Here is a 71,628-nt window from a genome sequence, read left to right on the forward strand (position 1 = left end):
TGTTCCCTGAACATATCTCTGCGCTGTTTCTTGTACCTCTTCCCAATCAGGGCCGTCTTCCTGGTCTAACTTTTCCCCAAAGGTTTCCTGAAATCCTTTTTGGACAGAAGGCAGTGATTGCAGGTCTGCAATCTGCTTCCGGCACTTTGCATGGTCTTTGGTGCTCTGTCTTTGTTCTGTGGTGGCAGCGTGGAGCGTTCTCAAGGCTGCCTTGAGATCACGACATTGTTTCTGTAGCGTCTCCACCTGCTTTTCTGTCTCTCTCCTTAACAGGACTGCACGCTGCGTGTCCTGATAGGCCTTTTCGTACTGTGATTGGAAACTGCTTAAATGCACCAGACAAGACTGGTGACCCCGTTTGGGGTCAGCCACCTCTTCATCCTTTGCTGCCAATTTCCTCCTTAACTCTAAATTCTCTTCTCAACCTCGCATACATCGACTTTATTCATCCGATGTATGCCCTCTGCTTCTTTGCCGAGTGTCTTGACGACCTCCTCTGTGCCTTGCAATTGTGCCAAACAGGACACAATTGCCATCGGCTTGCGAGCTTTCGCTAAGCTCTTTTTATGTATCTCACTCAAGTTCTCCCACCAAGTATGCCCTATACTTCCGGGACCTGATTCGTTATTATCGCAGAAATCATTCCACATTGGCCATCCTTTGCCCTTGAGATATGTCCGGATTTCCTCTTCCCAAATGGGACACTGTCCCACTCTACTGCTGCTGGTCACTGTGACCGCAAATTCCTCAGGGTTCATGAGGCGCTGCATTGCCTGCATGGCCATCTTTCCTATCTGCTTGCTTCGTTTAAATTTGGAACAGGGGGCTAAGGCGGTGTCGTAGATGCGGGTACGGCTTGCGCTAATTTCCGAAAATACAGACTTCTGACAGTTTTGACGCAACAAAAATCAGTTTTACCTTATAGCCCTGTTAGTTATGCATGCATACACACACTTCCGAATTATGACTATTAATCAGAACTGCTTGAACACTTGTGGTTTTTTTGTTTCCAATTGGATTCTAATTCAAAATTTCTTGGGCTCTCCCGGAGTGGTTTTCCACTTCTAGATCGGGTCCCGGCGGAGTCGCCAAAATGTTTTAGCCTTCGTTTTAATCGCTCTAATTCTGTCACCTTTGCTCATGAGTTGCCAGGTATATTTCTGATACCGCCACGTGGTTCAAGTCCAAGTAATGATTAATAATGCAACACACCGGACTTCCGGGTGCGGCGATGACCAGCTGAGTCGCACGTTTCGGCAGCTCCCGGTGAAACGGACTTTTGGGCTCTTGATAGGAGCCCCAACGGCAATTTTGATGGCTAAAAACACTGTGCGGTAAACCAGAAGGGAATCCCCCCTGGATACAGATGAAAAAAGGAGGAGAAAGTGGCCGGATTGCAGTGGATCCTTTAGAACAGCGGCAAGGAAGGCAAGCAAAAACCAAGATGGCGTCGGAAGGTGGCAGTTTAACATGGGGCCCTGAACAACAAGAGTTCTTGAAATGCTGTGTGGAAGAGCTCAAAAAGGAAATGAAGAAAGAGCTGTTGGCCCCGATACTACAGGCGATCGAAGGGCTAAAGGAGGAACAAAAGAGCCAGGAGCGGGAGCTTCGGGTCGTGAAGGCAAAGGCAGCCGAGAATGAGGACGACATACAGGGCCTGGTGGTGAAGACGGAGACGCATGAGGCACATCAGAAACGATGTGTGGAAAGGTTGGAGGCACTGGAGAACAACGCAAGGAGGAACAACCTGAGGATTCTTGGTCTTCCTGAAGGTGCGGAGGGAGCGGACGTCGGGGCATATGTGAGCACGATGCTGCACTCGTTAATGGGAGCGGAGGCCCCGGCGGGTCCGTTGGAGGTGGAGGGAGCATACCGAGTGATGGCGCGAGGACCGAGAGCAGGAGAAATTCCCAGAGCCATAGTGGTGAGATTCCTCCGTTTTAAGGATAGAGAAATGGTCCTTAGATGGGCAAAGAAAACTCGGAGCAGTAAATGGGAGAACGCGGTGATCCGCGTTTATCAAGACTGGAGTGCGGAGGTGGCGAGAAGGAGGGCGAGCTTTAATCGGGCCAAGGCGGTGCTTCATAAAAAGAAGATAAAATTTGGAATGCTGCAACCGGCAAGACTGTGGGTCACATATCGAGGGAGGCACCACTACTTTGAGATGGCGGATGAAGCATGGACTTTTATTGTGGAAGAAAAACTGGAATGAGCGGGTTATTAAAAAGAACGTTTGAACAAAGTGGTGGGGCGAATGTGGGGGCGAAGAGGGGGGTTAAAAAGGGGGGACAGAGGAGTTTTATGTACTAATCCTGCGATGTGGTAACTTTTCTCTCGTCCACAGGTGGTGATGGGGGAGGAGGGGGGGTGGAGGAGATGGGGCGTTGGCCATTGGGGGCGGGGCCAAGGGAGAAGCGCGGGCTTGGTTCCCGCGCTATGATAATCATGGCGGGAATAGAGAAGCAGGAAGGAGGGGGCGTCGCACGGTGCGAGCCGAGGTCACGGGGGGAAGCCGAGGTCGGCCAGAGTTTGCTGACTTCTGGGAGCAACATGGGGGGAGTAATTACGCTAGCGGGGGATCTAGCGGGGGGTGGGAGGGTGGAATTACTGGGTTGCTGCTGCTGGGGAGAGGGGGGAGCTGGTATGGGAGGCGATGGGCGGGGGGGCACCGCCTGGGGGAGATACAGCTGCGTGGGAACCGGGTGAGGAGCTGGAAAAAGGTGATGGCTAATCGACAAGGGGGGGGGGGTAGGAAGCCCCCCAACCCGGCTGATCACGTGGAACGTGAGAGGGCTGAACGGGCCGATAAAGAGGGCACGGGTACTCGCACACCTTAAGAAACTTAAGGCAGATGTGGTTATGTTACAGGAAACGCACCTGAAACTGATAGACCAGGTTAGGCTACGCAAAGGATGGGTGGGGCAGGTGTTCCATTCGGGGCTAGATGCGAAAAACAGGGGGGGTGGCTATATTAGTGGGGAAGCGGGTAATGTTTGAGGCAAAGACTATAGTGGCGGATAACGGGGGCAGATACGTGATGGTGAGTGGCAAACTACAGGGGGAGACGGTGGTTTTGGTAAACGTATATGCCCCGAACTGGGATGATGCCAATTTTATGAGGCGGATGCTAGGACGCATTCCGGACCTAGAGATGGGAAAGCTGATAATGGGGGGAGATTTTAATACGGTGTTGGAACCAGGGCTGGATAGGTCGAAGTCCAGGACTGGAAGGAGGCCGGCAGCAGCCAAGGTACTTAAAGATTTTATGGAGCAGATGGGAGGTGTAGACCCGTGGAGATTTAGCAGACCTAGGAGTAAGGAGTTCTCGTTTTTCTCCTATGTCCATAAAGTCTACTCGCGAATAGACTTTTTTGTGCTGGGAAGGGCGTTGATCCCGAAGGTGAGGAGAACGGAGTATACGGCTATAGCCATTTCGGATCACGCTCCACACTGGGTAGACTTGGAGATAGGGGAGGAAACAGGAGGGCGCCCACCCTGGAGAATGGACATGGGACTAATGGCAGATGAGGGTGTGTGTCTAAGGGTGAGGGGGTGCGTTGAAAAGTACTTGGAACTCAATGATAATGGGGAGGTCCAGGTGGGAGTGGTCTGGGAGGCGTTGAAGGCGGTGGTTAGAGGGGAGCTGATATCAATAAGGGCACATAAAGGGAAGCAGGAGAGTAAGGAACGGGAGCGGTTGCTGCAAGAACTTTTGAGGGTGGACAGACAATATGCGGAAGCACCGGAGGAGGGACTGTACAGGGAAAGGCAAAGGCTACATGTAGAATTTGACTTGCTGACTACGGGCACTGCAGAGGCACAATGGAGGAAGGCACAGGGTGTACAGTACGAATATGGGGAGAAGGCGAGCAGGTTGCTGGCACACCAATTGAGGAAAAGGGGAGCAGCGAGGGAAATAGGGGGAGTGAGGGATGAGGAAGGAGAGATGGAGCGGGGAGCGGAGAGAGTGAATGGAGTGTTCAAGACATTTTATAAAAAATTATATGAAGCTCAACCCCCGGATGGGAGGGAGAGAATGATGGGCTTCTTGGATCGGCTGGAATTTCCCAAGGTGGAAGAGCAGGAAAGGGTGGGACTGGGAGCACAGATCGAGGTAGAAGGAGTGGTGAAAGGAATTAGGAGCATGCAGGCGGGAAAGGCCCCGGGACCGGATGGATTCCCAGTCGAATTCTATAGAAAATATGTGGACTTGCTCGCCCCGGTATTGACGAGGACCTTTAATGAGGCAAAGGAAAGGGGACAACTGCCCCCGACTATGTCTGAAGCAACGATATTGCTTCTCTTAAAGAAGGAAAAGGACCCGCTACAATGCGGGTCCTATAGACCTATTTCCCTCCTAAATGTAGATGCCAAGATCCTGGCCAAGGTAATGGCAATGAGAATAGAGGAATGTGTCCCGGGGGTGGTCCACGAGGACCAAACTGGGTTTGTGAAGGGGAGACAGCTGAACACAAATATACGGAGGCTGTTAGGGGTAATGATGATGGCCCCACCAGAGGGGGAAACGGAGATAGTAGTGGCGATGGATGCCGAGAAAGCATTTGATAGAGTGGAGTGGGATTATTTGTGGGAGGTGTTGAGGAGATTTGGTTTTGGAGAGGGGTATGTTAGTTGGGTGCAGCTGTTGTATAGGGCCCCGATGGCGAGCGTGGTCACGAATGGACGGGGATCTGCATATTTTCGGCTCCATAGAGGGACAAGGCAGGGGTGCCCTCTGTCCCCATTATTGTTTGCACTGGCGATTGAGCCCCTGGCGATAGCGTTGAGGGGTTCCAAGAAGTGGAGGGGAGTACTTAGAGGAGGAGAAGAACACCGGGTATCTTTGTATGCGGACGATTTGCTACTATACGTGGCAGACCCGGCGGAGGGGATGCCAGAAATAATGCGGATACTTGGGGAGTTTGGGGATTATTCAGGGTATAAATTGAACATGGGGAAAAGTGAGTTGTTTGTGGTGCATCCAGGGGAGCAGAGTAGAGAAATAGAGGACCTACCGTTGAGGAAGGTAACAAGGGACTTTCGTTACCTGGGGATCCAGATAGGCAAGAATTGGGGCACATTGCATAGGTTAAATTTAACGCGGTTGGTGGAACAAATGGAGGAGGATTTCAAGAGATGGGATATGGTATCCCTGTCACTGGCAGGGAGGGTGCAGGCGGTTAAGATGGTGGTCCTCCCGAGATTCCTCTTTGTGTTTCAGTGCCTCCCGGTGGTGATCACGAAGGCTTTTTTTAAAAGGATTGAAAAGAGCATCATGGGTTTTGTGTGGGCCGGGAAGACCCTGAGAGTGAGGAAGGGATTCTTACAGCGTAGCAGGGATAGGGGGGGGCTGGCACTACCGAGCCTAAGTGAGTATTATTGGGCCGCTAATATTTCAATGGTGAGTAAGTGGATGGGAGAGGAGGAGGGAGCGGCGTGGAAGAGGTTAGAGAGGGCGTCCTGTAGGGGGATTAGCCTACAGGCTATGGTGACAGCCCCATTGCCGTTCTCACCGAGGAACTACACCACAGGCCCGGTGGTGGTGGCTACACTGAAGATTTGGGGACAGTGGAGATGGCATAGGGGAAAGACTGGAGCCTTGGGGGGGTCCCCGATAAGAAACAACCATAGGTTTGCCCCGGGGGGAATGGATGGGGGATATGGAATGTGGCAAAGAGCAGGAATAACGCAACTGAAAGATCTGTTTGTGGATGGGAAGTTCGCGAGTCTGGGAGGGCTGACCGAGAAATATGGGTTGCCCCAAGGGAATGCATTCAGGTATATGCAACTGAGGGCTTTTGCGAGGCAACAGGTGAGGGAATTCCCGCAGCTCCCGACACAAGAGGTGCAGGACAGAGTGATCTCAAAGACATGGGTGGGGGATGGTAAGGTGTCAGATATATATAGGGAAATGAGGGACGAAGGGGAGACTATGGTAGAAGAACTAAAAGGGAAATGGGAAGAAGAGCTGGGGAAGGAGATCGAGGAGGGGCTGTGGGCAGGTGCCCTAAGCAGGGTAAACTCGTCGTCCTCGTGTGCCAGGCTAAGCCTGATTCAGTTTAAGGTATTACACAGGGCGCATATGACTGGAGCACGGCTCAGTAAATTTTTTGGGGTGGAGGATAGGTGTGCGAGGTGCTTGAGAAGCCCAGCGAATCATACCCATATGTTTTGGTCATGCCCGGCACTACAGGGGTTTTGGATGGGGGTGACAAAGGTGCTTTCAAAAGTAGTGGGGGTCCGGGTCGAACCAAGCTGGGGGTTGGCTATATTTGGGGTTGCACAAGAGCCAGGAGTGCAGGAGGCGAGAGAGGCCAATGTTTTGGCCTTTGCGTCCCTAGTAGCCCGGCGCAGGATATTGTTAATGTGGAAAGAAGCCAAGCCCCCGGGGGTGGAGACCTGGATAAATGACATGGCAGGGTTTATAAAGCTAGAGCGGATTAAGTTCGTTCTAAGGGGGTCGGCTCAAGGGTTCACCAGGCAGTGGCAACCGTTCGTCGAATACCTCGCAGAAAGATAGATGGAATGGAAAAAAGAAGGCAGCAGCAGCAGCCCAGGATCGGGGGGGGGGTGGGGGAGGGGGGGAGGGGGGGGGGGGAACCAGAAGGACTCTCAGGGTTGTTAATATATACTGTATAATATGTATAGGTCGTTGCGACAGATAATTATATATTGGACTGTTAAATTATATTTTTGGAGAGTGTTACTTGTGATAAGGCAGTTGCCAATTAGGGTTAGTTTTCATTTTTGTTATTTATTATTTATTCATTTTTTGTTTATAAAATAGGTCATTGTTATTTGTGTTGTTATAATATTGTGTAAAGGATGCACAATGTACTGTGTTGGTTGACCAAAAATTTTCAATAAAATATTTATTAAAAAAAAATAATGCAACACACTGCTTAGTAAGAGTTAAATCAACGCTCATTTATTATATACAGCAATAAATACTTATACAATAATCCTACTTCTAGACTACTACCTACAACTAACAGGCCAATACTTAACTTTGGAAATGGCCCACCAGGTCAGGGAAACGAATGGTCTTTCGAATTGGTTCTGAGCCTGCGGGATTCAAAAGCTGGTACAAGTCGATAGTCAGGAGTGTCTATCTGGTAACGATCGCTGGAGTAAAACTTACGTTCTCTTGTAGAAGGGTCTCGAAGGTTGCGAGCAGGAGAAGAAGGGTCGATTTGAACTTGGCCCCTATTCTTATAGTCCCCAGGGGCTTCCCGCCTCTCAGGGCGGACCTTGTACCTGGTTCCAAGTGATTGGACTTGGTCCCAATCACTTGGTTCGATATGCTCCAATACTGGAGCGATTCCTTGATCGGGGGGTGGTCGTTTACCTCTCTTTGTGTCAGCCCCTGCTGGCGCCGAAAGGTCTGGGTCGGCTTTATGTTGCTAATTTGTAGCAATTGTTCCCGTGGATGGCTGATTAGAATGCAGATGGCTGGGGTGTTGTGATGTTGATGGCTGCAGGTATCGGTCTGGACTGACTTCCCCAGAGGCGAATACACTGTTTTACCTGCAGCTGTCTGTTTGAGTCCTGTTGGCTGATTTTCCCATCAGCCTCTTCCGTTCGCCATTTTAGATCGGGGTTTGACCATTCTAATCGGGAATCAGCCATTTTACGTGGCTACAAAGTTCCTCTGTGAGGGGAGAATGGGTTTATACAAGTCGGAGCAGGGAAATTCCTGCAACCGGTTGTTCAGGTATCTAGTAGAGACTTGGAGCGTGATTCTCTGGAAGAATTTCCAAGTGCTGTAGCGACCGCGAGTTTCCCAGTGCTCGGCCCAGCGAGGCCGGCAATAGTATTCAACATTAATTGGTCCACTTAAAGAGGCCTCACTGGCTTTCGCCCTGAATGCCGGCTCACCAGCTGATTCGCCGGGACCATGCTTGCAGCCTCCGGCTAACAATGTCGAGCAGCATTTAAGCTGCACTTGCTCAGCCAACCCCAGCCAACTGACAACAATGGCGCCGAGGAGACCAGCCCCAAGATTTAGGGATGCTGACCTGGGGAGGCTCCTGGATGCAGTGGAGGCCAACAGTGATGTCCTGTTCCCCCAAGGATCCCGGAGGGTGACCCACAAGGCAGCCAGTGCTGCCTGGGGTGAGGTAGGCAGCTGGCTGCTTCCACCTCTGATGTGCATCCTGGGGACACAACTAGACATAGTGGTAGAGTTCAGAGGGCAAAGCACATCGAGGATCACTGAGGGCCGCGGGGGAGGGAGGATTGGATAGATAGGGGGTGAGGGATGGGTGGGGGGTGACGGGGTGGAAGGGTGATTCACCATCGGGAGAGTGGGGGCATATAGTGAACAATAAACACCCTTGTGCACAACCAGCATGATGCCTTTGCCGCTTTATCCCGCAATGCATTGCTGCATGCAGGTGATGGGTGTGAGCGAACACTCAGCAGATAGGCAGGGGTCAGATTATGGCATAAATTGAGGAGCACCAGCGTCCCGCTCTCTGCGGGTTATCATCACCTCCCTGCCCTCGACAGTGACCCGCAGACAGTGCCGACACAATCTCAAGCTCAATCCGAGTTCCTGCCCCTTCATGTGTATAGTAACTAGTGACCAGAAGTAGAGAGAGTTAGCTCAGAGTGCAGCGTAGATAATCATAGTTTAATCTTATTCAATCTCGTTTATTTAATATATATTATTTAATATGGTATAAGTACTGGAGAGAGAACAAACTCAGTTTATTTGTTTAAGTTAGTCAATAAATGATTTATTTTAATTGGAAGACTACAAATGTTAATCAACATCGAGTTTAAGATCATCTTGGTAATCATGTTAAGAAACAAATGAAAGATAAAAAAACAAGCGCGAGTGTAACAGGGCAGGAAGATCGGGCCCTTGGAGTTTCTGAGTGTTGCCAGTATAAGCACCAATGTGCCCCCGCCAGCTTGAGCTGGGACCTCAGTGAACGTGCGAGTCCGAAAACCAGTTAATACATCTTTCATCCCTCTTTATGCCATGATCTCAATCATTAACCTTCGAAAATTATCCTTTTCCTGAAGTTATTGCATTGACGAGAAGGTGTTTTGTTTCCCTTAAATGCCCACCTCTGCAATTGTTTTTGTCGTTTACGTGTGTCACGCCCTGGGCTTAACACCATCACAAAGACAATAAAAGGGATTTCTTTCTGGCGTCAATCATTTACTTCGATTAATTCTATTACAATTCATTAGCATACCAATCACCCTTGCATCCACCAAGCATTTTGTTAATATGATGTTGTGTAACCTTGCTGACCTATAGAATCAGAGAATCCCTATCGTGCAGAAGGAGGCCATTTGGCCCATCAAGTCTACACTGACCCTCTGAAAGAGCACCCTACCTAGGGCCACTCCTGAACCCTTTCCCCTTAACCCCACCTAACCGCACACCTTTGGAGCGTCGGAGGAAACCAGAGCACCCGGAGGAAACCCATGCAGACACACGAAGAACATGCGAACGCCACACAGTCACTCAAGGCCAGAATTGAACCCGGGTCCCTGTTGCTGTGAGGCAGCAATGCCAACCACTGGATCACCGTGCCACCTGTGGTAATACCAGGTATTGCAGTACCTGAGAGGCGGATGCCCATTGGCCGGACCTAGGAGTCTACCATTGGCCAACGTACGTAGCTCTGCCCTGAGAGGCGGGGTATAAGAACCCATGCCGTCCCAGCAGCCCTCACTTTCTGGATCGGAGCTGCTGGGTACTGTTCTAGCTGATTAAAGCCGATTAGTATGACTCTCCTTGTCTCGAGAGTATTGATTGTGCATCACCACCTTAGACATATTTCTCGCCTCTGATTCGAAGCGTGGATGCTGGCCCCCAAATGGCAGATCAATTCAGTCTCAGTACTGAAACAAAAACACTGTAAAACAAAAAACGTCTATTTCGGAGCCAATTGATTTGCAAAGTATGCAACAAGGCATATATCACCAAATTCCACTTTAGCACAGGTGAACATGGCTGCTTCAGCCAGCACTGATTGGCCGTCAGGAGAAATGTATGTACCAATCCCCAAATGAGCAATGCATCCTGTTTACGGATCCTGGAATGGGGCAGTGCCTTGGCACAATAGTTACTTCATAATCATAAGGCAATGATCTTGAAATGCAAAGATCATTTGTTGCTCCCCAATTTGTTGGTTGCCAAATAAAACAAGTTGTTTCTTTGCATAGTTTAGCTCTGTAATGCAGTGTACAAGAGAAATCTCACCTCGTGCATTCTATGAAACCCGTGAACCATGTTATCCAACGATAACCCCTTCCAGATAAAGCTGTTACCTCTTGAGGATTGAAGGCCTCCATTGCACCATTGCCAAAGGGGTCCACCCCTCAAAGGGTCCCATTGGTATTGTTTCTGGGGCTCAGCATTGCACAGCAGAATCGTCTAATTAATGATGAGCTTATAAGCTCACCCATCATGAATGGCAGATCTTGCATGAGGGGAAACTTATGTACCACTTGTGGGACAATTCCCCAATGCCCCTTTGCTTCAACCGCTAGTTGCATGTCTCAAAGGGGAAGCGTGAATAAGTCCACAAGCGGCCCCACAACTCTACGTTGGCTGGAAGATGTGTCAGCAAATGCACATTGGAGGTCATGGAGGCATCATTGTACTTCTCCCATAACTCCTGCAAACCGTCCTTCTAAAAATAAGTCTTTCATTTCCAGCACGCCTCACTCTTCCTGTCCCCAAAACCTTGCATCCATCCTCGCATTCAGCCTCCCTGTCTCAAACTCGTGGTTCAAATTCAGCATCAAGTTCGGTGCCGCCCCCACCCGAAAGTGCTGCCCCCATATTGTGAGCGTGGCCACAACCACCAGATTCCCCGAGTACTTCCCTGGGGCAAACAGGAGCGGAGCCATTGCCAGTGCTCGCAACTCTGATCCCTGGGGCAGACACAGTGGCTAGCACTGCTAACTCACAGCTCCAGGGTCCCAGGTTCAATTCCGGCCTCGGGTGACTGTCTGTGTGGAGTTTGCACTTTATCCCCATATCTGCGTGGGTTTCTTCCGGGTGCTCCGGTTTCCTCCCACAGTCCAAGATGTGCAGGTTAGGATGTTTGGCCATGCTAAATTGCCCTTAGTGTCCAAAAGGTTAGGTAAGGTTACTGGGTTATGGGGATAGGGTGGAGGTATGGATTTAAATAGGGTGCTCTTTCCAAAGGTGGGTGCAGACTCGATGGACTGAATGGCCTCCTTCTGCACTGTAAATTCGATGATTCTTACAAGAGCCTGTCTACATTTTCACCCTCAAAGCCTCCATCTCCCTACTCCAGCCCCGCACCTTCTCAGCGTTCGCTGAGTATAGTATAACAGGTTAGGAATGGCAAGGCCCCCCCCTGACTGTCGCCCTCTCTGAAGCACCGTCCTCCTAATCCTTGCCACTTTCCCTGCTCACACAAATGATGAAACCAACCTATCCACCCTGATAAAAAACGATTTTGGAAAAAAGACCGGTTGGCACTGAAATAAAAATAAAAACCGCAGCAAGATGTTCATCTTAACCGCCTGCACGCTGAGCCCAGTCCAGAGCCACCTGCACTCCCAGATGGGAGCCCGTCAGAGTTGACAATGTGTGAAAAATTATTTCAATCACGAGGTGGTTGGCCTTCCCCAGATATTAGCCTGTAATGCACCTCATCATATGTGTCCTCAATATTTCCCTTCACCAGATCTCTACGGTTTTCTTTGTTTCAAATTCTCCCTTATTTCATCTCTCCGGAACAGTGACTACACTTGTGACTTCAGGTCTGCCGCTGGTTAGGTTTTGTGACACATGGCTGTTCACAATTAGGATCTGGAACTTCTTGTTTTTCAGGAGCTCTGAAAGAGCTAACATAACCATAGCTACACAGGCAATAGAAGTGGAATTTTAAGTTCACTGCATTCTCGGGAATAGTGGATCATTAATTGGTTCATGGGATGAATGCCTTGCCGGCCCCTCAAGTCCTTATCCTCTTGATGTTCTTCCACTTCACAGCCATGTGCATATTTCGCACCTGCAAAGGAAAACATTGAGTGGACCTGAAACAATATTTATGGGGATAGTTCTCGGCGGGCAGGAAAATGCTCTTGTCCCAGTTTCAGTTGACGGTTAATTGCCATCACATATTGCAGTAACATTCTTTGCTAAAGCTATCTTCGGAGCTGGACCCAAGAGGAGATGTTTACCATTCGGAGCGGTGTGAAGCTTCTGCCTGGTCAATTAAGGATACATTCAATCTAATCGCTTGAGAGTGAATCGCAATCGTAGTTGAGTAGCTGTACTTGGATTTTCTGTAACTGATCTCTCAAAGGTCCCATGATGATATACAGTGTCTCGGGATACAATACATCTCTCCCCAGAATCCTAATCAAAATAACAATTGGCCTGGAGTTTCACAATGGCTACCTTGGTCTCCAAGGGTTCAATCCTTATCAGGTTTACGGATGATGTATCTGAAGCTCCATCCACCCAGTCTGTTGTATCGACATCCTCATCCTTGTCCTGCTTTCATGCTGATTGGATCCCCGTTGTTTCAGGAGACAACCTGACTGAGGCACCATGCACCGTCCCTGGTGCATCAACATTGAGTTTCTCATTCCTCTGATGCTGCAAAAGTTGTCTGTCACTTCAGGTTCCTGTTGTGTTGCACCATGTTACTGTTCTGTCTCAACATTACCATGACTTGCAGATAGCTGTCCACAAGCACTGTTTCCTCTTAGGTTGTATGCACTGTAGATGCCCATGCTAGTGATCTACTTGTGTTTCAATGTCTTATGGTGGAAAAGTGATGTTGTCATTGGGCTAGTAACCCAAAGACCCAGGCACTTCTGTGGGTCCTGGATTCAGATGCTGAAATACAAATTTAATAAAAGTCTGTAATTCAAAGTTTAATGATGACTATGAAGCGATTGTTTGAAAAACCCACCAGATTCACTGACGCCATTTAGGGGAAGAGATCTGCTGCCTTTACCTGGTCAGGCCAACATGCAACTCCAGACAGTGATGTGGTTGATTCTTAAATGTGCTCTGAAATAGCCAAACAAATCACTCAGTTTGTGGGAAATTAGGAAAGGGCACCAAAGGCTGGCCGAGCCACTGAGGCCCATATCCCATGAATGAATAAAAATCGTGACTACAGTTGCGACTTTAATGGTTTCAATGAGTAAATGCTTATGTTTTTCCTCTTCCTTCCAGGTTGTTTCACTCATCATTTGAAGAAGGTGTTGAGCAAAGTTGAGGTCTCAAAGGAGCAAAACAAGCTGAACAGTTACATATCAGAGCAAATAATGGATCTGAACCGTAAAGTCAAATTGACTCAACATAATATGCACAATTTATTTCCCAGGAATGCAGCATCTGGTTGTTTTTTTCTGTCATTTTTTAATGCTTTTTGTCACATTCCATAAGAAATTTTTTAAAATTCAGAGACCAGTGGACCTATAAATTTGTAACTGCGACCGACTTCCTATTCGCAGCATTATCGCTGTGTTTGGATTCATTTTTAGGATGTGGGTATCACTGGCTGGGCCAGATTTTCTGCCCATACCTAGATGGCCTTGAAAAGGTGGGGGTGAGCTGCCTTCTTGAAACACTGCAGTCCATGTGTTGCAGGTACACCCACAGTGATGTTAGTGACAAAGTCCCAGGACTTTGACCCAGCAACAATGAAGAAACAGCGACATATTTCCAAGCCTTGATGATGAGTGACTTAAAGGGGAATTTCTAATTGGTGGTATTCCTAGATTTCTGCTGTCCATGCCCTTCTAGATAGTAATGGTTGTGGGTTTGGACAGTGCTGCTTGGTGAGTTCCTGCAATGCTACTTGTGATGGTACACACTGCTGCTACTGTGCGATGATGGCGAATGTTTGTAGAAGGGGTGCCAATCAAGCGGGTTGCTTTGTCCTGGATGGTGTGAAGCGTCTTGGGTGTTATTGGAGCTGCATTTATCCAGACAAGTGGAAGGTATTCCATTACACTCCTAACTTGTGCCTTGATCGTAGACAGGCTTTAAGGAGTCAGGAGATGCATTACTCGCTGCAGGATTGTTAGCCTCTGACCTGCTCATGTAGCCAGAGTATTTATGTTGCTAGTTCAGTTCAATTTTGGTCAATGGCCACCACCAGGATGTTGATAGTGGAGGGGGGGGGGGGGGGGGTGAGTGATGGTAATGCCATTGAATGTCAAGGGGCAAGGTTGGTTCTTTCTTGTTGGAGATTGTCATCGCCTGGCACTTTTGACATGAGAACGTGTCACTTGTCAGCCCAAGTGTGGATGTTGTCCACGTCTTGCTGCATTTGGACATGGACTGCTCGCTTCAGTTTCTTTTTTTTCTTCTTTTTTTTATAAATTTAGAGTACCCAATTCATTTTTGTCCAATTAGGGGCAATTTAGCATGTCCAATCCACCTACCCTGCACATCTTTGGTTGTGGGGTGAAACCCACGCAAACACGGGAGAATGTACAAACTCCACACGGACAGTGACCCAGAGCCGGGATCGAACCTGGGACCTTGGCGCGCGAGGCAGCAGGGCTAACCCACTGTGCCACCGTGCTGCTCCTTGCTTCAATTTCTGAGGAATCACAAATGGTACTGAACATTGTGCAATATCAGCGAAAATCCCACCTCTGACCTTACAATGGAAGGGAGGTCACTGATGAAGCAGCTGAAGATAGTTGGGCCGAAGGTATTCCCCTACCTTCCCAGCCTACATTCCCAATGTGGTGCACTTCTAATTTGCTTCCCGCTCATCAGACAGCCCCTAATTGGATCACTGAGTTTCCCTTCCACCTCTTTCACCCCATCCAATATCGTATAACCCAGTTCGCCAACTTTTGTTGGTCTCTCCAAAGATACTACCAGACCTGATGTGAAATACCAGCATTTTCCATGTTTAATATAATCGTTAACCTAATTCTTCACCTTCCTGGGTGAGACGCAACCTCACTGTATCCTGTAGTTTGTCAACAGTTAATCTGATCACGGTAAGGCTTTCAGCCAGGCCCACTGCTCATGGCTCACTTAAGGGTTGTTGGCACCAACTCAACTATTAGAGGGCATAATATTTTTTTTTGTACTTGAAAGGAATGCAAGTTTTAAACATTCATAATGTCACTTCTGGAGCATTGGGAGTCTGTGTAAACCGGGCAGACAAAATTTCATTGTGCTTAATTCTAAACCTAACCTGGTCACACGCATCCTGCTGTTAATTTCAATGAAATTATTTATGTATTCATATCATTTACATATGAATCAGAAATAGCCTGGAGGATAAATCTTTCAAAAAATTGATTTGATTGGGGTGGGACTTTGGGGCGTATGCCTATCCTACACTCTTTAAAATGAACGAGAAGAAGCTGAAGTTCAGTAGCTCTGAACATCTTTCTGGAGGAAAGTTAAAGACGTTGAGGAAACTGAATACGTTCAGTACCTTGTTAAATAAAAAGAAACAGGTCGGACGGCAAAAAGAAATCTGGTGAGTACAATTTCTTTTCTATTGGGGTGACCACTGAGTCTTTTAATTTTCTTGAAGAGTCCCTTGGGGAACGAATATGCTAGGAATTAGGATGCGTAGTGGAGGGAGTCTCTTCCGCCTCCGCCATGGCGGAGACCGTGGCGAAGGCGGAAGGAAAAGAGTGCCCCCACGGCACAGGCCCACCCGCGGGTCGGTGGGCCCCGATCGGGGGCCAGGCCACCGTGGGGGCACCCCCCGGGGCCAGATCGCCCCGCGCCCCCCCCCCCCCCCCCCCCCCCAGGACCCCGGAGCCCGACCACGCCGCCTTGTCCCGCCGGTAAGAGAGGTGGTTTAATCTAAGCCGGCGGGACAGGCATTCTAGCAGCGGGACTTTGGCCCATTCGGACCGGAGAATCGCCGGGGGGGGGGGGGGGGGGGTTGCCAACCGGCACGTCGCGATTCCCGCCCCCGCCGAATATCCGGTGCCAGAGAATTCGGCAACCGGCGGGGGTGGGATTCACGCCAGCCCCTGGCGATTCTCCGACCCGGCGGGGGGTCGGAGAATCTCGCCCGTGATGTATTTTCTTGTACTGATGCTAGGAAACAGTTCATAGAATTTACAGTGCAGAAGGACCATCAAGTCTGTACCTGCCCTTGGAAAGAGCACCCCACTTAAACCCACACCTCCACCCTCACCCAATAACCCCGCCTAACCTTTTTTTGCACTAAGAGAAATTTAGCATGGTCAATCCACCTAACCTGCACATCTTTGGACTGTGGGAGGAAACCGGAGCAGCCGGAGGATACCCACACAGACACGGGGAGAAGGTGCAGACTCCGCACAGACAGTGACCCAAGCCGGGAATCGAACCTAGGACCCTGGAGCTGTGAAGCACAGTGCTAACCAAGTTACTTGCACCATTACTTGAGCCTTGTAGATGGTGGACAGGGTTTGGGAATTCATGAGGTACATTCCTTGCAGCAAAGTTCCTAGCCTCTGTCCCACTCTTGTAGCCACAATATTTATATGGTTAGTCCAGTGAAGTTCCTGTGCAGAATCACTGCATCCTTCCTTTTCTTTAAAATTACTGAAAGTGTAAAGGAAAAAAAAACACATTCAATGAAAAAATTAAGGTGTCAAATTGGATTGATAAATAAATAATCAAAGAATACTGCACAGCATTTGAAATTTGACTGAATGTTGAAACGTGAGGCATTCAGGGTTTGTTGGTCCAGTCATGGATAGTCAGGTCTGAGAGATGCGAATAAAATCAAAATATCACAGATGCTAAAAGCCTGAAATAAAAACAGGAAGCGCTGGGACTTCTGGTGGCGGCCATGGTGTGAGTGGTCGCACATTTGGTGGCTCTCGCTCGTGGTGGAAGTTTCGGAACTTTTCCCTGGCGAAAGGGCAGATTTTGTGATTGAAGAAGGTGCAGGAGGGGTGGAGGGAGAGAGTGTCCCACCGGTGGATGGATTCGTGGACCAGAAGTGGCAGAAAAAGAAGGTAACAGTCGGTGAAAGTTAGAGTGGTGCCTGCGACACAGGTGAAGATGGCGGAGGGTCAGGGGCCGATCCTACCCACCCAGCAGTCGACGCAGCAGCTGGTGGGCTTCTTGAATGAGACGTTCACCCAGCAGAGGAAAGAGAATTTGGAGGACCTGGGCAAGGTGGTGGACCTGATAAATGCAGGGATCGACTGCCTGGAGGCGAGGCTGGAGGCCCAGGGACAGGCGATCGAGAAGGTGGAGGTGGGGGAGCAGCTTGCCTCGATGGCAGTGAAGATGGAGATGATGCGGGACCAACAGAGGCGGCTGCAGGGGAAAGTGGAGGACCTGAAGAATCAGTCTCGCAGGCAGAATTTGAGGATCGTGGGTCTGCCGGAGGGCAGTGAGGAAACGGACGCCGGCGGGTGTGTGGCTCGGATGTTTGAAAAGCTGCTGGGAGAGGGAATTTGCAGAGCCCTTGGAAGTGGACCGGGCGCTGATGAGGAAGCTACAGGGAAAATAGCCGCGGAGTGCGATGGTGGTGCGCCTGCACCGTTGTTCCTGGATAAAGAGCGGATTTTGAGATGGGCCAAGCAGACGAGGTGCTGAACCTGGGAGAGCAGGGAATTATGTGTGTACCAGGACCTGGGTGCAGAGCTGGCCAAGAGGAGAGCGAGCTTCAATAAGGTGAAGGCCCTCTTTAAGAAGGAGGTAAATTTGGAATGCTGTACCCAGCGTGCCTGCGGGTGACCTATAAAGGTCGGGAGCTGTCTTTCACGACGCCGCAGGAGGCGATGGATTTTGTCAGGGACAATGAACTGGCAGGAGAAAGAGCACATAGAACTTTAGAGGAGATGTTCCCTTTCTGTTCCTCTGGGGTTGTTTGGGTTATTTCTGCACTGTGTTTGGGGCCATTGTTTTGGGTTTGTTTTTTCTTGGTGGAGGATGGTGGGTTGCTCTTTTCTTTGTGTTTGGCGGGGCTTGTTATGTTTGCACTGGGAGGATGTTTAACAGGGCGGGGGGGGGGGGGGGGGGTCGGGGGGGGGGCCTGCTGACAGGGGAGGTTTTTCTAAAAGGTGGTATGGGGAAAGTAGATGCTGGTGGGAACTTGAGGAGGTGCGGGATGCGGGTTGGAGGCTGGCACATAGAACATAGAACGTACAGTGCAGAAGGAGGCCATTCGGCCCGTCGAGTCTGCACCGATCCACTTAAGCCCTCACTTCCACCCTATCCCCGTAACCCAAGAAACCATCCTAAACCTTTTGGTCACTAAGGACAATTTATCATGGCCAATCAACCTACCTGCACGTCTTTGGACTGTGGGAGGAAACCGGAGCACCTGGAGGAAACCCACGCAGACACGGGGCGAACGTGCAGACTCCTCACAGACAGTGACCCAGCGGGGAATCGAACCAGGGACCCTGGTGCTGTGAAGCCTCAGTGCTATCCACTTGTGCTACCGTGCTGCCCACAAAGGGGCTATGGTTGATCGGCTGGGGTATCACGACCAGGCTGATATCACGTGGAGCGTGCAAGTGTTGAATGGGCCGGTCAAGAGGGTCCGCTTTGAAAAGCTTGAAAGCGGACATGCCTCTGCTACAGGAGACACACCTGAAGGTGGTGGACCGGACTAGGTTGGGGAAAGGGTGGGTAGGGCAGGTATTTCACTTGGGGTTAGATTCCAAAATGAAGGGGGTGGCGATATTGATCAATAACCAGGTCGCGTTCGAAGCAGTATAGTGGCTGACTCGGGGGGGAGATATGTGACGGTGAGTGGGAAATTGGAGAGGATGCTGGCGGTACTGGTGAATATTTATGCTCGGAACTGGGACGATGTAGAGTTTATGAGGCGGGTGTTGGGGCAAATCCCCGATCTGGACTCGCATCAGCTGTTTATGGGGGTGATTTTAATACACTTCTGGATCCAAGGCTGGATCGGTTGAGTTTGAGGTCAAGGAGGGTGTCGGTGGCAGAGAAGGACCTAAGGGGATTTATGGGGGGGTTGGATCCATGGAGGTTTGAGAGGCTGAATTGTCAATCTACCCCCATAATTCTGCTCCTATGTCTTATGGTCTTATGGCCACATGGTGTACTCCCGAATTTACTTTTTTGTTTTAGATAAGACGCTGCTGGTGGGGGTGGTGGATGTGGAATACGCGGCGCTAGTGGTGTGACATCATGCTCTGCATTGGGTGGACTTGCTGCAGGGGAGTAAGGTGGGGGAGGGCTGCGCCCGCAACGGAGGCTAGATGTGGAACTGTTGCAGATTAGGAGATGTGTGAGCCGTTGAGGGAGGCCATCCGGGGGTATGTGGGGATAAATGACACAGGGGAGGTCTCGGCAGCCAGGGTATGGTAAGCATTGAAGGCAGTGGTGCGAGGGGAGTTCAAATCGATACGGGCACATAGGGAGAATGTGGAGCAGGTGGAGATGAAAAGGCTAGTGGAGGAGATCCTGCAGGTGGATAGGAGGTACTCGGAAGCCCCGGAGGTGGGGCTGTTGAAGGAGCGGCAGAAGCTGCAGATAGAGTTTGGGTTGTAATCCACGGGGAAAGCGGTTGGGCAGCTGAGGAGGGCAAGAGACGGGCGGTTTACGAATATAATGAGAAGGCGAGCAGGATGCTGGCGCACCAGTTGAACAAGCAGGAGGCAGCGAGGGAGATGGGGAAAGTGAAGGACAGAAGGGGGAATACGATCTTGGACCCGGTGGGGGTAAATGGGGTGTTTAGGGATTTCTACAGTAGGCTGCATGAGTCGGAACCCCCAATCGGGGTGGAGGGGCTGAGGCAGTTTTTAGAGGGGTTGGAGTTCCCGAGGGTGGAGGAGGAGCTGGTAGAGGGCCTGGGGGCCCCAGTTGAACTGGTAGAAGTGGTGGAGGGGTTGGAGGCGATGCAGTCGGGCAAGGACCCGTGTCCCGGGTTCAGACAGATACCCAGTTTTGTTTTATAAAAGGATCGCGGGGGTTCTGGGTCCTTGTTGGTAAGGCGTTTAACGAGGGAAGGGAACAGGGGGTGTCTCCCCCAGACGATGTCGCAGGCCTCGGTCTCTCTCATTTTGAAGCGGGATAAGGATCCGGAGCAGTGTGAGCCGTACAGGCAGATCACCCTGTTAAATGTGGATGCTAAGTTATTGGCCAAAGTCTTGGCCTCGGGAATTGAGGATTGTGTGCCAGAGGTGATTGGGGAGGATCAGATGGGGTTCGTTAAGGGGAGGCATCTGCCGGCAAATATCAGGAGGTTGCTAAACATGATAATGATGCCTCCTGAGAGACGAGAGATGGAGGAAAGCATTGGGCTTCATTGGGACATTGCAGCAGGCCAAGACGGGCATGTGGGCATGAGAGCAAGATGTTAAACTGAAATGGCAAGCGCTGGGAAGGTGGGGCCATGTTTGCAGATTGAGCGAAGTTGTGCGACAAAGTGAACACTTGGTCTGAGCTTAATTTCCCAATGTAGAGGAGATCACAGTGAGGGGAAGTTTGAGTAGTTTAGTTTTCAGTGTTTCAATGTGGAGCATTTTGGATGAAGTATATATTTTTAAAAAAATAATTTTTATTAAAGGTTTTCATAAAATATCAATAACAAAATGAGAAAGAAAAAAGAACCCAACAGGGTTAAGTACAAAACACAATCTAAAAAAGCAACCCCCCAAACTCCTCCCCCCCTGTACCTAAATAATAAATTAACATTAACACCCCGACTTAACACAACGGGTGTATACACCCCCTCAGACCCTCCAGTGTAAATAACATGAACAAAAATAAAGTAACCCCCCCCCGAGCTGCTGCTGCCATTGACCAATGTCTACCGCTCTGCCAGGAAGTCTAAGAACGGTTGCCACCGCCTAAAGAACCCTTGTACCGACCCTCTCAAGGCGAATTTCACCCTCTCCAATTTAATGAACCCTGCCATATCGCTGATCCAGGATTCCACGCTTGGGGGCCTAGCATCTTTCCACTGAAGGATAATCCTTCACCGGGCTACCAGGGACGCAAAGGCCAGAATTCCGGCCTCTTTCGCCTCCTGCAGTCCCGGCTCCTCTGCCACCCCAAATATTGCGAGCCCCCAGCCCAGTCTGACTCTGGATCCTACCACCCTCGACACCGTCCTCGCTACGCACTTCCAAAATTCCTCCAGTGCTGGGCATGCCCAGAACATATGGGTGTGATTTGCTGGGATTAAGTATATTTTAAGTGAAACTTTTAAAGCATTTATGGGGGGAATCATCCATCTGAGTGTCATGGAAAAGAATGGAAACATGTTTTGGCATGGCATGCTTGGGCGTGCAAAGTTCATATCCTTTGGGATGGTTTGGAAGAAGGTAATTTTTGACCCTCCTACCTTGCAGTTATAGAGCAGCTGGATAGTTCAAATCATGGGTGGCATGGTCACACAGTGGTTAGCACTGCTGCCTCACAGTGCCAGAGACCTAAGTTCAATATCAACCTTGGATGACTGTCTGTGTGGAGTTTGCCCATTCTCCCCATGTCTGCTGTAATGTCTGGGTTTCTCTTGGGTTGGGGAGGGCCAAGCTACATCTGAAAATGTAATTAAGTAATTGTTAACATGCAGATGAAGCAGTAGGGAACATTTCCAGTTTCCTGCCCCACTATCTATCTAATTGGCCCATTGTACACTGGAGTGGAGGATGCCCAAAGAAGGTGGTACTGGGGCTTGAGTTGGTCCACGATGAATCCGAGATTCTGTGGCGATCTTGGGGCTACAGCTCGGAAATTGAAACTTCAGCGTTTGAGGAGAGCCAGAACCAGAAGATGCCAGTGGGTGGGAACACAACAAGAGTCCTACAGCTGTGCTCCAATTCCCTCTCCCCTTTAGCACTGCTAGCATGTGTGGCAGGAAATAATAGTCCTGCATTAAATGCTAATCAGAAGAATTGGCCCCTTTATGTGTGGATTTTCAGGATTTCAGTGAAGGGTAGACATTTATCAGCAGTTCAATTTATAAGCATTGACTTGTTAGAGATGACTGAAAAAAATAATGAAATAAGTGGGGTGGGAATTAACAATGTGAAGGGATTTAAGGGGGAGAATCTCTCAGGCAAACGCCAGGTTACTGAAGGCCAACAGATTAATGCCACATTAGCTCCGGGTGCTCCGGTTTCCTCCCACAGTCCAAAGATGTGCAGGTTGTAGCGCACAAAGACTCCATGAGACGAATATAGTGAAGTCGATGAGGCTTTATTAAGCGTGTCTGTTCCCCAGCAGCTCGATAGTAAACTGGCCTGCGGGGGAAGACACCGGCTTCTTATACTCCGCCTTCAGGGCGGAGCTTGAGGTCAACGGCCAACCAGGACCCGGGATCTGTCAGCCAATGACATTAGGGCTTCCAGTCCCACATGACCCCCAATACATACTACCACATTCACCCCTTGTCAAAAATGAACCCGGCGGGGTGATGCTTCGTATGGTGGTAAGGGTTTACAGGGCTGGTCCTGGGAGGATAGAACATTCACATGGTAGTAGACAGTTTCGTCCTGTTGCAACTATTTACAGAGGGTATAGGAAAAAACAAAATGTTCTTTGAACAGTCCATCTTTGTTTTCCATCGACGCCACGAGTCGGTCGGGCGGTCTGGTCGTCCGTGTCGATCGCCTCGGCCCCGGCGGTGGTGGTGGTGCTTGTACCAGTGTTGTCGCTTCCAGGAGCCGTACGGTTTCAGCTGTCGGTGCAAAGGGGAGGGGGACTGATCCTCCTGGGAAGGGGGCGGTCGCGGGGTGCGGCGGTGGCAGGAAGGGGGGGGGTTGGGTTGATGGTGTCGGGGGGGTGTGCGTGGTGCCGGCGGGCGCCAGATCCCGCAGGGAGACCGTGTCCTGTCGGCCGTCGGGGTACTCCACGTAGGCGTACTGGGGGTTTGCGTGGAGGAGGTGAACCCTTTCGACCAACGGGTCCGCCTTATGTGCCCGCACATGCTTTCAGAGCAGGATGGGTCCTGGGGCCGCCAGCCAGGTCGGCAGCGACGTTCCAGAGGAGGACCTCCTAGGGAAGACAAGGAGACGCTCGTGAGGCGTTTGATTAGTGCTTGTACATAATAATGACCGGATGGAATGGAGAGCGTCCGGGAGGATCTCCTGCCACCGTGAAACTGGGAGATCCCTGGACCCTAGGGCCAGTAGGACGGCCTTCCAGACCGTGCCGTTCTCCCTTTCTACTTGCCCGTTCCCCCGGGGGTTGTAGCTGGTCGTCCTGCTTGAGGCTATGCCCTTGCTGAGCAGGAACTGGCGCAGCTCGTCACTCATGAAAGAGGACCCCCTGTCGCTGTGGACGTATGCGGGGTAACTGAACAGTGTGAAGATGCTGTTCAGGGTTTTAATGACTGTGGCCGCGGTCATGTCGGAGCAGGGAATGGCAAAAGGGAAGCGGGAGTATTCGTCCACTACATTAAGAAAATATGCGTTGCGGTCGGTGGAGGGGAGGGGCCCTTTGAAATCGAGACTGAGGCGTTCAAAGGGGCGGGAAGCCTTAATCAGGTGCGCTCCATCTGGCCTGAAAAAATGTGGCTTGCATTCCGCGCAGATGTGGCAGTCACTTGTGACTGTACAGACCGCTTCTAAAGAGTATGGGAGATTGCGGGACTTGATGAAGTGGTAAAACCGAGTGACCCCCGGGTGGCAGAGGTCCTCGTGGAGGGTTTGGAGGCGGTCAATTTGTGCGTTGGCACATGTGCCGCGGGATAGGGCATCGGACGGCTCGTTCAGCTTTCTGGGCCGGTACAAGATCTCATAGTTGAAGGTAGAGAGCTCGATCCTCCACCTTAAGATCTTGTCATTTTTGATTTTGCCCCCTGTGCATTATCCAACATGAAAGCTACCAACCGTTGGTCAGTGAGGAGAGTGAATCTCCTGCCGGCCAGGTAATGCCTCCAATGTCGCACAGCTTCCACTATGGCTTGGGCTTCCTTTTCCACTGAGGAGTGGCGGATTTCTGAGGCGTGGAAGGTTCGGGAGAAAAAGGCCACGGGTCTGCCCGCTTGGTTAAGGGTGGCCGCTAGAGCTACGTCGGAGGCGTCGCTCTCGACCTGGAAGGGGAGGGACTCGTCGATGGCGCGCATCGTGGCCTTTGCGATGTCCGCTTTGATGCGGCTGAAGGCCTGGCAAGCCTCTGTCGACAGAGGGAAGGTTGTGGTCTGTATTAGGGGGCGGGCCTTGTCTGCGTACTGGGGGACCCACTGGGCATAGTACGAAAAGAACCCCAGGCAGCGTTTCAGGGCTTTTGGGCAGTGCGGGAGGGGAAATTCCATGAGTGCGTGCATACGTTCGGGGTCGGGGCCGATAATCCCATTGCGTACTATGTAGCCCAGAATGGCTAGCCGGTCGGTGGAAAAAACGCATTTGTCCTCGTTGTACGTGAGGTTCAAGGCTTTGGCGGTCTGGAGGAATTTTTGGAGGTTGGCGTTGTGGTCTTGCTGATCGTGGCCGCAGATGGTTACATTGTCGAGATCCGGGAACGTGGCCCGTAACCCATGTTGATCAACCATCCGGTCCATCTCCCGTTGGAAGACCAAGACCCCGTTTGTGACGCCAAAAGGGACCCGTAGGAAATGGTATAATCGCCCGTCTGCCTCGAAGGCTGTGTACTTGCGGTCACTTGGGCGGATGGGGAGCTGATGGTAGGCGGACTTGAGGTCCACGGTGGAGAAGACTTTATACTGGGCAATCCGATTGACCATGTCGGATATGCGGGGGAGAGGGTACGCGTCCAGTTGTGTGTACCTGTTGATGGTCTGGCTATAGTCAATGACCATCCTTTGTTTCTCCCCTGTCTTCACTACTACCACTTGCGCTCTCCAGGGACTATTGCTGGCCTGGATTATGCCCTCCTTTAGTAGCCGCTGGACTTCGGACCGAATGAAGGTCCGGTCCTGGGCGCTGTACCATCTGCTCCTAGTGGCGACGGGTTTGCAATCCGGGGTGAGGTTCGCAAACAAGGACAGGGGTTGCACCTTGAGGGTAGCGAGGCCGCAGATAGTGAGTGGGGGTATGGGGCCGCCGAATTTAAACGTAAGGCTCTGTAGATTACATTGGAAATCTAATCCCAGCAAGGTGGGGGCACAGAGTTGGGGAAGGACGTTAAGTTTGTAGTTTTTGAACTCCCTCTCCTGCACCGTTAGGGTAACTAAGCAGAATCCCTGTATCTGTACGGAGTGGGATCCTGCAGCTAGGCAAATCTTTTGTGCGCTGGGATAGGTGGTCAAGGAACAGCGTCTTACCATGTCGGGGTGTATAAAGCTTTCCGTGCTCCCGGAGTCGACTAGGCATGGCGTCTCGTGGCCGTTAATTAGGACCGTTGTTGTCGTCGTCTGGAGTGTCCAGGGCCGAGCCTGATCGAGCATAACCGAAGCGAGCCGTGGTTGTAGTAGTGGGGTGGGGTCCGTTGTTGCCGTCCAAGATGGCGTCGGGGATGGACAAAATGGCCGCCCCCATACATCGCACGTGGCTGGGGGGTCACAAGATGGCGGCGGGGGTGGACAAAATGGCCGCCCCCATGCGTCGTACAGGTCGGGGGCGGTCCAAGATGGCGGCGCCCCTCCTCCCCTCGTGGTGGTCGGGACCCAAAATGGCGGCGTCTGCGGGTCGCACAACGGCGCCCCTCCTCCCCTCGTGGTGGTCGGGACCCAAAATGGCGGCGTCTGCGGGTCGCACATGGTGTGCTGGGGGGTCTGGGAGCGCTAGGACTGCGAGCGCTAGGACCGCGCGGAGCTCCTTCACCGCGAGCGCTAGGACCGCGAGCGCTAGGACCGCGCGGAGCTCCCTCACCGGGGACAGCGGTGGTCGGGGCCCAAGTCGGCGGCGCCGGCGGGTCAGGCGTGGGGCGCGGGACGGGGGTGAGGGTGGCGTTAGGGACGCGAAAAACCCCCTCCTCTCCGTGGAGAGTGTTGGCCGGGACCCAAAGCGGTAGCGCTGGCGGCGGGTCGTACATGGGCTGCGGGGAGGGGGGTTGGGGAGCGTAGGCGGCGTGCAGGGCTCCCAGTTCTCCCGGGACCGCGGTGGTCGGGAACCAGAGCGGCTGCGCCTGCGGGTCGCACATGGCGTGCTGGGGGGGTTGGGGCGCATAGACTGCTTGCAGGGCTCCCTGTGGCCCCGGGACAGCGGCGACCTCGCGGGATCGGCACACCACCGCATAATGGCCCTTTTTCCCGCAGCTTTTGCAGATGACTGCGCGGGCCGGACAGCGCTGTCGGGGGTGTTTCGCCTGGCCGCAGAAATAACAGTGGGCGCCCCCGGTGCGACTCGGCGTTTGGACTGCGCAAGCCTGTGGGGTGTCCGGGGGGGGGGGGGGGGTAGGGGGTTTGCCGCGACGGGTACGTACGGGGCCCAATGGCCTGCCGCGCGGTCGGGGCCGTAGGCGTGGGTATTACGCGCGGCCACGTCTAGGGAGGCTGCTAGGGCCCGTGCCTCTGAGAGTCCTAGCGACTCTTTTTCTAGAAGTCTTTGGCGGATTTGGGAGGATTGCATACCTGCCACAAAAGCGTCGCGCATTAACATGTCCGTGTGTTCGTTTGCATTCACCGACGGGCAGCTGCAGGCTCGTCCCAAAATCAGCAGCGCGGCGTAGAACTCGTCCATCGATTCTCCGGGAGCTTGCCGTCTCGTCGCGAGCTGGTAGCGAGCGTAGATTTGGTTAACTGGGCGAACGTAGAGACTTCTGAGTGCTGCGAACGCCGTCTGGAAATCGTCGGTGTCTTCAATGAGGGTGAAAATCTCCGTGCTCACCCTCGAGTGCAGGACCTGCAGTTTTTGTTCGTCTGAGACTCGGCCGGTGGTCGTTCTGATGTAGGCCTCGAAGCAAGTCTGCCAGTGCTTGAAGGCTGCTGCCGCATTCACTGCGTGGGGGCTGATCCTCAGGCATTCTGGAATGATCCTGAGCTCCATTGTCCTTTTTAGACACGCTTAATAAATTGTAGCGCACAAAGACTCCATGAGACGAATATAGTGAAGTCGATGAGGCTTTATTAAGCGTGTCTGTTCCCCAGCAGCTCGATAGTAAACTGGCCTGCGGGGGAAGACACCGGCGTCTTATACTCCGCCTTCAGGGCGGAGCTTGAGGTCAACGGCCAACCAGGACCCGGGATCTGTCAGCCAATGACATTCGGGCTTCCAGTCCCACATGACCCCCAATACATACTACCACACAGGTTAGGTGAATTGGCCATGATAAATTGCCCTTAGTGTCCAAAATTGTCCCTAGTGTTGGGTGGGGTTACTGGGTTATGGGGATAGGGTGGAGGTGTTGACCTTGGGTAGGGTGCTCTTTCCAAGAGCCAGTGCAGACTCGATGGGCCGAATGGCCTCCTTCTGCACTGTAAATTCTATGATAATCCATGAAGCTGTTGGTTTGCACTGTAGGCGAGTGTTGGGGGACAAAAGGATGAGGGTTTGGAGGTAAACAGAGGTGAGACCATAGAAGGATTTGCAAGCGAGGACAGGGGTTTTGTGTTGGCGGTTCAGGGGAGGGAGGATCAATAAATTCAGTCCCATCAGCTATTAGTCTTTGGTTGAATTATCAACCAGCTTAAAAAGTCCACATTTATCCCTGAAATCGCCAAGTAATGTTCAACTTTACATTTAATAGTGCCTTGTTTTTTAAAATCCCTCTACTTTAGATTCTAAGATGGCAAAGAAGTTGCTGCTTTTAGATGTTGACTGTGGGGTGGATGATGCCCAAGCGATGATGATGGCTTTTGCTGCTCCTAATGTGCAGGTTCTGGGTATAACATGTACTCATGGAAACACACCACTTGAAAATGTGTGCAAAAATGTACTTCGGGTGCTACAGCTTTGCAATAGGATGGAGGTAGGTGTTGAAGAGCAAGAGCACAGGTACAAGTCATAGATTATCATAGATTATCACAGATTATCATAGAATTTACAGTGCAGAAGGAGGCCATTTTGGGGGCTGGTTTAGCACTGGGCTAAAGAGCTGGCTTTTAAAGCAGACCAAGGCAGGCCAGCAACACGGTTCAATTCCCATACCAGCCTCCCCGAACAGGCGGTGGAATGTGGCGACTAAGGGCTTTTCACAGTAACTCCATTTGAAGCCTACTTGTGACAATAAGCGATTTTCATTTCATTTCATTCGGCCCATCGACTCTGCACCAGCTCTTGGAAAGAGCACCCTACCCAAGGTCAACACCTCCACCCTTTCCCCATAACCCAGTAACCCCACCCAACACTCAGGGCAATTTTGGACACTAAGGACAATTTATCATGGGCAATCCACCTAACCTGCACATCTTTGGACTGTCAGTATACTGTGTCTGTGAGTGGGAAACTTTGCACTTTTTATTCAGTTCATAGAAGAATAAAACATACCTGAAGCTTCAAAAATCACTTATTTTGTCAAAATGCTTTCACTTGTTTCTGGTTACATTAAACATATTGTTAGTTGCATCGGTTTATTGCAATAATGCTGTCAGTATTTGTCAGAGGATGGTCCTTTTTACTTTTGTTGTAGATTATGTATAGCATCTGTGTTGTGCTCATTGAAAATGGATATCATTATTATTAGGCATATTTAGACATCCATGAGTATCTCTGAATTTGTCTGTATAATTTTAGACATCATGGGCGGGATTCTCCGCAATCGGCGCGATGTCCGCCGACCAGCGCCAAAAACGGCGTGAATCAGTCCGGCATCGCGCCGCCCCAAAGGTGCGGAATCCTCCGTATCTTGAGCGGCCGAGCCCTAACCTTGAGGGGCTAGGCCCGCGCCGGACTGATTTCCGCCGTGCCAGCTGGTGGGAAAGGCCTTTGGTGCCCCGCCAGCTGGCGCGAAACTGACTTTGCTGGGCGGCGCATTCGCGGGAGTGTCAGCGGCCGCTCACGGCATCCCCGCGCATGCGCAGTAGAGTGGGTCTCTTCCGCCTCCGCCATGGTGGAGACCATGGCGAAGGCGGAAGGAAATGAGTGCCCCCACGGCACAGGCTCGCCCGCGGATCGGTGGGCCCCGATCGCGGGCCAGGCCACCGTGGGGGCAGCCCCCGGGGCCAGATCGCCCCACGCCCCCCACAGGACCCCGGAGCCCGCCCACGCCGCCGGTAAGAGAGGTGGTTTAATCCACGCCGGCAGGACAGGCATTCCAGCAGTGGGACTTCGGCCCATCCGGGCCGGAGAATCGCCGGGGGGAATCGCCGGGAACCGCACCCCGCCGAATATCCGGTGCCGGAGAATTCGGCAACCGGCGGGGGCGGGATTCACGCCAGCCCCCGGCGATTCTCCGACCCGGCGGGGGGTCGGAGAATCTCGCCCTATATAAGCCCTTTAAAAGGTGTTACATCTTTCTTACAACAACATTACTGGCGCAGCAGAATTTCTTCATTCCCGTTTAGGAAATTGTTTCCCCACATTTATTCTCTTCCCAGTTTTTTTCCCTCCAATCCTGAAGACAGAATAATGCAGGAAAGGGATTTTACCCATAGAAATAGCCCTCCAAATCCTCAAACATCTAACATTATTATTATTGACTGACTGATTTGCACGTTGATAAGTAACATTTCTTCTGGGTGGAATCGTGACTGACTGCAATCGTTGCTGCTTCAATCTTGTCCTTCATACAGAAATGTTAAAGCATAGAAAAAGGCCATTTTGCTGATCGTATCTCCATTGTATCCCCAAATGAGCCTCACGGCGTGCCGTTCCCCTTCCCTTTCCCTGTGCCCATGCACATTCTTCCTATTGAAGTAATCATCTAACACCCTCTTGACCCTGCCTCCACCACACTTCCAGGCAGTGCAGCCTCAACCACTTGTGTGAAAAAGTTTTTTTTCTCACACCATATTTGCTTCTAGTAGGCTGTTGCTGAATAATGTTCAGGTATTTGAAAACTCTGATTTCTTCACTTGAATGCACAGCTGTTATAACCTGCCTGCTTACCATTGGCTGGGGACTAATGACAATCCCACAATCCTCTGGGAGTATGCGCTTCCCCAATGAGGGGGGCGGAGAAACCATTAGTAAACTCCAAGTATAAATAAAGCTGTTTGGAACCAGCAGGAAGGAGTGTGCAGCAAGGGAAGTTGCTGCTGCTGCTGCTGTTATTATATATATATATGTTACTGTAAATAAATGTTATTACTTTGTATCCTTAAAACTCGTGCTGGATTCTTCGTGGCCTTCACAAAACTGGCGACGAGGGTTAAAGTGAATAGCTGTCGACACTGCTGAAGCCACCTCCCTGGATTTTTGTTGGATACAGGTTGGAAGTTGTTTTCTATTACACCATGCCTCTGTACGGACGTTTGGATGTTTTTGATGCTGCGCTGGAAAGCTGGAACCAGTACGCACAACGGATGCGTTACTATTTCCGGGCAAACAATATCACCGAAAACGAGCGCCAGGTGGTCATATTGCTCACCGCCTGCGGCCCGCATACGTTTGGGGTGATTAGGAGCCTTACGTACCCAGCTGCGCCGGACACCAAAACGTTTGATGAACGTGTGAATATAGTGGGGCAACATTTTAATGCAACCCCGTTCACGATAGTCCAGCATTACTGGTTTAATATCGCTGAGAGGACCCCTGGAGAATCCCTTGCCAATTTTCTATCCAGACTACGCAGGGTTGCGGAGTACTGTGACTATGGTGAGACCTTGTCAGAAATGTTACGCGACCGTTTGGTTTGTGGTATTAACAATGCGGCCACCCAGAGAAAGTTGTTAGCTGAGCCAACATTGACTTTTCAACAGGCCATTCAAATAGTATTGTCCCGAGAGAGCGCAGAATGAGGAATGCAGGAGCTACAGGGAATGGAAGTGCATGCCTTGGGGTGCAACCCCTTCCGTCTGAAAACATCCCCCCGCACTCCTGCGGTACCTTAGGCAAGGCGACGTCCGGACCGACGCCAGTGGTCGTCGGACATTCCTCCCCGAAGGGAGCCTTCTCCAGAACCAATGGATGAGGAGCCATGTCCGTGTCAGACTTGTAGGCGCCGACCCCGTCGCGGACGCCAGTCCTGGAGGCGCCAGAGGCGCCGTCGTTCCGACCGAAACTGGGACCAGCCCAGGGGCTGTACCTTCTATGTGGATGAACCTGCGGCGACTATTCCTGAGGACGTGGAGAGGGAGGACAACTACCTGCAGCTGCATTGTGTGGCAGCTCCCCGTGTGACCCCCATTAAGGTGACAGTATGGGTCAATGGTCACCCGCTTGAGATGGAGTTGGACACTGGCGCAGCGGTCTCCGTGATCGCCCAGAGGACATTCGACCGCATCAAGCAGGGTATACAGACCCTTACATTAACCGACTCACAGGCCAGGTTGGCAACCTACACAGGGGAACCACTGGACATTGCAGGAACTACAATGACCCCTGTTGTTTATGGACGCCAGGAGGGGCGTTTCCCACTTATCGTGGTGCGCGGCCATGGGCCCAGCCAGTTGGGTCGGGACTGGTTGCGCCATTTGCGGTTGCAATGGCAGCACATCCTCCAAACAGTTTCTGAAGGGTTGACTGAGGTGCTAGGGCGATACCCAGATGTATTCCAGCCTGGTTTGGGGAAAATAAAAGGGGCCGCAGCCCGTATCCAAGTCGAACCAGGAGCCATGCCGCGCGATTTCCGGGCGCGCCCGGTGCCTTACGCCTTGCTCGAGAAGGTAGAAGGGTAGCTCACTCGTTTGGAGAGTTTGGGTATTATCAGGCCCGTCCGTTTTGCTGACTGGGCAGCACCAATTGTACCTGTAATGAAGCCAGATGCCACAGTTCGCTTGCAGGCGGACTCTCCTTCACAAAATTAGACATGAGTCACGCCTACCTACAGTTGGAGCTGGACCTTGCCTCCCGACCATATGTAACGATTAATACACACCGGGGCCTGTATGAATATACATGATTGCCCTTTGGAGTATCCTCTGCCTGTGCTATTTTTCAACGTGTTATGGAGGGCATTTTGAGAGGTTTACCACGTGTCGCTGTCTACTTAGATGACGTTTTGATTACAGGGACGTCGGAGCAGGAACATTTGGAAAATCTGGAGGCTGTTCTTAGACGCTTTTCGGAGGCTGGAGTCCGTTTTTTTGTGCGTATTTCAGGCAAAGGAAGTAATCTACCTAGGTTATCGGGTGGACCGCGAAAGTTTGCACCCCGTTGCAGAGAAGGTGCGTGCGATTCAGGCCCCCGCCCCGACTGACACTTCGCATCTTCGTTCTTTACTCGGTCTCGTAAACTATTACGGGAAGTTCCTCCCCAATCTGGCAACTACGCTGGCCCCGTTGCATCTTCTGCTAAAGAAAAATCACACCTGGGTTTGGGGTCAGCCGCAAGAAACCGCTTTCCGGCGGGTAAAGCAACAATTGTCGTCGTCTGGGTTACTAACCCACTATGATGCTGGAAAGCCTTTGCTCGTCACATGTGATGCATCCCCGTATGGTATTGGGGCCGTCCTGTCCCACAAGATGGAGAACGGGGCCGAGCGACCGATAGCTTTCGCCTTCCGCAGCGGAGAAAAAGTACGCGCAGATCGAGAAGGAGGGCCTGGCAGTGGTTTTTGCAGTGAAACGCTTCCACCAGTACGTGGATGGCCGCCATTTCACTATCGTGACTGATCATAAGCCTCTGCTGGGAGTTTTCAGAGAGGATAAGCCAATACCGCCCATTGCTTCCGCACGGATCCAGCGCTAGGCTTTGTTGCTTGCTGCATACAAGTATTCTCTGGAGCACAAACCAGGAACGCAGATAGCAAATGCCGACGCACTGAGCTGATCGCCTTTATCGACCGGCCCCATGTCGACCCCCACGACCGGGCGCATGCGTGGTTGCCGTCCTGTCCAAATCCGCCCCGCAAGAAGATGGGGGACGGATCTTGCGGGGCCGCGGAAGGAAGGAGGTCCTCCTTCAGAGAGGACGGCCTGACGATCAGTGGGCACCGATCGCGGGCCACCCCACATTGCAGGTGAAGCCACCGGTGCAGGATCGCCCCTTGCCCCCCCACAGGCCGACCCCCCAGCGTTCACGCACCGCCCACGACTGCAGCGACCAGGTGTGGACGGCGCCAGGGGGAACCCGCCGTTTTGGCCTGGCCGCTCAGCCCATCCGGGCCTCAGAATAGCGGGGGTGCTGGAGAATCGTCATTTTGGGTGTCTCCGGCGATTCTCCGGCCTGCGGCCCGCGAAACTCGACCGGGCCATTCCCGCTGCTTGGGAGAATCGCGGGAGGGCATCGGACCGGCGTCCCCGGAAATTTTGGCGGCCCAGGCGATTCTCCCAACCGGCGTGGGGGTGAAGAATCGCGCCCCTTGCCTGTCACGGCATCACAGATCCGTGAGTGGACCCAGACGGAGCCAGTCCTGTCAAAGATTCGGCACATAGTCCTGTATGGTGGGCAGCATAGACATCTCCCAGGCGAGTTGCGGGCATTTTCCTCCAAGCTGTCAGAATTCAGCGTGGAAGACGGCATCCTCTTGTGGGGGACGCGTGTGATTGTCCCGGAAAAAGGCCAGGAGCTGATATTATCAGACTTGCACAATGGGCATCCGGGCGTGACCAAAATGGCCCGGAGTTATGTCTGGTGGCCAGGCCTCGACACCGACATTGAGAAGGTGGCCCAAAACTGCTCCATTTGCCAGGAGCATCAGAAGCTTCCGTCGGCCGTGCCCCTACATCACTGGGAATGGCCAGGGCGGCCTTGGGCGTGCTTGCATGCAGATTTCGCAGGCCCTTTTCAAGGATCCATGTTCCTTCTATTAATCGACGCCCAGTCTAAATGGCTAGAGGTGCATAAGATGCAGGGGACGACGTCCTGCGCAACAATTGAAAAGATGCGTTTGTCCTTTAGTACGCATGGCTGGTCACGGATAACGGCACTCCATTCATGAGTGAGGAGTTTGCGAGGTTCATGAAGATGAACAGCATCCGCCATATCCGCACTGCCCCTTACCACCCGGCTTCAAATGTGTTGGCGTAGCGCGCAGTGCAGACATTCAAAAGAGACCTAAAGAAGCAGTCTTCCGGATCAATGGACACAAGACTGGCTCGCTTTTTGTTTACGTATAGGACCACCCCCCATGCAGTGACTGGGGTAGCTCCCGCAGAACTCCTAATGGGCCGGAGATTTCGCACCCGCCTTAGTATGGTTTTCCCGGACATTGGCGCAAAAGTACGCCGCACACAAGAACGGCAGGGACATGGATTTTCTCTGCCGATTCGGCAGTTTGCGTCCGGTGACCCAGTGTTCGTTCGGAATTTTGCTGGTGGTGCCCAGTGGGTTCCTGGTGTAATCTTTGGCCAAACAGGCGCTATATCTTACCAGGTGCAAGCCCAGGGTCGTCTCCAACGCAAACATGTAGACCACGTTCGGTCCAGAAGACTATCCCCTCCAAAGATTCCCCGCCCCCGGAGCTCATTTCTACAGCCGCAGAGACCAGAGACAAGGGAAGGTAGTCCTCACAATCTTCCTCTGGTGTCTCACTCAAAGCCTGCGCAGGTCGTTACAGAACCGCGTGGAGATAGAGACACCGAGATGACAGAGGCAGCAGTCTCTGACTCCGAGATGGAGACACAGGATGCATCAGAGGGGGAACCCTCGGGTCCACGGGCTGTGGATGTACAACCGTTACGCCGTTCATCACGGAAGCGCCGGTCTCCGTCTCGTTACACGCCGCCTAATCCAGCGCCGCGTGCAAATGGTGTCCAGCCTGCGGCAAAACGAGTCCGACGCCCTCGTTCACCAGGGTCTTCGGTGGATTCCTTGGACTTTGGGTGGGGAGGGATGTTATAACCTGCCTGCTTACCATTGGCTGGGGACTAATGACAATCCCACAATCCTGTGGGAGTATGAGCTTCCCCAATGAGGGGGGCGGAGAAACCATTAGTAAACTCCAAGTATAAATAAAGCTGGCCAGTTTGGAACCAGCAGGAAGGAGTGTGCAGCAAGGGAAGTTGCTGCTGCTGCTGTTATATATATATATGTTATTGTAAATAAATGTTATTACTTTGTATCCTTAAAACTCGTGCTGGATTCTTCGTGGCCCTCACAAAAACAACTCCTATGTGTAGCTCAGTGTCTGGATTTTTTTAAAACAAACAAACAAAGCCAACAATACAGAACTGTTGGAAACCATCTTATTTTTAACATATCACCTGTGCACTGGGCTGTCCAGGTACCAACTAAACCTTTCAGGGGATGGCTAGATAATGTGTTTTTGCGATCTCTCGTACATTTACATTGCTCATGCTGAACAACAGATGACTTATGCTCAGTATTTCTGAAAACGATTTTCCCATGTTTGCACAGATCCCAGTCTACCGAGGTGCAGGTATCTCTCTCCTTGGAGAACGCCTGCATGACGCTTCTTACCATGGAAAGGATGGACTGGGTAATGTTCCAGACCCCAATGCTCCAGGGCTGGAACACATGCAAGCTGAGCATGCAGTTACTGCCATGATCAGAATAGTCAATCAGCATGTTGGTCAGGTGAGGTGACCTCTTCCTCAGGATCGAAGATGATTTGCTTCCACTCCAGTTTGATGGGTTCTGAAACTGCATAATTCGGCAGGGATGTTTGACCTCTTCAATGTATTTAATTACAAACATGTGTCAAAACAGGTTATAGCAAATCAACATCCCAGGAAACATACTTCCGAGCAATCAACTATACAGTCTGTACAAATCTTTTCCCTTTTTCACCCACCCCACCCCTGCGACGAACAGCTCCTCAAACACGGTCACAAACATCCCCCACCTTTTCTCAAAGCCCCCTGCAGAGCCCCTTAACTCATCCTTTATCTTCTCTAAGCGCAGGAAGTTGTAAAGGTCACCCAACCAAGCTGCTACCCCCGGTGGCGATGACGACCGCCACTCTAGTAAGATTTGTCGCCGTGCAATCAGAGAGGCGAAGGCCTAGACATCAGCATTCCTCCTCTCCATGAGCTCCAGCTTCTCTGATACCCCGAATATCGCCATAAAAGGGTCCGGGTCCACTCCCTCCTCCACTGTCCTGGCCAAGACCGCAAAGTCTCCCGCCCAGAATCTTACCAATTTTTCGCAATACCAAAACACGTGCGCGCGATTCACTGGCCCCCGCCCACACCTCTCACACTCATCTGCTACCCCCTGAAAGAACCCACTCATTCTCGCCCGAGTCATATGCACCCTGTGCACCACCTTAAACTGTATCAGGCTCATCCTTGCACAAGAGGAGGTCCCGTTTACTCTTTGCAGTGCCTCACTCCATACTCCCCAATTGATCTCCCCTTCCAACTCCGCTTCCCATTTCTCCTTGATCTTCACCACCCGCTCGCCTCCCTGCTCCCCCAGCCACTTGTATATATCCCCAATTCGTCCCTCCCCTTCCACATCCAGAAGCAGCAGTCACTCCAGCAGGGTGTATCCCGGCAACCTAGGAAACCGCCTCCAGACCTTTCGCGCAAAGTCCCTAACCTAACCCATAGATACCTGAACTCACTGCTCCTCAGCAGCTCTCCAGACTGGTGAACCCTTCCTCCAAATACAGATCCCTCACCTTGACCAGCCTCACTTCCTTCCACCTCCTGTATACACTGTCTATCCCCCCAGCTTAAACCCAAGATTCTTGCACAGCGGCGTTAACACTGACATCCCTTCTACCCTAAAATGCCTCCTCAACAGATTCCATATCTTCACCGTGGACTACACCACCGGGCTCCCTGAATACCTACTCGGAGCTATTGGCAACGCTGCCGTTATTATAGCTCTCAAACCAAACCCCTTACAAGATTCCTCCTCCATCCGAACCGACTCTACCCCTTCCCCTTCCCACCACCGCTGCACCTTGTCCACATTCGTCGGCCAACAATAATGAAGCAGGTTCGGCAACGCCAACACCCCCTGCTGCCTCTGTAGCAGGGTCCTCCCCACCCTTGGCACTTTCCCCACCCATACCCAAGTCCAAAATGATCATGTCCAATTTCCGAAAAAAGGCTTCTTGTATAAAGATCAGGAGAGCCTGAAAATAACCAAGAACCTAGGCAGAATATTTATTTTCACCACTTGGACCCTCCTTGCCAATGTCAAGTGCAGTGTATCCCACCTCTTAAGATCCTCCCTGGCCTCCTCCACCAGTTTTGTTAAGTTCCACTTATGAAGCCCCGTCCATTCCCTCGCTACCTGAATCCCCAAGTACCTAAACCTATCCCTCGCTACCGTAAATGGCATCCCCCCAGTGTAAGCCAAAGCTTCGCAAACTCATATTATTCGTTCTCACATTTGTTCTTCGCGCCACATCAAGTAACCGCACCCATGACACAAATCGCGGACCAAACCCAAACCTTCCCAAAACTTCAAACAAGTACCGCCACTCCACCCAATCAAATGCCTTCTCCTCGTCCATGGACACCACCACCTCCGGTACCAGAGCCCCCGACGGATTCATCACTACATTCAACAGCCGTCTTATATTACTCACGAGCTGCCTGCCCTTCACAAACTCTGTTTGATCTTCTGCAACCACCCCCGGGACACAATCCTCCATCTTCTCCACCAACAACTTTGCCAATACTTTTACATCCGTGTTGTTGCTCTGTTTCGGTCCCAACAACGTCGCCAATACTATTGGTGTTTTTCCCACCGGAGACCCAATACTGTGGGTATTTCTATTTATCTTCGCGAACCACAAGCCTTCCCTTATATCGATCAAATGACCACGCAACCAGTTAGTTAGTTCAAAAGATGGTTTATTTATATACACAAGAGTTATCTCAACATGCAAACACAATATCTACTACGAGTTAAACTACACCGATCAGCTACAATAACCTATACTTAACTTCAGGGCGACCAGCACTGTACAAACGGATAAGGCCTTTATCTGGATTTCACTTGGCTGGTTCGAAGAAAGTGGCTCTGTCTCTGCTGGGCTCATCTGTCAGGTAGCGATCGTTGGTCTTGAACCTAGCTGGCTGTTCCTGCTGCAATTGGACTGGCACAGGCCAGATCCAAAAGAGACAGAACACATGGCTATGCTCTCTTTTATCCCTCTGGGATTTCGCGCTCTTTGGGGCGGTCCTTAACCTTGGACCCAATAGTTCGACAGGGCTCTGATCACTCTCTTCGATTTTGGCCAATAAAGGAGCAGGTGCCTTGATAGCTGGGCGGGTCCTTAGGGTCATTGACCTTGGCAGTTGTGCTTTCTGAGTAAGGGGAGTGGCGCCGATCAGTCTGTGGCTGTACCGGTTGCTTGATTAGAGCCCTATTGTCCTGGGAAAATGGCCATTAAAATGCAAATGAGCGGGGCTTTTGGTCAGGTCTGGTTACCTGTGTTTTGGATACACATAGGCTGTGTATCTGTCTGAGTCCTGGGTTGGTCATAATTCCCATGGTCCTTTGCAGGTGGCCACCTTAGATGGCTACAGTGTTCAGTAGTGATATGCGCCTATACGACCCACATTCCACCGGGTCCTTCCCCTTTTCTGTGATTAGCGAAATTACTGACTGCGTCATCATCTACGCCAGCTCCCCCTTCTCCAGTGCTTCATTTATCGCCCCCAACAGATGTGGTGCCAGATCCATCGCAAATTCCTTATAAAATTCCGCCGAGTACCCATCCGTCCCTGGGGCGTTCCCCGACTTCGTACCCCTGATACTATCCAGCACCTCCCTCAGCCCCAGGGGCTCCTCCAACACCTGCCTCTTTGCTTCCTTCACCCAGGGAAATTACACCTTATAGATGTGTGAAAAGAAGGAATATTCCCTTCCCCTTGGGTTCTGAAAGCGCCATGAATCCACTATACCCATCCTTTCCATAACCCCCCCAGCTCCTTGCCATTCGTACCCTGCCCATAGACCTGGGGCTCGACCTATCCACTCTCGGCTCGAGGACACAATTAAAATTTCCTCCCATGATCAACTAGTGCATGGCCAAATCTGGGATCGCTGCCAGCAACTCCCTCATAAAACCCACATCATCCCAATTTGGGGCATACACGTTTACTAACACCACCGGCGACCTTTCCAATACCCCACTCACAATCACATATCTCCCACCTGGATCCCTCACCTCCTTCGCACTCACAAATCCCATTTTTCTGCTCATTAAAATCACCACTCCCCTCAATTTCGAAACAAACCTTGAGTGGAAAACCTGCTCCACCCATCCCCACCTTAACCTAACCTGGTCCTTCACGCGGAGGTGCGTCACCTGCAGAAAGACCATCTCCGCTTTCAAGCTCCTGAGGTGTGCGAACACCTGCGACCTTTTAACTCGCCCATTCAGTCCCCAGACGTTCCACGGTACCAGCCTTACCGGAGGCTTACGCTTCCAATACCCTCTACCTTCCGTCATCTTGCCCACTTAACTTCTGTCCCCTTAATTCCACCCTGTACCAAGCCCATCAGTTGACCACTTCAGGAATACTTTCAGAACATCCCTCATCCCTAATATGTTTCTGCTGTCCTCTTGGGAGTCTCCTGCCATGTCTGAGTTCCAGGTAGTACAGTTGCTTTGGGAGTCTGGTGTCGGGCATCCAAATAACATGTCCTGGCCAGAGGCTTTGATTGCTTAGTGCCTTGATGCTAGGTAGATTGGTTTTGGAGATGATGGCTTTCTTGTCATTAGATTTTGAGGATCTTGCAAAGACACTGCTCGTGATACTACTCCAGTTCCTTGAGGGCCTGCTGTAGATGTGAGATGTGCAGCATTTAGGAAAGAAAAACTTGATGGCCCAATTGATAATTAATTTTGGGCTTAAACTCAGGAAACTTGAGTGAGCTAGTCTTTTATATTGGAGCAGGGCTATGTAAAAGAGAGATTTAGCAGGGTTATCTTGGGAGAGGTGCAAAAGACCATGGACATTTGCACATAGTAATACTTTGGTATAAAACCAGCATAATTCAGTTACATGCTAATTTCTTTAGGAAAAGAAAATGCCGTGGGTAAGTTACAGAGAATTCTGGCCCATGAATTTAGTTTTATCACAAGCAAGTCAAAACTTGCTGAATGAGGAAAAATATTTGAATATCTCAACTATAATTTGAGTTGGCAATTCTCAATGTTCTGCAGATAATTAAGGTAAATAAGGAGGCTACTATATAGGAATTTGGATTGTCTCCAATAATAATTCTTTCAACTTCTTAAGTAGGTTGGATGGAGTTAAATACTCCATCAGTTAATTGGTGCATTCTCCATGGAAATGCCTCTACCAACCAGAGGCATCTTGCCCATCTAACAGGATTCTCTTCTCTTGCAGTATAAATTGTTGTTCCGATTACAATTTGATATTCGTGTGAATTGTCCTGCTGAGTGCAAGAACAAAAGCTTTGACAACATGTTCTTTTTTAGCAATCCTCGTTGAAGTTTTGTAGATCTCATTCATAATGCAGTAGCTTGAAAGTATTAACAAACAATGTAGTGGCTTTACTCTTAATGTTAAACAAATTATTTACCCTGTTACAATGTACAACAAACAGAATGCTTCACCACTACTAGGCTAACATACTTTCCATCATTTTGTAGGTCTGTCTTGTTGCTATTGGACCCCTGACAAATGTGGCTTTAGCTGTTAAAATGGACCCCACTTTTCCTTCAAAGTTGAAAAGTTTGTATATCATGGGTGGAAACACGGAAGGTATGCCTGCTTTACAAATGCTAACTAAACTTCCAATGCTGGAAATTTGAATTAAAACCTGAAAATGCTACCAATACTTAACACATCTGGCAGCATCTGTGGAAAGAGAAACAAACAGATGGAATAGCAGGGTGCCCATCTATTGGCTGGAAAATCCTTGGGGGGCACTGTGTGACTCATGTTTGGGAGGCCTGACAGCATTTTGTAACCATCGGGCACTTACCTGGGTAGCATTGGGCCTCCTGTTGAATTAAGCCCACTGCAAGATGGAAAGCCCCACACCCCAAGAGCTGCTGACCAATCAGGGGCCAGCAGATCTCCAGTGCTGGCAGTGCCACTGGGAGTGTTGACCACTGTTGGTACTGTATAGGCCATTATCAGGGATCAATGATGGATCCCCGGAGAGAGGTAAGTATGGGCAGGATAGGGTAAGAAGGAGGTAAGTGCTGGCAAAATGGGTGAGGTGACCAATAAAGAGGGCAATGGAAAGTCATCCCGTGGAAGACCCTCTACCTGATGTAGGTACTCAATCACTACCCAAGTATGATGCTCACCCGCTCTGCCAAGTAGGCCACAGGAAAACCTAAAGGGGGTTGACTCACCTGGCACATTCCCACTAGTTGTTGGTAAAATTCTAGAAGCAGCAGGAAGAGGCCCCTAAAAAACATAGAAATTAGAAACTTCGAAAATGGGAGCAGGAGTAGGCTATTTGGTTAAGTAAATGTAATTAATATTAAATTAATAATTTGATTAAATAGCCCTTCAGTGATTATGCAAGGGCCTCAATTGGCCTCCTCGTGGGAAGACTGTCCTCTGCCTTCCCTGTCCAGAGGGGGGGGGGGGGGGGGGGGGGGGGCGGGGGGGTTGTCCTGAACAAGATGGCTAATCAATGTTGCCTGATGTCAATTTTGTGCCCTCAAAATTTACTCTGTCTGCTTTCTTTTTCAGGTAGGGGGAATGTGAGAGTTTCTGGTGAGTTTAACTTTGTCACAGACCCAGAAGCAGCTTCCATTGTTTTCAGCCACTACACGTGTCCCACTTACATTGCTCCCCTGGAGTACACGCTCCGCCATGTAGTACCATGGGTAAGTTGTTCAAACTGCACAATAGCAATCTCAAAACTAGGAATAGAATGTTATGGGTGGCAGGGGTTTCCTGCAACACCACCTGAAGAGTTGGCAGAGAATGTGTCCCTGCCGATGTGGGCTGCCTGTCAGCCATTTATCCTTCCCCCCACCCCCACTTGTGAGGAGGTCCCATGTCAGAGAGCTGCCAAGTTTAGGTATTGCCATTGGAAATGGTAGCCGCTGCTTGGACAACATCTGCTCCCAGCTCCCAGCAGAGAAAGGAAGCTAAGCACTGGGGAGAGTGATACGGGATGGCTCTTTCGCTTGCACATTGTGGTTAATGTTGTTGGGCTTCTGAACATAATATGATGATCTTGGTCATGCCTGGTAATTTCTATTCAATAAAAGAAGAAAGCCAAAATCTGTTATTTACTAAAAGAATGAAGCCACACGTTTCCACAGTTTAAAACAAGATAACTTTTAATATGCAAGAGTCTAACAAAGAAAACAGTAAATACTATATTGGGTAACCACCTACACTCTAAATCTGTATTAGAGCCAAACATAGAAAACATCAAAACAATCTTGAGCAACCAGCTATACTCTAAAGTCAAAAATCAAAAAAGTTGAGGAGGAATTAACAGGCAAAGTATGGTCCATTCTAAATTATAGATTGTACATTACATATGATGATACAACTAAGAGATCTTACAAATCGTAATCCACTCAGCTTATCTGTGATCAATCCTAGTCACAAAGTCCTTCAAAACTCTGGGTGGGATTCTCCAGTCCCCCAGCCATGTGTTTCTCGGTGGCGTGCAGTTCACTGGCAGCGGGATTCGCTCTTCCCACTGCTTGTCAATGGAATTTCCCATTGAAGCCACCTCACGCCGCCGGGAAACCCATGGGCGAAGGCGTGTTGCCAGCAGGAAAAGAGAATCTCAATGGCCAGAAAATTCCAGCCCCTGTCTTCCTCACAAAGAATTTTAGCTCCTCTTCTTCTTGGTTTTAGCCTTATCCCCAGTTGAGAGCAGAGCACAATCAAGCTGAGTTCCACAGGCATGGTCTTCAGCAAAATTGTCACTTGTCTGCAGAAATTCCTGAACTCTGCATGCAATAGTCTGGTTGACATATGCCCTCCAATGTTATCTTTAAGTAAGAGAAACAACTGCAGTCACTATGTAATATGCCTACTCCAGGCTCCTGGATCAAGCTTCCGTCTACCTGTACTGCACCACTGGAATCTTGAACTGAGCTTGGGTGGCTCTGTGTCCTTTCATATGGTTTCACCCAGTTTCAGTCTCCAAAGAGGTTTTGATTCCCAATCCAATTTTTAGTCTTAGTTTCCTTAGAAACGGAAAAGTTCAGTTTTCTTCTTCAATTTCTCTCTTCAATTAGAATCTGTCTCAAAAAATACCAGCTTAGAAATGACCGATTCCATCCCAGTAGGAATTGGTATTTACACAAATGTCATCATGCTTGGTTTCCTAAAGAAATTAATAGAACTAAATCAAGTTTCTTCATGTGTTCACTAAAGCATTTCTAGTTACCCAAGTCACAGTGCCCATAGGATTTGAATCTGTCAAGTCTTCTCTTCTTGTCATCGCTGAAGATGTAAATCATTTTAGCATGTTGCCAAAACCTGAGGGGGTGATTTGTGAGAAAATATGGTCTGCCTTCTTGAAAGGATTGAGAGGGTTGAGAGGAGATATGATGGCAGTGTTTTAAATTATGAAAAAATGATAATTTCCTGCATATATAAGGACATTAGGGTCATATGGTCTCCATTGAGCAGATTTGCTCAAATGTGCGTTGGCTTTTGTAGATTTTGTAGATCACCATTGACTAAACTAAAGACTGCATGCAATGAAATACAATTAGCTCATTTAAACAGTAGTCCATGACCAATGCAAACTGTAAATCAATACTACTTAAAGGGGATTGGAAGAGCTGATGAACAGAACAGGAGCATTAAAGTGATGTTATATACTTATGTTTGTTCTTGCATTCAGTGTGTTTTAACACACTATGAATAAGGCAAGCTGTTTCTGCCCAGAATAAAAGATGAATGTTGATGCAAACAGATAATCATTTTCGCTTTCTCGCTCATACAAATGGCTGTGCATTTGAAACTTGAACGTTTTAACCGGTGGCAGACTGCATTAACAAGCTAAGCACAGCAAAAGAAAATAGGAAGTGTGGAAGGAATATTTGTTTGATTATACGGACCCATTGTGTATAACAGGTCACTGAGATAGGTGGTGGAACCAAAAACCTGAATGAGCTTCAGAAAGAAGACTACAGTTTAGTTGTCGGCAGTTGAGATTCAGGGTTATTAGAAATGCACAAAGGAATTTAGTGGATCTTCTTGTACCTGAAATTTTATGTTTCTACATCACTTTCTTTTTAATTGTAGGACTTTTTTAAGAAGTGGATAGATCAGAATACTGAGAAAGCTCAATTCATGAAGAAGATAACTGCACTTACTACTGAGTATACCAAAAGTGATGAAGGCAGTAATCAGTTGCTTTTTGGAGATGGGTTTCAGTCCTGTGATTCATATGCAATGGCTGCTGCGATTGATGAATCTGTTGTCACTGAAGATGCACAATATGGGGTAACCGTGGAACTGCATGGAACAATGACCAGAGGAATGATGGTTCTGGATACCCTCGACTTACTGAAACTGAAGCATAAAGTTACTGTGTTTTTGAAATGTGATATGGAAAAGTTTAAGCAGTTGTTGATGAATGCTCTGAAATAGGATGCTGCAGGCTTCAAATTAAAGAAAAGAGAAAGTGCCACGTGCCTTTTATGTAGTGCTAATTCTAGCTCTTGGTAAACGTAATTCAAATTCAAACATTACTAATGTTATCTAGCACGGGAGAACTTAGCTCCTAAATATCACTTACTATAACCTGATCAATATAGTCCTGATGAATGGTAGAATAATGGCTAAATACAAAATTTGAATAAATATTATAGAGAGTAATTTCATTGGCTGAAATTTTCCAGCCCTTCCTACTGGCAGGGTTTTCCAGTCCCGCCGATGCCGACTCTCCATGGCATGTTCCAGGCAGCGGAGACTATGGGGATTGCAAAAACTTGTAGACACCAGTGGAACAGGAACATTCCCCTGCCAGCCAATGGTAGGCCACCTTCACCACCGGTAAATACCCTGTGGGGTGGGCTGGAAAATCCCGCCCTTCATCTTTAAGAACTGGAGATTCTTAATCAAAATTTGATTTGGGGATTAAATGTACGGTGTACAAAAATTGGACTGAAATTTATATATTTGTCCCACATGTTATCACCTGAGTTTGGTTCATCTGCTGAGGATTGATTAATGCCTTTGTGACCTTTAAACTTGACTATTCCAATGTTCCTCTGTCAACATCCCATCTTTCACCTTCCATTAACTGAAGGTCAACCAAACTTCCAATGCCCGTTTTCGAACTCCCGCCAAGTGCAGTTCATCCATCACATCCATGCTTGCTGATCTATATTGGCTTCCGGTCAAGTAACACGACAATTTTGGAATGCCTATCCTTGCTTTCAAATCTCTCCCGAGTTCTGAAACCTTTTGAGATTTCTGCACGCCTTCAATTTTAGTTTCTGGCACACGGATTTTCATCGTTCTATAATTTACAGACCTGCCTTCAGCTGCCTGTTCCCAAACTGCAATTCCCTCCCTACACCTCCCCATCTCTCCGTTTCTTCCTTTTAAATCCTGTCTATTTGATCAAGCTTTTGATCACCTGTCCTATTATTGCCACATGTGTCGTATGACAATGTTCCATTAAATGCCTTGAGATGGTTTCCGATATTAATAGCACTGTGCAAATGGAAATTGTTTTTATTGATTACTAACATGTTAACTAACTCTTCATTACATCTTTGTACCATATCGGCTGACATTATTCATGAAGGCCCACCTTCTCAACCTTGCCCCTCGCCTCAGATATGGTGACCCTCAGGTTAATTCACCACCAGTCAGCTCGCCCCCTCAAAGGGGAAAGCAGCCTCTGGTCATCTGGGGCTATGGCGACTTTACTTTACTTTACACCTTTGTCTCAGAGTTCGGCATTTTAAGATTGTTATTTCCTTTCTTGAACTTGGATTGGATTTGTTTATTGTCACGTGTACTGAGTTACAGTGAAAAGTATTTTTCTGCGTGCAACTCAAACAGATCATTTAGACCATGGAAAGAAATGAAAAGACATAATGGGGCAATACAAGGTACACAATGTAAATACCTAGACACCGGCATCGGGTGAAGCATACAGGAGTGTAGTATTAATCAGGTCAGTCCATAAGAGGGTCGTTTAGGAGTCTGGTAACAGCGGGGAAGGAACTGCTTTTGAATCTGTTTGTGCGTGTTCTCAGACATTTTGTACCTCCTGCCCGATGGAAGAAGTTGGAAGAGTGAGTAACCTTCAAGTTAGCTGAACACTATGTGAAAATCAATATTGTCATGGAAACTGTCTTTATTTAATCTCAAAGAGGAATAAGTAGGGGCTGGTTTAGCACAGGGCTAAATCGCTGGCTTTGTAAAGCAGAACAAGGCAGGCCAGCAGCACGGTTCAGTTCCCGTACCAGCCTCCCCGAACAGGCGCTGGAATGTGGCGACTAGGGGCTTTTCACAGTAATTTCATTTGAAGCCTACTTGTGACAATAAGCGATTTTCATTTCATTTCAAGTTATACTTTATAAATGTGGGCTTTGATTTACTGAATCTGGTGTATTAGCATATTGTAATGGATAAAAATGCTCATGTATGTTGTGAATCAATAGAAAATAAATGTTGCATGTAACTAAACTGTTTAAAGTGCATTTATTTCCATTCAGTACATTGAGGTTTATTGAAATGTTGCCTCCTTGGTTCAAATAACCATCAACTGATGAAGTTTGCACCAGACAGTATAGCTGGCAGTCACAGAATTTTGGAAAGTGGGATCCAAAAAAACTGCATGGTTATTATTTCTGCCTGGACCTAGATAAAAATATGATCCTGTGGTACTTCCATCAATTATAACCTGAGGTAAAAAGGAAACTGGCATATTTAGTATATTTTGCAGATTTTGAAATTATTCTTTTGTACATTGTCCATAATATTTACTCAAGGCAAGCAAATGGGTTTCCAGACAGTTTTCTCTGCATTTTGAACAGCAGGACAACTTTCTGATTTTTTCTCTAGGTTTCCTGCCCAAAAACCAAGTTGATTGACAGCTGTCTGCCCGCCTGGTGGCAAAGCAGCTGAGGAGTGCTCGCTAGGTAGGTCAGAGATCGTGGGGACTGGACCTGGGATATTGGGGTCAGCAGCCAGGCACTCAGGGTGTTGGGGGTCAGAGATCAGAGATTGCAGGAGTTGTGTGAATTGGATATTGGGGCCAGGGGGTGAAGATAGGGGAGCGGGATCAGAGATTTCAGGGGTCAGGGGAGTGAAGATCAGAGATTGCAGGGGCTGGGGCAGGAAATAACAGGCTTGGAGATTGTTGCTGGTGGAAGTTCACATTTGCCACTGTGCTAATCAGCTAAGTTTGGGCCTGGAGAAAATTCTCATGGAAGTACATTAACCTAATGGATCTGATCCTTTTCGTCCCTTTTACCAGATGTGATTCATGGATTATGGTCAACTTTAGTTAAATAAAAGTGGCAAATGTCACTCTACTGTTTGTGGTCGTATGTATTAGGGGTCATGTGGGACTGGAAGCCCTAATGTCATTGGCTGACAGATCCCGGGTCCTGGTTGGCCGTTGACCTCTAGCTCCGCCCTGAAGGCGGAGTATAAGAAGCCGGAGTCCTCCCCCGCAGGCCAGTTTACTACCGAGCTGCGGGGGAACAGACACGCTTAATAAAGCCTCATCGACTTCACTCTATTCATCTCTCGGAGTCTTTGTGCGCTACAATTTATTAAGCGTGCCTAAAAAGGACTATGGAACTCAGGATCATCCCGGAATGCCTGAGGATCAGCCCCCACGCAGTGAACGCGGCAGCAGCCTTCAAGAACTGGCAGACTTGTTTCGAGGCCTACCTCAGAACGGCCACCGGCCGGGTCACAGAAGACCAGAAACTACAGGTCCTGCACTCGAGGTTAAGCACGGAGATTTTCTCCCTCATCGAAGACGCGGAGGATTTCCAGACGCGTTCGCAGCACTGAAAAGTCTCTATGTCCGCCCAGTTAACCAAATCTACGCTCGCTACCGGCTCGCGACGAGACGGCAAAGTCCCGGAGAATCGATTGACGAATTCTACGCCGCGCTGCTGATTTTGGGACGAGCCTGCAGCTGCCCGTCGGTGAACGCAAACGAACACACGGACATGTTAATGCGCGATGCTTTTGTGGCAGGTATGCACACCTCCCAAATCCGCCAAAGACTTCTAGAAAAAGAGTCGCTAGGACTCTCAGAGGCATGGGCCCTAGCAGCCTCCCTGGACGTGGCCGCGCGAAACGCCCGCGCCTACAGCCCCGACCGCGCGGCAGCCAATTGGGCTCCGTACGCACCTGTCGCGACAAACCCCCTTCCCCCCCCCCCCGGACACCCCACAGGCTTGTGCGGTCCAAACGCCAAGTCGCATCGGGGGCGCCCGCTGCTATTTCTGCGGCCAGGCGAAACATCCCCGGCAGCGCTGCCCGGCCGGCGCAGCGACCTGTAAGAGCTGCGGGAAAAAGGGCCATTTCGCAGTTGTGTGCCGGTCCCGGGAGGTCGCCGCTGTCCCGGCAGAACAGGGAGCCCTGCACGCCTTTTACGCTCCCCAACCCCCCCAGCGCCCCATGTACGACCCGCAGGCGCAGCCACTCTGGGTCCCGACCACCGCTGTCCCGGCAGAACAGGGAGCCCTGCACGCCGCTTACGCTCCCCAAACCCCCCCTCCGGACCCCACGTATGACCCGCCGGCACTACCAATGTGGGTCCCGACCACCGCTGTCCCTGAAGAAGAGGGAGCCCCGCGTGTCCCGGACGATCCCCAACCCCAGCGCCCCATGTGCGATCCGCAGATGCTGCCATTTTGGGTCCCGGCCACCACGAGGGGAGGAGGGGCGCCGCCATCTTGGACCGCCCCAGACCTGTATGACGCATGGGGGCGGCCATTTTGTCCACGCCCGCCGCCATCTTGTGACCCCCCCCGCCATGTGCGATGCACGGGGGCGGCCATCTTGTCACCCCCGACGCCATCTTGGACGGCAACAACGGACCCCAGCATCGACGGCTCCACGGGGTTCGAGGAAGACGATCAACAACTACAACCACGTCTCGCCTCTATGACGCTGGACCAAGCTCGGCCCCGGACACTCCAGACGACGACGACAACTGTGCTAATAAACGGCCACGAAACACCATGCCTAGTCGACTCCGGGAGCACGGAGAGTTTTATCCACCCCGACACGGTAAGACGCTGTTCGTTGACCATCCGTCCCGGCGCACAAAAGATTTCCCTAGCTGCAGGATCCCACTCCGTACAGATCAAGGGATTCTGCAAAGTTACCCTAACGGTGCAAGGGAGGGAGTTCCAAAACTATAGCCTCTACATCCTCCCCCAACTCTGCGCCCCCACACTACTGGGATTAGATTTCCAATGCAACCTACAGAGCCTAACCTTCAAATTCGGCGGCCCAATACCCCCACTCACTATATGCGGCCTTGCAACCCTCAAGGTGCAACCCCCGTCCTTGTTTGCAAACCTCACCCCGGATTGCAAACCCGTCGCCACTAGGAGCAGACGGTACAGCGCCCAGGACCGGACCTTCATTCGGTCCGAAGTCCAGCGGCTGCTAAAGGAAGGCATAATCCAGGCCAGCAATAGTCCCTGGAGAGCACAGGTGGTAGTAGTAAAGACAGGGGAGAAGCAAAGGATGGTCATAGACTATAGCCAGACCATCAACAGGTACACACAACTAGACGCGTACCCTCTCCCCCGCATATCCGACATGGTCAATCGGATTGCCCAGTATAAGGTCTTCTCCACCGTGGACCTCAAGTCCGCCTACCATCAGCTCCCCATCCGCCCAAGTGACCGCAAGTACACTGCCTTCGAGGCAGACGGGCGATTATACCATTTCCTAAGGGTCCCATTTGGCGTCACAAACGGGGTCTCGGTCTTCCAAAGAGAGATGGACTGAATGGTTGATCAACACGGGTTGCGGGCCACGTTCCCGTATCTCGACAATGTAACCATCTGCGGCCACGATCAGCAGGACCACGACGCCAACCTCCAAAAATTCCTCCAGACCGCTAAAGCCTTGAACCTCACGTACAACGAGGACAAGTGCGTTTTTAGCACAAACCGGCTAGCCATCCTGGGCTACGTGGTGCGCAATGGGATAATAGGCCCCGACCCCGAACGCATTGGAATTTCCCCTCCCGCACTGCTCAAAAGCCCTAAAACGCTGCCTGGGGTTCTTTTCATACTACGCCCAGTGGGTCCCCCAGTACGCAGACAAGGCCCGCCCCCTAATTCAGACCACGACCTTCCCTCTGTCGGAGGCTTGCCAGGCCTTCAGCCGCATCAAAGCGGATATCGCAAAGGCCACGATGCGCGCCATCGACGAGTCCCTCCCTTTCCAGGTCGAGAGCGACGCCTCCGACGTAGCTCTAGCGGCCACCCTTAACCAAGCGGGCAGACCCGTGGCCTTTTTCTCCCGAACCCTCCACGCTTCAGAAATCCGCCACTCCTCAGTGGAAAAGGAGGCCCAAGCCATAGTGGAAGCTGTGCGACATTGGAGGCATTACCTGGCCGGCAGGAGATTCACTCTCCTCACCGACCAACGGTCGGTAGCCTTCATGTTCGATAATGCACAGCGGGGCAAAATCAAGAACGACAAGATCCGAAGGTGGAGGATCGAACTCTCCACCTTCAACTACGAGATCTTGTATCGTCCCGAAAAGCTGAACGAGCCGTCCGATGCCCTATCCCGCGGCACATGTGCCAACGCACAAATTAACTGCCTCCAAACCCTCCACGAGGACCTCTGCCACCCCGGGGTCACTCGGTTTTACCATTTTATCAAGTCCCGCAACATCCCATACTCTTTAGAGGAGGTCCGTACAGTCACAAGGAACTGCCACATCTGCGCAGAGTGCAAACCGCATTTTTTCAGGCCGGATGGTGCGCACCTGATTAAGGCTTCCCGCCCTTTTGAACGCCTTAGTCTGGATTTCAAAGGGTCCCTCCCCTCCACCGACCGCAACACATATTTCCTAAATGTGGTGGACGAGTACTCTCGCTTCCCATTCGCCATCCCCTGCTCTGACATGACCGCGGCCACAGTCATTAAAGCCCTGAACACCATCTTCACACTGTTCGATTGCCCCGCATACGTCCACAGCGACAGGGGGTCCTCTTTCATGAGTGACGAGCTGCGCCAGTTCCTGCTCAGCAAGGGCATAGCCTCAAGCAGGACGACCAGCAACAACCCCCGGGGGAACGGGCAAGTAGAGAGGGAGAACGGCACGGTCTGGAAGACCGTCCTACTGGCCCTACGGTCCAGGGACCTCCCAGTTTCACGGTGGCAGGAGGTCCTCCCGGACGCCCTCCACTCCATCCGGTCGCTGTTGTGTACGAGCACTAATCAAACGCCTCATGAGCGTCTCCTTGTCTTCCTTAGGAGGTCCTCCTCTGGAACGTCGCTGCCGACCTGGCTGGCGGCCCCAGGACCCACCTTGCTCCGAAAGCATGTGCGGGCGCACAAGGCGGACCCGTTGGTCGAAAGGGTTCACCTCCTCCACGCGAACCCGCAGTACGCTTACGTGGAGTACCCCGACGGCCGACAGGGCACGGTCTCCCTGCGAGATCTGGCGCCCGCCGGCAACACACACACACCCCCGACACCATTCACCCAACCCCCCCCTTCCTGCCACCGCCGCACCCCGCGACCGCCCCCTTCCCAGGAGGATCGGTTCCCCTCCCCCCAGGCCCGACCAGGAATAAAGCCCAAGCTGAAACCGTAAGGCTCCCGGAGACGGCAACACCGGAACAAGCACCACCACCACCACCGGGGCCGAGGCGATCGACACGGACGACCAGACCGCCCGACCGACTCGTGGCGTCGATCTAAACCAATATATGGACTTTTCACAAGAACATTTTGCTTTTCTCTCCCGATACCTTCTGTAAATAGTTGAAACAGGACAAAATTGTATATACTGTATTGCCATATGAATGTTTTCCTCCCAGGACCAGCCCTGTAAACCCTTACCACCATGCGAAGCATCACCCCGCCGGGTTCATTTTTGACAAGGGGTGAATGTGGTAGTATGTATTAGGGGTCATGTGGGACTGGAAGCCCTAATGTCATTGGCTGACAGATCCCGGGTCCTAGTTGGCCGTTGACATCTAGCTCCGCCCTGAAGGCGGAGTATAAGAAGCCGGAGTCCTCCCCCGCAGGCCAGTATACTACCGAGCTGCGGGGGAACAGACACGCTTAATAAAGCCTCATCGACTTCACTCTATTCGTCTCTCGGAGTCTTTGTGCGCTACACTGTTTAAGAAGTGTGGGACAGCAAAGACAGGGAGCAATAGACCTGTTAGCCTTACATCAGAAGTAGGGAAAATGCTAGAATCTATTATAAACAATGTGATAAATAGACACTTGGACAATCATGATCTGATTGGGCATTGTCAGCATGGATTTACAAACGGGATCCCATGTTTGACAAACATGTTGGAGTTTTTTCATGGTGTTACTAACAAAATTGATAAAGAGTCAATGGACATGGTACATTTGGATTTTCAGAAGGCTTTTGATAAAGTCCCCCACAGGAAGTTGATTAGCAAAATTAAAGTACATGGGACAGGAGGCAATATACTGTCATGGACTGAGGATTGGCTAACATGCGGACAAGGGAGAGTAGGAATAAATGGGTAATTCTCACGTTGGCAGGCTGTGACTAGTGGGCATCACACGGGTCGGTATTTAGGCCCCAGCTCTTCATAACAATAATCAATGATTTGAATGTGGGGACCAAATGTATTATTTCTAAGTTTGCGTATCTAGGTGGGAATGTGTGGGTTGTGAGCAATCTGTAAAGTGGCTACAGAAAGATTAGGACAGATTTTGTGGGTGGAATTTTCATGTACTAAATGAGGCTAAATGTTATTTTTGGCATGACCACTGATGTGAATCCTATTAGCCCCGTTGATGCGGTCCGGACTGCAATCATGAGGCACTTTGATAAAAATGTCCCCACATGAAGAATGCCGTGTCTCGGGTGCGAACCGTCTAATTCGTCCGGCCTTGGGGTCACCTGAGCAGTTCTATCAAGGAGCGCTGCATTTCAACGGCTCCACAGCGCTTGCTCACTGTCAAGAAAGGAGGATGGTAGCCAAGAAGCCAGCACCACACTTTATGCACACACACACACACACACACACACACACGGGCCCTGACATGTCTGCCGGATGCCATGGAGGAGCAAAGGAAAACTATCTATCCACAGGTGGGCAGGGGACCCTCTATTAAGGTCACCAACCCTGCTTGGGAGATGGTAGTCAGGTTGGTGAGTGTCAGCACCCTCCAAAAAAAGATGGGGGTTGAATGTGATAATAATCTTTATTAGTGTCACAAGTATGCTTACATTAGCACTGCAATGACGTTACTGTGAAAATTCCCTAGTCGTCACATTCTGGCGACTGTTCGAGTATCTGAGGGAGAATTCAGAATGTTCAAATTACCTAACAAGCAGTTAGGTAATTTGGTAAGTTTCGGGACTGTGGGAGGAAACCGGGGTACCCGGAGGAAACCCACGCAGACACAGGGAGAACGTGCAGACTCCGCACAGACAGTGACCCAAGCCGGGAATCGAACCCGGGACCCTGGCGCTGTGAAGCAACAGTGCTAACCACTGTGCTACTGTGCCACCCACTTTTCTCACCACTCTCCCTTACAGTCACCCCTCACCATGACACATGGACCCCACTTGCTGCCACCTTGCTGGACCCCACCACCCAACCTTCCACACGCATCCTCATTTCCACTGATACTCCTTTCCTCACAAATCATCCCTGCTCACATGAACGCCCACGCATGTTAGGCATCATTGTCATCTGTCCCAACATGTGACCTGCTCACAACACCCCCATTTGTCTCCCTGCAGTATAAGCTTGCTCATAACTGCCGCGAGCGAGCAACGGCGGCAGCAGCATTGCAGAGCTAAGGATCCTCACACCTTTCGAGGAGAGAACACCGGAGCTCGCAGAGGAGGAGCAGGAGTGGGCCTGTGCGGAGAGCGAGATGGGTGAGAGAGAGAAAAGTGAGGCGCCTCTGCACGTTCATCCAACTGCCCCAACCCATGGGAGTTCTGTGTGTCCCAGGCCTTTGCCTAGCCGTGCTTTAATACCATGTCCCTTCCGTTGCAAGAAAATCATCCCAGCAGCCTGGCTCATCCACCAGTAGAAATCCTGTGCCAAGCGAAGAGCAGAGTTCTGAGGAGACGTCATCGGAGGACACTGATGATGCATCATAGCTGTCACCTGCACCCTCCACCAGTTCAGAGACACATACATCGGTCGGCGATCTTAGCAGGCAGGCTTCTGGATCACAACCTGGTGAGCACCACACTGCTGCTCATTCACATCAGGCGGAGGCAGGAACGTCCCATGGATCGGACAGTCAAAGGTCTGCTGGATCCCAGGATTCAGCTGTGCCCCGGCCAGTTGCCATGCCTCAGGTGTCGTTCATCCCTCAGCTGCTTGAGATGCAAAGGCAGTCGGGAATACCAGGAAGGGGTCTCAGTGACACTCCAGCGATTGCAAGGCTGACTGGAGGAGGCCCAAAGCCTTCTCTTGCAGGAGATTATGCCGGAAATGTGAGGCACTCAGGCTAACACTGCAAGGATGGTGGCCGCAGTGGAGAGCCTGGAGTTTAACATCAGATCCATGGTGGGAGGTATCCAAAATATGACTCAGTCCATGTTCCACGGTTCAGGCCATGAACCTGATGGTACAGGGCATGAACTTGATTGTTTAGGGCTGTGTTATTCAAACTTTTTTTCCGGGGACACTTTTTTACCAACTGGCCAATTTTCGGGACCCACGCCGGCCGACCTTCGGGTCCCACCCCAACCGACCTTCGGGACCCACGCCGGCCGACCTTCGGGACCCACGCCGGCCGACCTTCGGGACCCACGCCGGCCGACCTTCGGGACCCACGCCGGCCGACCTTCGGGTCCCACGCCGACCGACCTTCGGGACCCACGCCGGCCGACCTTCGGGACCCACGCCGGCCGACCTTCGGGACCCACGCCGGCCGACCTTCGGGACCCACGCCGGCCGACCTTCGGGTCCCACGCCGACCGACCTTCGGGACCCACGCCGGCCGACCTTTGCGACCCACCGTTTTTCATAATTTAATGCGAGAGGTGAGCTTGCTTGGTCCTCATTTACTTGTTTGCTGCTGACAAAATGGAGGAATCGCAATCACCCCAAAGCACATGATGTCGACGTTCAGGGGGCGTGACCTGCTCTCTGCCTCCCTTCAGGCAGGAAGATGACATTGAATTTCAAAAAAAATCTTCTCTTGCGTCTCCGATTGCGCAAATTCGCACGCAACAGCCGGCTTTTAACAATGTGTTCAACTGATCAACGGCATCCATCCCCACGCTGTGCAACTAAATCATTTAGCTTATGACCCCTCCAGCTACGTCTAGTGGAAGATCCCTGCCGGCTGTCAAAATGAGAGTGCACTCATGCGCAGTGCACCCACATTTTGTTATATGATCACGGCCATCATTTTGAAGGCTGTTCGCAGCCGGCATTGTCGAAAGCCGGTTGCTGTGGCTGTTGCGTGCGAATTTGCGCAATCTGGAGCACCGCGACAGATGGTTCCATGACCTCCCCGACACCTGCCTGCGACCCACCCGCGGGTCGCAACCTCGACTTTGAAAATGCCTGGTTTAGAGTATCAGCTACATGGTGCAGACACTGGTGGGCATCCACGAGTGCGAGCACCAGAGGACGGTGGGGCTTCTAGGTCTTACTCCAATTGTCTCTCTATCCCACGAGTACCCAAAGGGAAAAGAATCCGCTGCTGCACGGCCCGGGATCTTCCACCCAGGAGACCCTGGGAGTGTGTGGTGGTATGTATTAGGGGTGATACGGTACACCACGTGTCGACAAGCTATTGGTGGAGGGATGCCAGGTCCTGATAGGATCTGCCACCGACTGGACTCCACCCAGAAATGCCGGTATAAGAACCCAGTTTTTCCCTCCATTTCCCTCAGCAGCAGCAGCGGATATCGCAAAGGCCACGATGCGCGCCATCGACGAGTCCCTCCCCTTCCAGGTCGAGAGCGACGCCTCCGACATAGCTCTGGTGGCCACCCTCAACCAAGCAGGCAGACCCGTGGCCTTCTTCTCCCGAACCCTCCACGCTTCAGAAATCCGCCATTCCTCAGTGGAAAAGGAGGCACAAGCAATAGTGGAAGCTGTGCAACACTCGAGGCATTACCTGGCCGGCAGGAGATTCACTCTTCTCACTGACCAACGGTCGGTTGCCTTCATGTTCGATAATGCACAGCGGGGCAAGATCAAGAACGACAAGATCTTGCGGTGGAGGATCGAACTCTCCACCTTCAATTATGAGATCTTGTACCGTCCCGGAAAGCTGAACGAGCCATCCGATGCCCTATCTCGCGGCACATGTGCCAATGTACAAGTGGACCTTCTACAAGCCCTCCACGAGGACCTCTGCCACCCGGGGGTCACTCGTTTCTACCACTTCCTTAAGGCCCGCAACCTCCCTTACTCCGTCGAGGACGTCCGAACAGTCACCAGAAACTGCCAGATCTGCGCTGAGTGCAAACCGCACTTTTTCAGGCCAGATAGAGCGCACCTGGTTAAGGCCTCTCGACCCTTTGAACGCCTCAGTTTGGATTTCAAAGGCCCCCTCCCCTCCACCGATCGCAACGCGTACTTCCTGAACGTCGTTGACGAATACTCCTGTTTCCCTTTCGCCATCCCCTGCCCCGACATGACAGCGTCCACGGTCATTAAAGCCCTCGGTACCATTTTTATACTGATCGGGTTCCCCGACTATATCCATAGCAACAGGGGGGCCTCCTATATGAGTGACGAATTGCGTCAGTTCCTGCTCAGCAAGGGCATAGCCTCGAGCAGGACGAACAGTTACAACCCCCGGGGGAACGGGCAGGTAGAAAGGGAGAATGGAACGGTCTGGAAGGCCGTCCTGCTGGCCCTCCGGTCTAAGAGTCTCCCAATTTCCCGCTGGCAGGAAGTCCTCCCGGATGCCCTTCACTCTATCCGGTCCCTGCTGTGCACCACCACAAATCAAATGCCTCACGAGCGCCTCCTCCTCTTTCCTAGGAAGTCCTCCTCTGAAACGCCACTTCCGACCTGGCTAGCAGCTCCGGGACCCATTCTGCTCCGGAAACATGTGCGGGCACACAAGTCAGATCCTTTGGTGGAACGGGTGCATCTCCTTCACGCCAACCCGCAATACGCCTATGTGGAGTACCCCGATGGCCGACAGGACACGGTCTCCCTGCGAGACCTGGTGCCCGCCAGAGCTACCCACACACCCCCAACGCCAATCACCACCTCCTCACTCCCGCCGGTTCATCCCGCAGCCACCCCCTTCCCGGGGGGTTTGGTTCTCCTCCCAGACCCGCCCAGGAGTAAGGACACAGGGGACAGCGCTACGCTCCCAGAGTCGATGGGACTCGAGCCAGCACCATCACCACCATGCCCGAGACGATCGGAAAGGACGACCAGGGCGCCCATCCGGCTCATCGAATCACTTTAACTCTCAACGTTTTCAGTTATTGTGTCTTGTTATAGTTATGGCATCATGCCGACCCTGTTTGGCCCGTTGGCCCAGTTGAAGCGATAATTTTGTGTTTTGTTCAAAGTTACGGCACAGTACCGACTCTGTAAACCCCTACCACCATGCGAACCACCATCCCGCCGGGTTCTTTTTCAACAAGGGGTGAATGTGGTGGTATGTATTAGGGGTAATACGGTACACCACGTGTCGACAGGCTATTGGTGGAGGGATGCCAGGTCCTGATAGGATCTGCCACCTACTGGATTCCACACAGAAATGCCGGTATAAGAACCCAGCTTTTCCCTCCATTTCCCTCAGCAGCTGCATTCTGTGACCACGCTGCTGGGGATAAGTTCTGCTTAATAAAGCCTTCAATTGACATTACCTCAACCTGCCTCGCGTCATATCGACGGTGCTACACGGAGTCTCCATCCCCCTGATCCTGAAGGGAATCCTCTAACCGAGTCTCCATCCCCCCTGATCCTGCAGGGAATCCTCTAACCGAGTCTCCATCCCCCCGATCCTGCAGGGAATCCTCTAACCGAGTCTCCATCCCCCCGACCCTGCAGGGAATCCTCTAACCGAGTCTCCATCCCCCCGATCCTGCAGGGAATCCTCTAACCGAGTCTCCATCCCCCCGACCCTGAAGGGAATCCTCTAACCGAGTCGCCATCCCCCCCGATCCTGCAGGGAATCCTCTAACCGAGTCGCCAACCCCCCCGATCCTGCAGGTAATCCTCTAACCGAGTCTCCATCCCCCCGATCCTGCAGGGAATCCTCTAACCGAGTCTCCATCCCCCCGATCCTGCAGGGAATCCTCTAACCGAGTCTCCATCCCCCCGATCCTGCAGGGAATCCTCTAACCGAGTCTCCATCACCCCGACCCTGCAGGGAATCCTCTAACCGAGTCTCCACCCCCCGATCCTGCAGGGAATCCTCTAACCGAGTTTCCATCCCCCCCGATCCTGCAGGGAATCCTCTAACCGAGTCTCCATCCCCCCCATGGTGCAGGGAATCCTCTAACGGAGTCTCCATCCCCCCGATCCTGCAGGGAATCCTCTAACCGAGTCTCCATCCCCCCGATCCTGCAGGGAATCCTCTAACCGAGTGTCCATCCCCCCGATCCTGCAGGGAATCCTCTAACCGAGTCTCCATCCCCACCGATCCTGCAGGGAATCCTCTAACCGAGTCTCCATCACCCCGACCCTGCAGGGAATCCTCTAACCGAGTCTCCATCCCCCCGATCCGGCAGGGAATCCTCTAACCGCGTCTCCATCCCCCCGATCCTGCAGGGAATCCTCTAACCGAGTCTCCATCCCCACCGATCCTGCAGGGAATCCTCTAACCGAGTCTCCATCACGCCGATCCTGCAGGGAATCCTCTAACCGAGTCTCCAACCCCCCGACCCTGCAGGGAATCCTCTAACCGAGTCTCCAACCCCCCGACCCTGCAGGGAATCCTCTAACCGAGTCTCCAACCCCCCGATCCTGCAGGGAATCCTCTAACCGAGTCTCCAACCCTCCGACCCTGCAGGGAATCCTGTAACCGAGTCTCCATCCCCCCCGATCCTGCAGGGGATCCTCTAACCGAGTCTCCAACCCCCCGACCCTGAAGGGAATCCTCTAACCGAGTCTCCAACCCCCCGACCCTGCAGGGAATCCTCTAACCGAGTCTCCAACCCCCCGATCCTGCAGGGAATCCTCTAACCGAGTCTCCAACCCTCCGATCCTTCAGGGAATCCTCTAACTGAGTCTCCAACCCCCCGACCCTGCAGGGAATCCTCTAACCGAGTCTCCATCCCCCCCGATCCTGCAGGGAATCCTCTAACCGAGTCTCCAACCCCCCGATCCTGCAGGGAATCCTCTAACCGAGTCTCCAACCCCCCGATCCTGCAGGGAATCCTCTAACCGAGTCTCCAACCCCCCGATCCTGCAGGGAATCCTCTAACTGAGTCTCCAACCCCCCGACCCTGCAGGGAATCCTCTAACTGAGTCTCCATCACCCCGATCCTGCAGGGACTCCTCTAACCGAGTCTCCATCCCCCCCATCCTGCAGGGAATCCTCTAACCGAGTCTCCAACCCTCCGATCCTTCAGGGAATCCTCTAACTGAGTCTCCATCACCCCGATCCTGCAGGGACTCCTCTAACCGAGTCTCCATCCCCCCGATCCTGCAGGGAATCCTCTAACCGAGTCTCCATCCCCCCGATCCTGCAGGGAATCCTCTAACTGAGTCTCCATCACCCCGATCCTGCAGGGAATCCTCTAACCGAGTCTCCATCCCCCCCATGGTGCAGGGAATCCTCTAACCGTGTCTCCATCACCCCCGATCCTGCAGGGAATCCTCTAACCGAGTCTCCATCCCCCCCATCCTGCAGGGAATCCTCTAACCGAGTCTCCAACCCCCCCATCCTGCAGAGAATCCTCTAACCGAGTCTCCATCCACCCTGATCCTGCAGGGAATCCTCTAACCGAGTCTCCATCCCCACCGATCCTGCAGGGGATCCTGTAACCGAGTCTCCATCACCCCAATCCTGCAGGGAATCCTCTAACCGAGTCTCCATCCCCCCGATCCTGCAGGGAATCCTCTAACCGAGTCTCCAACCCCCCGACCCTGCAGGGAATCCTCTAACTGAGTCTCCATCACCCCGACCCTGCAGGGAATCCTCTAACCGAGTCTCCATCCCCCCGATCCTGCAGGGAATCCTCTAACCGAGTCTCCATCACCCCAATCCTGCAGGGAATCCTCTAACCGAGTCTCCAACCCCCCGACCCTGCAGGGAATCCTCTAACCGAGTCTCCAACCCCCCGACCCTGCAGGCAATCCTCTAACCGAGTCTCCAACCCCCCGATCCTGCAGGGAATCCTCTAACTGAGTCTCCATCACCCCGACCCTGCAGGGAATCCTCTAACCGAGTCTCCAACCCCCCGATCCTGCAGGGAATCCTCTAACTGAGTCTCCATCCCCCCGATCCTGCAGGGAATCCTCTAACCGAGTCTCCATCCCCCCGATCCTGCAGGGAATCCTCTAACTGAGTCTCCATCACCCCGATCCTGCAGGGAATCCTCTAACCGAGTCTCCATCCCCCCCGATCCTGCAGGGAATCCTCTAACCGAGTCTCCATCCCCCCCGATCCTGCAGGGAATCCTCTAACCGAGTCTCCAACCCCCCGACCCTGCAGGGAATCCTCTAACCGAGTCTCCAACCCCCCGACCCTGCAGGGAATCCTCTAACCGAGTCTCCATCCCCACCGATCCTGCAGGGAATCCTCTAACCGAGTCTCCATCACGCCGATCCTGCAGGGAATCCTCTAACCGAGTCTCCAACCCTCCGATCCTTCAGGGAATCCTCTAACTGAGTCTCCAACCCCCCGACCCTGCAGGGAATCCTCTAACCGAGTCTCCATCACCCCGATCCTGCAGGGAATCCTCTAACCGAGTCTCCAACCCCCCGACCCTGCAGGGAATCCTCTAACCGAGTCTCCAACCCCCCGATCCTGCAGGGAATCCTCTAACCGAGTCTCCAACCCTCCGATCCTTCAGGGAATCCTCTAACTGAGTCTCCAACCCCCCGACCCTGCAGGGAATCCTCTAACTGAGTCTCCATCACCCCGATCCTGCAGGGACTCCTCTAACCGAGTCTCCATCCCCCCGATCCTGCAGGGAATCCTCTAACCGAGTCTCCATCCCCCCGATCCTGCAGGGAATCCTCTAACTGAGTCTCCATCACCCCGATCCTGCAGGGAATCCTCTAACCGAGTCTCCATCCCCCCCATGGTGCAGGGAATCCTCTAACCGTGTCTCCATCACCCCCGATCCTGCAGGGAATCCTCTAACCGAGTCTCCATCCCCCCCATCCTGCAGGGAATCCTCTAACCGAGTCTCCAACCCCATGATCCTGCAGAGAATCCTCTAACCGAGTCTCCATCCACCCTGATCCTGCAGGGAATCCTCTAACCGAGTCTCCATCACCCCGACCCTGCAGGGAATCCTCTAACCGAGTCTCCATCCCCACCGATCCTGCAGGGGATCCTGTAACCGAGTCTCCATCACCCCAATCCTGCAGGGAATCCTCTAACCGAGTCTCCATCCCCCCGATCCTGCAGGGAATCCTCTAACCGAGTCTCCAACCCCCCGACCCTGCAGGGAATCCTCTAACTGAGTCTCCATCACCCCGACCCTGCAGGGAATCCTCTAACCGAGTCTCCATCCCCCCGATCCTGCAGGGAATCCTCTAACCGAGTCTCCATCACCCCAATCCTGCAGGGAATCCTCTAACCGAGTCTCCAACCCCCCGACCCTGCAGGGAATCCTCTAACTGAGTCTCCATCACCCCGACCCTGCAGGGAATCCTCTAACCGAGTCTCCAACCCCCCGATCCTGCAGGGAATCCTCTAACTGAGTCTCCATCCCCCCGATCCTGCAGGGAATCCTCTAACCGAGTCTCCATCCCCCCGATCCTGCAGGGAATCCTCTAACTGAGTCTCCATCACCCCGATCCTGCAGGGAATCCTCTAACCGAGTCTCCATCCCCCCCGATCCTGCAGGGAATCCTCTAACCGAGTCTCCATCCCCCCGATCCTGCAGGGACTCCTCTAACCGAGTCTCCAACCCCCCGACCCTGCAGGCAATCCTCTAACCGAGTCTCCAACCCCCCGATCCTGCAGGGAATCCTCTAACTGAGTCTCCATCACCCCGACCCTGCAGGGAATCCTCTAACCGAGTCTCCAACCCCCCGATCCTGCAGGGAATCCTCTAACTGAGTCTCCATCCCCCCGATCCTGCAGGGAATCCTCTAACCGAGTCTCCATCCCCCCGATCCTGCAGGGAATCCTCTAACTGAGTCTCCATCACCCCGATCCTGCAGGGAATCCTCTAACCGAGTCTCCATCCCCCCAATGGTGCAGGGAATCCTCTAACTGAGTCTCCATCACCCCGATCCTGCAGGGAATCCTCGAACCGAGTCTCCATCCCCCCGATCCTGCAGGGACTCCTCTAACCGAGTCTCCATCCCCCCGATCCTGCAGGGAATCCTCTAACCGAGCCTCCATCCCCTCGATCCTGCAGGGAATCCTCTAACCGAGTCGCTAACCCCCCGATCCGCAGAGAATCCTCTAACGGGGTCACCATCCCCCCGATCCTGCAGGGAATCCTCTAACCGAGTCTCCATCCCCCCGATCCTGCAGGGAATCCACTAACCGAGTCTCCATCCCCCCCGATCCTGCAGGGAATCCTCTAACCGAGTCTCCATCCCCCCGATCCTGCAGGGAATCCACTAACCGAGTCTCCATCCCCCCCGATCCTGCAGGGAATCCACTAACCGAGTCTCCATCCCCCCCGATCCTGCAGGGAATCCTCTAACCGAGTCTCCATCCCCCCGATCCTGCAGGGAATCCTCTAACCGAGTCTCCATCCCCCCGATCCTGCAGGTAATCCTCTAACCGAGTCTCCAACCCCCCGATCCGCAGAGAATCCTCTAACCGCGTCTCCATCCCCCCGATCCTGCAGGGAATCCTCTAACCGAGCCTCCATCCCCCCGATCCTGCAGGGAATCCTCTAACCGAGTCTCCATCCCCATGATCCTGCAGGGAATCCTCTAACCGAGTCTCCATCCCCCCGATCCTGCAGGGAATCCTCTAACCGAGTCTCCATCCCCCTGATCCTGCAGGGAATTCTCTAACCGAGTCTCCATCCCCCCGATCCTGCCACAAATCCTCTAACCGAGTCTCCATCCCCCCGATCCTGCAGGGAATCCTCTAACCGAGTCTCCATCCCCCCGATCCTGCCACGAATCCTCTAACCGAGTCTCCATCCCCCCGATCCTGCAGGGAATCCTCTAACCGAGTCTCCATCCACCCTGATCCTGCAGGGAATCCTCTAACCGAGTCTCCATCCCCCCAATCCTGCAGGGAATCCTCTAACCGAGTCTCCATCCCCCCAATCCTGCAGGGAATCCTCTAACCGAGTCTCCAACCCCCCGACCCTGCAGGGAATCCTCTAATCGAGTCTCCATCCCCCCGATCCTGCAGGGAATCCTCTAACCGAGTCTCCATCCCCCCCGATCCTGCAGAGAATCCTCTAACCGAGTCTCCATCCCCCCGACCCTGCAGGGAATCCTCTAACCGAGTCTCCATCCCCCCGATCCTGCAGGGAATCCTCTAACCGAGCCTCCATCCCCCCGATCCTGCAGGGAATCCTCTAACCGAGTCTCTAACCCCCTGATCCTGCAGAGAATCCTCTAACCCAGTGATACACAATCAATAGGGCAGCATGGTAGCATTGTGGATAGCACAATTGCTTCACAGCTCCAGGGTCACAGGTTCGATTCCGGCTTGGGTCACTGTCTGTGCGGAGTCTGCACGTTCTCCCTGTGTGTGCATGGGTTTCCTCTGGGTGCTCCGGTTTCCTCCCACTATCCAAAGATGTGCAGGTTAGGTGGATTGACCGTGCTAAATTGCCCTTAGTGTCCAGAATTGCCCATAGTGTTGGGTGGGGTTATTGGGTTATGGGGATAGGGTGGAGGTGTGGACCTTGGGTAGGTTGCTCTTTCCAAGAGCCGGTGCAAACTCGATGGGCCGAATGGCCTCCTTCTGCACTGTAAATTCTATGAATACGCTTGAGTCCACGTGGAGTCATATCGATTCAGCTTTAATCAGATAGAACTGTCCCCAGCAGCGATGTTACAGAAGTGGAGGCTGCTGGGACGGCATCGGTTCTTATACCCCACCTCTCAGGGCGGGGCTATGTACATTGCCCAATGGTAGACCCCGCGGTCTAGCCAATGGTTATTCCTCTCTCTGGTACCGCAATACCTGGTATTACCGCATTCACCCCCTGTTAAAAAAAAGTCAGCGGGGTGATGGCCAGTATTACTGTCGCCTTTTCATGGTAGGACCAGGTATTGCAGGCACCATGCTATCGAGGGTTGCGGAGAAAGTTCTTGCGTTGTTAATTTTCCTCATGGTGCTGCAATCAGACGATCGGGCGGCCTGGTCGTCCTACTGGAGCGTCTAAGTTTCGGCAGCGATCCTGGTGAGGGCCCCGGCAGTAGTGACTCCGGGAACGTGGTATCTTCCTCCCAGGCAGTTTCGTCACCTCTAGGCAGCGCTGTAAGGTCGAAAGATGGGCAGAAGGAAGGGGGTGCCTGTAGGGGGCGTCAGTGCCTGCTCGGCTCCGGGTCGGGGTTCTGGCGGCAGTACTGACCCTCCAGTAAGGTACGGAGGGGGAGGGTGGGGGGGGGGGGGGGGGGGTTGTGGGGGGGGGGGGGGGGGGTGGCAGTGGCTCGGGCGCGTGTGGTGCTCCGGCAGGCCCCAGGTCCCGGAGGGAGACTGTACCTTGGCGTCCATCGGGGAATGCTATGTAGGCGTACTGGGGGTTGGCATGCAGCAGGTGGACCCTTTCGACCAGCGGGTCCGACTTGTGCGCCCTCGCATGTTTCCGAAGCAGAACAGTTCCAGGTGTTGCTAGCCAGGTTGGGAGCAAGGTCCCCGAGGAGGACTTTCTGGGGAAAACAAGGAGGCGTTCATGAGGTGTCTGGTTTGTGGTACTACATAGCAGTGACCGAATGGAGTGCAGGGCCACTGGGAGGACTTCTTGCCAGCGGGAGACTGGGAGATTCCTGGACCGAAGGGCCAGCAGGACGGTCTTCCAGACCGTTCCGTTCTCCCTTTCTACCTGCCCGTTTCCCCGGGGGTTGTAGCTGGTCGTCCTGCTCGAGGCGATGCCTTTGCTAAGCAGGAACTGGTGCAGCTCGTCACTCATAAAGGAGGACCCCCTATCACTGTGGATGTATGCGGGGAAACCGAACAGTGTAAAAATAGTTTGGAGTGCCTTGATGACGGTGGTTGTGGTCATATCCGGGCAGGGGATGGCGAATGGGAACCGGGAGTATTCATCAATCATGTTAAGGAAGTTGCGGTCGGTGGAGGGGAGGGGGCCTTTGAAGTCCATGCTGAGGCGTTCAAAGGGACGGGAAGCCTTGATCAGATGCGCCCTCTCTGGTTGGTAGAAGTGCGGTTTGCACTCCGCGCAGATTTGGCAGTCCCTGGTGACAGTCCTGACCTCCTCGATGGAGTAAGGCAGGTTCCGGGACTTAACGAAATGGAAGAACCGGGTGACTCCCGGGTGGCAGAGGTCCTCGTGGAGGGCTCGGAGGCGGTCTACTTGCGCGGTGGCACAAGTGCCGCGGGATAAGGCATCAGGAGGCTCGTTCAGCTTCCCGGGACGATACAAGATCTCGTAATTGAAGGTGGAGAGTTCGATCCTCCACCGCAAGATCTTGTCGTTCTTGATCTTGCCCCGCTGTGCATTATCGAACATGAAGGCCACCGACCGTTGATCCGTGAGGGGAGTGAATCAGCTGCTGGCCAGGTAATGCCTCCAGTGCCGCACAGCTTCCACTATGGCCTGGGCCTCCTTTTCGACCGAGGAGTGGTGAATTTCGGAAGCATGGAGAGTGCGGGAGAAGAAAGCCACGGGCCTGCCTGCTTGGTTGAGGGTGGCGGCCAGAGCTATGTCAAACGCGTCGCTCTCGACCTGGAAGGGGAGGGACTCGTCGATGGCGCACATTGTGGCATTTGCGATGTCTGCTTTGATGCGGCTGAAGGCATGGCGGGCCTCCGTCGACAGGGGGAAGGTCGTGGACTGGATTAGGGGTCGGGCTTTGTCAGCGTAATTGGGGACCCATTGTGCATAGTAGCTGTAGCGCACAATGACTTACGAGAGAGACGAATAGAGATGAAGTCGATGAGGCTTTATTAAGCGTGCCTTGTTCCCCGCAGTTCAGCAACAGACTGGAGCGGCGGGGAGAAGCCCGGGTTCTTATACTCCGCCTTCAGGGCGGAGCTAGGGGTCAACAGCTAACCAGGACCCGGGATCTGTCAGTCAATAGCATCACGGCTTCACAGTCCCACATGACCCCTAATACATACTACCACATTCACCCCTTGTTAAAATGAACACGGCGGGGTGGTGGTTCGCATGGTGGTAGGGGTTTACAAGGCTGGTCCTGGGAGGAAAACATTTTTGGCATGTCATTACAATCTTAGCCCTACAGTGGGCTATGTACAAGGTTTGTGAACTATTTACAATATTCGTAAGAGGAAAAGAACATTTTCGTTACAGTCCAACAACATTCTTGTGTTACACCGATGCCACGAGTCGAGCGGGAGGTCTGGTCTTCCTTGTCGATCGCCTCAGCCCCGGTGGTGGTGCAGGTGCTTGTTCCAGCGCTGTCGTCTCTGGGAGCGTTTCGGTGTCTGTTTCTGTTTCACTCCTGGTCGGACACGGGAGGAGGACCGATCCTCCCGGGAAGGGGGCGGTCGCGGGGTGCGCCGGTGGCAGGGAGGGGGTGATCGGTGTCGGGGGGGTTTGCATGTTGCCGGCCGGCGCCAGGTCTCGCAGGGAGACCGTGTCCTGTCGGCCGTCAGGGTACGCCACGTAGGCGTACTGCGGGTTCGCGTGGAGGAGGTGAACCCTCTCGACCAACGGGTCCGACTTGTGCGCCCGCACATGTTTCCGGAGCAAGATGGGTCCTGGGGCCGCCAGCCAGGTCGGCAGCGACGTTCCGGAGGAGGACTTCCTGGGGAAGACAAGGAGGCGCTCGTGAGGCGTTTGGTTAGTGGTGGTACACAGCAGCGACCGGATGGAGTGGAGAGCGTCCGGGAGGACCTCCTGCCACCGTGAAACTGGGAGATCCCTGGACCGTAGGGCCAGTAGGACGGTCTTCCAGACCGTGCCGTTCTCCCTCTCTACTTGCCCGTTCCCCCGGGGGTTGTAGCTGGTCGTCCTGCTCGAGGCTATACCCTTGCTGAGCAGGAACTGGCGCAGCTCGTCACTCATGAAGGAGGACCCCCTGTCGCTATGGATATATGCGGGGCAACCGAACAGTGTGAATATGGTGCTGAGGGCGCATGTGTTCGGGGTCGGGGCCTATTATCCCATTGCGCACTACGTATCCCAGGATGGCCAGCCGGTTTGTGCTAAAGACGCACTTTTCCTCGTTGTATGTGAGGTTCAAGGCGTTAGCGGTCTGGAGGAATTTTTGGAGGTTGGCGTCGTGGTCCTGCTGATTGTGGCCGCAGATGGTTACGTTGTCGAGATACGGGAACGTGGCCTGCAACCCGTGTTGATCAACCATTCGGTCCATCTCCCGTTGGAAGACCGAGACCCCGTTAGTGACGCCAAATGGGACCCTTAGGAAGTGGTATAGACGCCCGTCTGCCTCGAAGGCTGTGTACTTGCAGTCACCTGGGCGGATGGGGAGCTGGTGGTAGGCGGACTTGAGGTCCACGGTGGAGAAAACCTTATATTGGGCAATCCGATTTACCATGTCGGATATGCGGGGGAGAGGGTACGCATCTAGCTGTGTGTACCTGTTGATGGTCTGGCTATAGTCTATGACCATCCTTTGCTTCTCCCCGGTCTTTACTACTACCACCTGTGCTCTCCAGGGACTATTGCTGGCCTGGATTATGCCTTCCTTCAGCAACCGCTGGACTTCGGACCGAATAAATATCCGGTCCTGGGCGCTGTACCGTCTGCTCCTAGTGGCGACGGGTTTGCAATCCGGGGTGAGGTTTGCAAACAAGGACGGCGGTTCAACCATGAGAATTGCGAGGCCGCAGATAGTGAGTGGGGGTATTGGGCCGCCGAATTGAAACGTTAGGCTCTGCAGGTTGCACTGGAAATCTAACCCCAGTAATGTGGGGGCGCAGAGTTGGGGAAGGACGTAGAGCCTGTAGTTTTTAAACTCCCTCCCTTGCACCGTTAGGTTCGCGATGCAGAACCCGTTGATCTCTACGGAGTGGGATCCTGCAGCTAGGGAAATCTTTTGCGCACTGGGACGGATGGTCAAAAAACAGCGTCTTACCGTGTCGGGGTGGATGAAGCTTTCGGTGCTCCCGGAGTCGATCAGGCATGGTGTCTCGTGTCCGTTTATCAGCACCGTTGTTGTCGTCGTCTGGAGCGTCCGGGGCCGTGATTGATCCAGCGTCACCGAAGCCAGTCATGGCCGGAGTGTCTCGGCGTCTTCTTCGGACCCCGTGGAGCCGTCAATGCTGGGGTCCTTTGTTGTCATCCAAGATGGCGGCGTCCATGAATCGCACGTGGCCGGGGGTGGACAAAATGGCCGCCCCCACGGATCGCACGTGGTCGGGGTGGACAAAATGGCCGCCCCATGCATCGCACATGGCTGGGGGGTCACAAGATGGTGGCGCCCATCCTCCCCTCGTGGTGGCCAGGACCCAAAATGGCGGCGCCCGCGGGTCGCACATGGGGCGCTGGGGGGGTTGGGGAGCGTTTGGGATGCGCTGGCTCTTTCTTCTCCGCGGACAGCGGCGACCCCCCGGGACCGGCACACAGCCGCGAAATGGCCCTTTTTGCCGCAGCTCTTGCAGATCGCTGCGCGGGCCGGGCAGCGCTGCCGGGGGTGTCTCGCCTGCCCGCAGAAATAGCAGTGGGCCCCCCCTGGGATGATCTGGTGTCTTAACCGCGCAACCCGGGGGGGGTTTGTCGCGACGGGGGTCCACGGAGCCCAAGGGGCTGCCGCGCGGTCGGGGCCATAGGCGCGGGTGTTTTGTGAGGCCACATCTAGGGAAGCTGCGATGGCCCGTGCCTCTGAGAGTCCTAGCGACTCTCTTTCTAAAAGTCTTTGGCGGATTTGGGGAGAGTTCATACCTGCCACAAACGCATCGCGAATTAACATGTCCGTGTGTTCAGTCGCGTTTACCGACGGGCAGCTGCAGCCCCGTCCCAAAATTAGCAGCGCGGCGTAGAACTCCTCTTACGATTCTTCGGGACTTTGCCGTCTCGTTGCGAGTTGGTAGCGTGCGTAGACCTGGTTCACGGGGCAAATGTAGATGCTCTTCAGTGCTGCGAGCGCCGTCGGGAAATCCTCTGCGTCTTCTATGAGAGGGTAAATTTCCGGGCTTACCCTCGAATGCAGGACCTGCATTTTCTGGTCTTCTGTGATCCGGCCGGGGCCGTTCGGAGGTAGCCTTCGAAACAAGCTTGCCAGTGTTTAAAAACTGCTGCCGAGTTCACTGCGTGGGGGCTGATCCGCAGGCATTCCGGGGCGATCCTGAGCTCCATAGTCCTTTAAGTCACGCTTAATAAATTGTAGCGCACAATGACTTACGAGAGAGACGAATAGAGATGAAGTCGATGAGGCTTTATTAAGCGTGACTTGTTCCCCGCAGTTCAGCAACAGACTGGAGCGGCGGGGAGAAACCCGGGTTCTTATACTCCCCCTTCAGGGCGGAGCTAGGGATCAACAGCCAACCAGGACCCGGGATCTGTCAGCCAATAGCATCACGGCTTCACAGTCCCACATGACCCCTAATACATACTACCACAGTAGCTAAAGAAGCCGAGGCAGCGCTTTAGGGCCTTGGGGCAATGAGGGAGTGGGAACTCCATAAGGGGGCGCATGCGTTCGGGGTCGGGGCCTATGACTCCATTTCGCACTACGTAGCCTAGGATGGCTAGACGGTCGGTGCTAAACACGCACTTCTCCTTATTGTAGGTCAGATTCAGGAGGTGCGCGGTCTGGAGAAATTTACGGAGGTTGGTGTCGTGGTCCTGCTGGTCATGGCCGCAGATGGTGACGTTATCAAGATACGGGAACGTTGCGTGTAAGCTGCACCGGTCAACCATTTGGTCCATCTCACGCTGGAAGACTGAGACCCCGTTTGTGACACCGAAGGGAACCCTTAAAAAGTGGTAGAGCCGCCCATCTGCTTCGAAGGCAGTGTACTGGTGGTCACTAGTACGGAGGGGTAGCTGGTGGTAGGCAGACTTGAGATCCACCGTGGAGAAGACTTTGTATTGCGCGATCCTGTTCACCAGGTCGGCTATACGGGGGAGGGGTACGTTTCCAGTTGCGTAAACCGGTTGATGGTCTGGCTATAGTCTATGACCATCCTATGCTTCTCCCCGGTCTTTACCACCACTACTTGAGCCCTCCAGGGGCTGTTGCTCGCTTTGATGACCCCTTCCTTCAGCAGCCTTTGGACATCGGACCTGATGAAGGTCCGGTCCTGGGCGCTGTACCATCTGTTCCTGGTGGCGACGGGTTTGCAATCCGGGGTGAGGTTCGCAAACAGGGAAGGCGGGTTGACCTTAAGGATCACGAGGCCGCAAACAGTAAGGGGGGTATAGGGCCGCCGAATTTAAAAGTAAGGCTTTGTAGTTGGCACTGGAAATCCAGTCCCAGAAGGGTGGCTGTGCAGAGGTGCGACAGCATGTATAGGCGGAAATTGCAGAATTCCCTGCCTTGGATGGTGAGGTTCGCGAGGCAGAACCCTTTTATCTGCACCGCGTGTAACCCGGAGGCCAGGGAGACCCTTTGTTGGGTGGGGTAGGTGACCAGAGAACATCGCCTTACCGTGTCGGGGTGGACGAAACTCTCCGTGCTCCCGGAGTCGATGAGGCATGACATCAATCACGTGGCCGTTGATGCCGATCGTCGTGGTGGCCTTTGCTAGCGTTCGGGGCCGACTCTGATCCAGGGTGACAGAGGCCAGCTGCAGCAAGGAGTGAAGATCGGGCAGCGCATCGTCAGCCGTGTTGGGGGCTTGAGGCCCCATCCAAGATGATGCCGTCCATGGCTCGCACATGGAGTCCGGGGACAGCGGCCGGGAGAAACAAAATGGAGGCGGGGAGGGACAAATGGCGGCGCACGCTGCTCCAGCGTGGCGGAGGCCAGCTGCAACACAGGGTTTTGGTCGGGTGGTGCGTAGCCAGCCGCGCTGGGGGCTTGAGGCCCCATCCAAGATGGTGCCAGCCATGGATCGCACGTGGAGTCCGGAGACTCGGAAGATGGCGGCGGGGAGGAACAAACTGGCGGAGGTGGGCCTTGGATAGCTGGGACCCGCCAGAAAGACTGCGCTCGTGGGTCGGCCGTGGCCCTGGGGCAGGGGGGTGGAGGTGAGCGCTGGAGCGGGGCGCGCCGCGGCGTTTTGGGCGGTGAGCGCTGGCCGGTCGGGGCCCAGAGCGGGGCGTGCTTCGTCGTTCCGGGTGCGCAGAAAACTGTGGCCAAGGTGCGGGGCGGGGAGAGGTGGGCGGTCGTGGCCTGGAGCTGCGGCGTTTTAGGCGGGGAGGAGTAAACTAGCGGCGCATGCTGCTCCAATGTGACGGAGGCCAGCTGCAGCAAGGGGTTCTGGCCCGGCAGTGCGTAGCCAGCCGCGCTGGGGGCTTGAGGCCCCGTCCAGGATGGCGCCGGCCAGGGGTCGCCCGTGGAGTTCGGGGACGGAGACCCCGACAATTGGGTTGGTGAGGGACAAAATGGCTGCGCGT

General features: G+C 52.5%; 1 protein-coding gene across 1 annotated transcript; it reads left to right on the forward strand.

Annotated features, from left to right (window-relative positions):
• The first annotated feature begins 27,568 nt into the window (after nucleotides 1-27,568).
• LOC140391462 (nucleoside hydrolase-like) lies at nucleotides 27,569-45,554 on the forward strand. The gene is made up of 5 exons (XM_072475972.1): nucleotides 27,569-27,751; nucleotides 35,182-35,361; nucleotides 40,376-40,487; nucleotides 41,436-41,572; nucleotides 43,971-45,554. Exons 1-5 carry the CDS (start codon nucleotides 27,569-27,571, stop codon nucleotides 44,316-44,318), a joined length of 960 nt encoding a protein of 319 aa, XP_072332073.1. The 3' UTR covers nucleotides 44,319-45,554.
• Nucleotides 45,555-71,628: the final 26,074 nt, after the last annotated feature.

The sequence above is a fragment of the Scyliorhinus torazame genome, chromosome 15 (assembly GCF_047496885.1).
Source record: "Scyliorhinus torazame isolate Kashiwa2021f chromosome 15, sScyTor2.1, whole genome shotgun sequence".
Lineage (NCBI taxonomy): Eukaryota > Metazoa > Chordata > Chondrichthyes > Carcharhiniformes > Scyliorhinidae > Scyliorhinus > Scyliorhinus torazame.

Bases quoted from the DNA above. Each gene is read 5' to 3' on its own strand.
- LOC140391462 (XM_072475972.1), top strand. From the start codon at position 27,569: ATGGCAAAGAAGTTGCTGCTTTTAGATGTTGACTGTGGGGTGGATGAT. The intron at 27,752-35,181 runs GTAGGTGTTGAA...ATGTTTGCACAG, and splicing joins AGCTTTGCAATAGGATGGAG to ATCCCAGTCTACCGAGGTGC. The intron at 41,573-43,970 runs GTAAGTTGTTCA...TTTTAATTGTAG, and splicing joins TCCGCCATGTAGTACCATGG to GACTTTTTTAAGAAGTGGAT.